Genomic DNA, 72,089 nt, shown 5'->3' with positions numbered 1-72,089 from the left:
AACAGAGAAGACTTAACATCTTCTCCTCCTAATGATAGGGTGATTTACCCGATTGAGGTATTTTTCTCTTTAAAGGAAGTACAAATAGCATTAAAAGAAAGGAAAGGAAGCAAAGCTCCTGGACCCGATGGGGTACCCGTTGACATATATAAGCATAACAGCGACCTCTGGGCTCCATTATTGACATGCGTCCTTAACGCAGCCGCCTCGAGGGGTTTAATTAAAAGCTGGTCTGAGTCCATCATGGTCCCCATTTACAAAAAAGGTGATAGGCAGGACCCCTCCTGCTACAGACCTATTTCCCTATTAGACTCTTTGGGAAAGGTAGCAGGAAGGATACTCCTATCTCGATTACAAATATGAGCAAAATAAAAAAATATACTCTCAGACCTACAATTTGGCTTCCGGGAAGGGCTGAGCACAATAGATCAGGGGCTCAACTTGGCCATTTTAATGGGTAAATACACGAAGGCAGGGAGGGGGAATTTACATCTGGCCTTTGTGGACCTCTCCACTGCCTTCGATTGCGTTTCCCATGAGAAATTATGGAGTATTTTAATAAATATGGGGATAGAGGCATCTTTAATTGATTTCTTGAAAGCCCTTTATAATAACGCAACAGCATGTGTACGGTATGGATCTAAAGGCGAATGTACCTCCCAATTCCAGGTAAGAAGAGGGGTAAGACAGTGGTGCATCCTGGCACCTTTTCTGTTTACTTTATACACCAATGGCCTAGAAATGGCACTATTAGAGGGATTACATTAGATTGCTGATATCCGCATATCAGTCCCAGGATACAACCACCACATGTGAGATGAAAGACATCGTAAGCCAAAAAGTTTTTCATTCTTAATCGTTTTAATCAATTTCCTTATGAAGTTTATTGTCCATTTAGATAAATTGGTGAAACATGATTCTTCCGATATTCAAATGCATGTATAATGCGTCAGCCTTTAGTACAGCATGTCGGGTAAGCACATTTCGTTATAAATATTTAACCCAATGCATTTCGGCCTTTCGGCCTTCGTCAGGGGTAACTATGAAATGAAGAGAAAATACATCGTATCATAAACAATTTCTACAAAATAAATGATCATAAACTGAAATTAAAAAACATTAACCAATGCTTAATCCCCCGTTTCCATGCACAATTGAGTCCACTGTTTGCTCAACACCCTTAACTTTAAAGAAAAACAGCCCCAATAAACACGCGATCATAATCATATTGTTATGAAGCCCCTATATGACTCAGCGAGGGGTGTGACATTGTATCTCAATCATACCTTCAAAATTTCTAACTTCGGATTCAAAGGCGTTCGTCAGTGTCCGCCCTTGCAGGTTTAAAGAGAGTTCTCAAACCGCTAGGAATCGACAGAAGTTTAAACCCCCACTGTCACGCCCTCCAATGTCACGTGTACATTCATCAACATAAAAAAAATACTTAAAAGCAAAAACCTCCCACTGTTTACATGTGACCATCTCCACTTAAACACCAAAATCACCCATTGTTCCCTCTAAATATTTTTTCCGATGTATTGAAACTAAACATAAAAGAGTGCAAAAGTTCACAATAACGATTATCTTCTTCGATGAATAGATATTGGTGAGCGTAGTCATCCAGATCATTCGCGGGTGCTGGGTCGGTTAGGACATCGTGTGATAAATGGTTCAAACAGATACGACCCGCACACCTATTTACTCAAAGTTCATTAGTCTAGTTTTTCGGGGTGCTATCTTGGCAAGTGCTATGTCCTAAGCACAGTGAAAATACATTAGATTGCTGATATCCGCATATCAGTCCCAGGATGCAACCCATTCCTAGCGGTTTCGCTGACGCATTATACATGCATTTGAATATCGGAAGAATCATGTTTCACCAATTTATCTAAATGGACAATAAACTTCATAAGGAAATTGATTAAAACGATTAAGAATGAAAAACTTTTTGGCTTACGATGTCTTTCATCTCACATGTGGTGGTTGCATCCTGGGACTGATATGCGGATATCAGCAATCTAATGTATTTTCACTGTGCTTAGGACATAGCACTTGCCAAGATAGCACCCCGAAAAACTAGACTAATGAACTTTGAGTAAATAGATGTGCGGGTCGTATCTGTTTGAACTATTAGAGGGATGCCAGGACGTACCCCAACTGCATTTGAATACGGAGAAGAGACGCATTCCCGCATTTCTTTATGCGGACGATGCCGTAATCATGGCTAGGACCCCACTGGCATTGCAGAAGGCATTAGTTTCCTACAATGTTTTTATGGAAAATATTGATTTAAAGATAAATGCCACAAAAACATATGTGATGCATTGTGGCAGAGGGGGCAAGAAAAAGAAGGGCATCTTTTTAAATGGGAGGAATCTGTTAAACACCTCTACCTATCCCTACTTAGGGATATTAATAGTTGACAAGGGTTCTTAGGGTCAAGCCATTGACACCAGAAAACTCTTGTTTATGAGAACAACATCAGCCCTTGTCACCTTCTCACAAAAGTTAGGTAAGAGACCCCTAATCGAATTAATAAAGATTTACAAGGCTAAATGCACAAGTGTAGCATTATATGGGGCAGGATTATGGGGCCACTGCAACGTATCTGTGATACAGAAAGTGGAAAACGCGTTTCTTAGGTATCTACTAGCTGTCCCTTGTTCCACTTCCACCTATATCTGTCATTCGGAGCTAGGAGTTCCTTATATATCTGACACCATACAAATCCAGCCAGCAATCCTATGGCACCGTATCTGGAAGTCACAAAACAATAAACTCAGTCAGATGGTGCTGCAGGACGCTCTGAGGTTAGAACATTCCCTAGAGATAGAGTGGATAAGATACATAAGAGATTTTATGACAGACTTAGGGAAACCAGAATATTTTTACAATCCTGAGTCATTCAGCCGTATCCCAGGTAAAGAATTCAAAAAACAATGTATACAACATATGGAGAATTTAAGATTCATGAATGAGGCGACAAAATCTACCGTCCTCTCAAACCTGATGATAACTTCTTCTCCTAATATGCAAATGTATCTCCAAAATACCATAAAGGGATACGACAGATTTGTTCTTACCCGTTTCAGGATGAATATTTTTCATAGATTGGTTACCTTCCCAACAGTCAATGATTGGTCCAAAAACGTATCCATTTGCCCGTGTGACAATTTATCAGTACAATCAACAATGCATGTCACTTTGTTTTGTAAATTTTACAACGATTTGAGGAGAAAATGGATAATACCGATCTTAAAAATATGGGGGCTTCGACAATGTCGCCCAGCCTATATTGCCCTTCAATTCTTAGATAATGAATGTATAATTATAAATGTTGCCTCTTTCTTAAAGAAAATAATTAAACGTAGGAAACAACACGACTTGGAGCTCACCGATTAGTAATGATAGAGCGTCCCTGTAACATTACTTATATGCACTAAAAATTAGAAGGCCAATATTAATGTTATGTACTATAAATATGACTTAATGTCTCAATAGCTCCTAACAATCAATGTACTGTATGAATTGCTTTGTTTTTAATATTTTAAATAGAAATTTTTATGATGTTTTTAGTAAATGGTATATGAAATATGGAAATCAAAAACTTTGTAATATGTATATAAATGAATATGTATGCTTTCATGATTTTTATGTGCCAAAAATCGAATAAAGCTTATTCTCTTCTTACCATTGGGCAGCAATGAGAATTACAGCATGCTAATGCACATACCAGATCTGCAATGGGGCACCTCCACATTGATGGATTACTACTGGCAATATGGGTATCTTGCCTACACCCAGCTTGTCCTCGGAATGGGTGGCCTCTGCACTCTCATGACTATACACACCTCCACCCTGGTTATCCCTGTCTGAGTTGTCTCAACATTCGTTACAGAAGAAAACAACTCTATTGCATCATGCTCAAAGGAGAAGAAGTGCTGAGTATTTTGGCTAGGCTCAGTACAAGTACATTCCAGAAGAGGTCAGACTGTTCACTGAGGCTCAAGTAAACGCCAGAAGGTCAATACCCTTTTTCACCATGCAAACAAAAGCATACATTCCCAGGTTAAAAATAACAAGATGGGAGATGATAAAGATGATCAACAATACTGAGTTTGGCCTAAATGAAATCATGGTGGAATGGAGAGTCATCCGCCTCATGGTGATGCAACATCGGTACGTGTTGGACTTGATGATTGCTATGGAGGGTTGGGTGTGCTCCAAGATTAGTGCTTTCTGTTGTAGGTTTATTCCCGGAAATGACCTGGACAACTGGACATTAGCCTATGCTATCCAAGAGCTGCATCGTCTGCAAGCCAACATGAAGGAGGGAGGTGTCCCTGAGCAGGACTGGTTGCATTGTATCTTTTCATGCCTCCCCATATGGGTATCACAACTATTCACGTCACTAATGCCAATTCTCATTGCTGTACTTCTGTTATATGGTTTCCTACAAGTGGGGGTTTACTCATGTAAAAATGCCATCCTCACATCAGGTAGTATGCACATAGCTAGGGAAAAAGACACTATACACACACACACAGACTTTCTAATAACATAACTGTCATGACAGATGAGGAGGATAGGGTGGTTGATGAATCAGCTAGAGGGGGGAATGTTGAAATGGGTGAATACAATGTCAGTGATTACCGTGATGTGGGCAGGCCTAACAACAGCAATACCAATAAATACAGTATCAACACATGCCATCACCTGTGCCCACACGACCATGCCAGTACCTGTCAATGCAATGCTATGTATGTCCTAACCTGTACACGCAAAGTAATGAAGACAACAGGAAAGACGAGATCAGTGTATGTCATAAGCCATGCTCAAATGACGATACTGTTATTAGTAATAACAGTGCCAATTTACGTTATTACCTAAGCAAACTTAACCGTGTTGATACCAATAAGAACAGTGTCAATGTATGCTATGACAACTGTATGTACAATGTTAAGGATGTCGATAAAAAAGATATCAGTGACTGCCATATTATTTTCAGGTGTTCCAATAAACTCGTATTCTTGCCATCGGATTAACCCAAGGTGACCTCCCCATCAACACTGAGTCAGAGATATATGTTTAGGCAAGTCCTACGACCCACACCCATACCTATCGAACAGCAGATCACAGGTGGGGTCTCTCTTAACCTAAATATAAGCATGTGCCCAGGGAAATCCCTGATCGATCCCACGGATAGATAGTTGCAGCACAAACAGATCAGAGGAAATTGGTCTTAATAAAACACATTTGGCAAGGGCTCGCGTTCCCCAAAATACCACAATGCTAGATACCTCATGTAGATGGAAACACTCAACCAATCAGTACTCAACATCCACACCACATGTAGCGGTCATGGGCTCCTCATGCCGGACATTTGGACACATACACATTGGCCCACACTAGCTGTCCCCGAGGTCGAGAGCCATCTGTGTCCTTATCAGATACACGCATGTGTTGATTTATGACTGAGATGCTTTTTTGGAATGTTGAAAATTGCTTTATTGTACCTCATGGACTGTATATAACAGTGACCAAGAGACTTTGAGCAGAAGTACTCTGTCAAGGCCGCAGCGTTTAATTAAATCAGCTTGTGCCTGTTTTGCCAAAAGCCTCCAGTCTTTTCATCTATTTAAGGTAAACTCATATCTGAGCAACAGGTGCCTTACCAAACATCCCCAGAAATCAAAAATTGTCCATTGATGCCCAAGGTGGCTTCTGCCAAGGTTCTCATCTGTTGTGGAATCTGCTGTTGAGTGCAAAAGGTTTATCGAGAAAGTATACTGAGTCTCCATAATAATAGGAGCCGATATACCCTTAGAACTTGTTGGTGTATGGACTGTGACAAAGACATGAACACTGGTTTTCTTTGTAGCAAACTCTAGTTGAGGAATACAACTCCTCTAGGGGTTACTAGTTGAGAGTGGCCTTGTTAGGTTGTCTGGAACAATGTACATTTCCTGACAGACAAAGTTCTCTTCTTGCAACAGTAAAGTTTATCCTGATTGAAGGATTCTTTTCATGCATTGGCTCCTTCTTCCTTCATTCAACTCGGGGAGCTTCTGAAGTGGGAGTTGCCAGAAATCTCTTGCATCCCCATAGTTTTTTAGTAAATCAAGCCTTTTGCTGTGCCTTTATTTATGGGGTTGAGCTGCTTCATGCATCACTTGAAGTGTAGTGTAGTTCCTATATTCCTGATAGGCTCTGCGCATTGGAATAACATACACTGTAGATTTGACATTGGACTATGGTCAGTATATCTCTATCGAGTATATTAAACTTAATTACTTGTGTGTGCCAGCTAACTAAGAGGTCAATAGAAACTTCTCGAATATACAAGAGATTAGTCTCTGACAACCGCATAAACATGACAACTTTGTTTCCCTTTAGAATCGGAACAGTCTCAGAATCATGGAAACAATAGATAACAGTTTCACTCAGTCAATCGTGCATGCTTCATTTCTACAGAGTTGCACAGAAATAGAGAGACGGGCGTTTCAATAAGAGGGTTTATTGAACAGGCTTATTTCTCATGCAAGAGATATGAATTGCTACAATCGTAAGACAGACTGCGAAGTACAATATGTACGAGGTTAGCAGTAAGATAAAATAATACTGCAATAGCATGGTTTGTAGCGATGGCATATATTAATCAAAATACATAAATAAATAACATAAGCTAAAATGTGATACTCATCTGATGCTTCTAAATTGTTCTACCCCAGTGTACCTAACCTAGGTGTAGTACGAGGTTTGAAGTAGGTGCCGTTTCTAAAGTATAGCTAGCTATATTTTAGTTTAGCCAAGAATTGCCAAAAGTTTCTCTAAGTTCTAGTCAGCTCCATACCTTAGAAGGAGAGAGGTTGGAATCTCTTTTCTGGACTCGATAGTCTAACCACCCGCAAGGGAAGTCAGAGAGCACTGGAGCTGGGTTCTCTGCGAGGAAGATGGCAGTGCATCAGGCTGGAACTCGATCTCATTCCGAACTTGCCGTGGCGAACTGCGTAGTCTGGGTTGGATCGAATCCTCCGGGAACCGCAATTTGCCAGGGCAAGTGCTGGTATATTTATACCTTGAAGGTGTGTAGGAATGCCAGTATTGACGTAAAAGTCAGGCAGAGGAACGTCATGAATGAACCCCTAAGGAATAGATGTTCATGCATACTTAATGAGTTCTTGGAGAAATCAATATTCAAGCTGAGGAAAATTCCTAAAGGCTTAAGGGTCTGGTTTTCCAAGAATTAGTTGTGACGTGGATGGACCAATGTAGGTGGCCATGCCTGTATTTGGTTTGTACGGACAATGTCTACATAAGGGCCTGCAATATGAGGGGTGGGTGCATATGACTACCAGCAGTGGCCTGCAATATGAGGGGTGGGTGCATATGACTCCTAGCAGTGTCCAGACATATTAGGGGTGGGTGCATATGACTACCAGCAGTGGTCAGAGATATGAGGGGTGGGTGCATATGACTCCCAGCAGTGGACAGAGATATGAGGGGTGGGTGCATATGACTACCAGCAGTGGCCTGCAAAATGAGGGGTGGGTGCATATGACTACCAGCAGTGTCCAGAAATATGAGGGGTGGGTGCATATGACTCCCAGCAGTTTCCAGACCTATGAGGGGTGTGTACAGAGGATTCCCAGCAGTGGACAGAGATATGGGGGGATGTACATCATCATCAGATGACCACACCTACATGGTGGTATGGACGCATCCCTAACTTTGGACTATGATTTTAGGGCTATTACAACACATCACTGACAGCAGGGTCCCGCTCCCAGGACGATGGATGTCTGTCACACACTGCATGACACACCACATGTGGGTGTGAGGACATATAACACATGCATACCCACCCATGGCGGATGCAGCACAATACACACCCTGATTTCATGTCAACGGACTGTATAGTCATGTAACTGCATACAAAACTAAGATAGCCAAAGTGAACACACACTGTCACGCACATCCCAGGAGTGTTAGGAATGTACAGGTGCTGGTCCAGCCACCAAGATGTTGTCTCTCATGGAAGGAATAGGGTTCAATTCCACCAGATACAATGCCCACAATTGTTAGTCAGGTGCCCAAATACCCTGCATAACAAGTACCATTTGTGTGGTAGGCCGTGATTACACACATGTATAGTGCTGAAAAGGGCCAATTTGTCCCTGAAGGCATTCCTACATACCCAAAACACAAGTAAAGTGACTAGCAAGGATGGCACAGACGATTCAGCAGGAGACATCGGTGAGCAGGCATGGCCATTGTTGAAGGGATCCGTCACCAACAAAGGAAATGTGGACACAGGTCAGCACAACAATTGTGCAACTATTTGCAGGGAAGATGTCAGGTGCCACAGAGGAAGGAACACTCCTTGGGACAATGTCTTCAAACTAAATGAACACACACTACCAATGATTCTTTGCAGAGACATTGTGATGGCACACAGATACCATGGTCCACCTCATGACCATCATCCAAAAACATTTCTCAGAACCCTAACACATTACCAGAACACCAACTCCCGGAGCCTCATCGCCAACATCAAGTACCTGAAATGCAATAGTGTTGAAAGTAAAAGGAAAGGCTTTATTCAGCACCAAAAATGATGATGTTGTGGGCAAGAAGAAGAAACCAAAATGCATCAGTCACCTGTATACATCTGACACATGAGCACAAGAACAATTGGTCACAGTGCATATCAGGCAATGCACCATGAGTAACAGCTAGATAACTCCGCACATATGTAAGCCCTGTACTGCCCAGTTGGTAGACCCACTATGCCACTTGGACATCAGGAAAAAAAGAACACAAAAGGCCACACCTTGAATGAGAAATACACTGAGAAGCTAGTGTCTGTGAACCGGTGAGCACAACAATACAATGAAGTCATGCCACCTCTTGTTTAACCTGAAAGAAACAGTAGTGGTGCACCCAATGTAAACTGACACACCTCAATACTCAAGGTGTCACCACACTCAGAGACCTGTAAGTACTTTGGAACACAAAACGAAAAAATGTTGTTACCTTGGAACTCACAATACTTTACACAATCTACATGTTTTGAATGTGCCAATTCGCCATTTCGTGAAAAGCACACTCATGTGCCTGCATGAAATATGTCGCACAAGGCAGTGCACACAAAAGTACATTTACACTGTCATTGAAGAAGCTGGCACCTTTTCTAAGAAGCCACTGTTATAAATTAATGGTGTTGCAGAAAGTACATATACATGGGCCCACGGAGGTCTTGATGTCTTGAGACTCGTCAGTTTGTATCACCAACAACAAAGGAGTCTCACAAAATCAAGAGCACTGTGGGAACATGTATATGGAGAATCTGCAACACCATTTCATTCTAACAGTGGGTTCTTAGAAAATGTGCCAGTGTGCCCCATGAAAGTGGAAATGTCGTTTGGTGTGCACTTCCTTGGGCGACTTTTTTCATGCAGGCACATCAGTGTTCTTAACACAAATCATCAAATTTCCACATTTAAAACATGAAGAACTGTTGACAAGTGCTGTGAGTGCCAAGGTACAATTTTTTAAGAGTAACAACTTGAATTATGTCAGTTGTCACATGGCCATCCGTCACCTGATTACACAGTTGGCTACACATATGACCTACTGCCTGTCATCTTGAGTGGCACACATTTCCACACCCAGGACAATGCATAAGCTAATGGGCCTGCAATTGGGTAGAAAAAAAGCCTAGCTGTACTGTGGGGACAACCTCATGGCAAGCCAGAATGTACACACAGATGTCAGCACACAAAGTCCAAACAGCGTTGCATCTGAACCACACACAGGTGCTAAAAATGTATGAGCAGGAATCATGTTTTTAAAAAAACTGACACAGGCTGCAAAGCAGGTGAATTAAGCACTGGCCAGCATCACAGGGGCACTGCACGGTGATTCTTTGCACAGCCAAGTCTCACACACAAGTCAGACCTGGCAATGAAAAATCAGGGTTGCACATGTATGCCTCTCCCGCACACCCAACCCCATGCCTGAGTCAATGTGATTGATACAGATCAAGAAGTGACACCTCTTATTCAGGGTTACAATAACTATGCTAGAAAAATAGCTTCATTTACACAACATCACCTTGTGGGGCTGGCAACACATATTTGTGACAAACAACCATCAACAGATTGTTGTGAATAGCCACACAGGCACTGCCCAGTGTGAGTATGCACAAGCAAAATGGTGTATCCCTGTCCAGTGGACACATGTAGCACACATTTGCAAAATACTAACTAGGCCAGGGAACAATGCCACAGAGGCAGACCTATGCTGAACACACAGAGAATGTGCACAGTGTTGGATGACACACATGGTTAGGAGGCCAGTGTGTCTCAGGGGACTGTAGTGGGCACACGGCTCCGTGGTCCTGGAATGAGCTGACTGTACCATGTTCAACCGTCATAGCAATATTCATACCTCCCACTCATGCACATCATGTCTGAGGCCACAACATTGGTCATGCATGCTGCAAGGGCGTTCAGTTGAAAGCTCACACTCCTATGTTGAGAATCATCATCAGTGCCAACAAATATGGACCCCCAACATAGTGAACAGGTCATGGCACAGGCAAGGTACCAACACAAGTCACAGACCACCCTCCCACATGATGCCGAAAGCAATGTGCACTTAGATTTACTGGCACCCTAGATGACCATGTGCAAATGTGATTACACACAGACTAGGGGACACATGTCAAGGAGGGGAAGGGATGAAAAAGAGCACCAGGTGACATTGGGGAACAGAAAATGCACTGCACATATTAACTCTGGGAGTGTATCCAGGCTAGAGAGCACTTCCAAAAGCTGGCGACACATAACACGACAAACATCCATGTACCTACCCCCTCCTTGCTGCAGTCTCTCCTGTAACTGCCTATCGAGCTCAGGGAATACCACCGCCAGGACACGTTTCATGTGGGGGGCCAGGCTTCGGCGGCCGCCGTGGGGGCGAGGACTGTCGAGCCCCAGCTGGACCCGGGCGATCTGCCGGGTCCAGCACCGGATGTCCTGCCCCCTCTTGCCGACCTGTGGCAGCTGTCGACTACACTCCCCCTCAGATCTCACGGCCCTGACAATGTCTTTCCAGATCACGCCCTTCTCGTAGGCAGTTACCTGACAGGTTGACAAAGTGACACAACATCAATACACCTGCTCCATGTCCCAGAGACACACATTTGAACATCATTGAAATGTTGAACAGGGCATAGGATGCAGACAGGAATTACATCATACACAATAAGAAATTGGCCTGTGTGCAAGCCCCAATGCACTACATGGCATTGAAAGTCAACAGGTTGGCATGAGGGGTGCGACACACTCACCGATCATGCCACACACTGTGCAGCACATGCCACAGCAGGCTGAAGGCCAGCACGTGCCAAGCAGTCACATGTCCCACTCCACTGACGCACCATCAGCAAACTAGACAGACACACCCAAGCACAGATCACTCGCCTGTCATTGACAACAGCTGATACAACCCTCAATCTCGACACGTGCCACTTGCCAGTGGGGTGTCACAGGTGTCATGCTAGCTCTGCAAGTCAGACACACAGCACGGCTTACTTGTCACATCAGATGGGTTAATCTGTTGCCTCCTCCATGCAGCTGTGGTGCAACACTTTACATAGACACTCACCCACATGACAAGGAACATTCACACACATCACTGTCCATGAGGCCGTACACATCATTTGGACACTCTCACCACAGGACCACTCAACTCATACACATCTGTGGGTACAGTCACCTGTCACACCGGGGGGACCACTGAATCACCTCAGTACAATAGGAAAAAAAGCCACCAAGGATTTGCCAGGCTGAAAGTGTCATGCACTATGCAGTGAAAGTCACAGTAAGCACAATGCAAGTGAGGAGTACACACAGGAACTACATCATGCTCTGTAAGAGACATCAGCATGTCCCCCCCCTGGGACCCACTCTAAACAACATTGCATGTCTGTCACACCTGGACACAATATTGACAGTCACACAACAGGTGCATAGGCAAAGTTAGTGGACTCAGCACTCACCTGCTCCCCTGGTCTCCCATACAGCTTGGTGTACTGTGGGAGGAGGACGTCCAGCAAGGCTTCATTCTCCTCCTGGGTGAATGGCTGGGCCCTCTCCACAGTACGTGACATGGTCCAGAGGAAGCAGAGACAGCAGCAGTGTGGTCGACTGGAAAGTTGTGCAGGCAAGTGCCCTCTCATAGGTTCTGGCTGCCTTATATCTGTCTTGCTGAGGGGCATTCATTTAGAGGAGTACATAGTGATTGGTCAAACTAATTCGCATCCTACGTTTACTCCAATCCCTTTCAACATACACCAATGACTTTAAACATACACCAATGAAAGCATTCGCATCATTCAAATTTTGAGCATCATGTCAAGTCAACAACCACTTTGCAACATTGTATTTTGTGGCCAACTGACTGTTCCAGGACACATGATCGACACTTTTCAACTGAAAACTCTGTCTCCATGACAACCAGCATGCATTTAGGGCCTAATACGTACCCCTACGGCACAAGTACAATGGTGAAACGAAGCGTACACATGCGATGATAGTGGGTGTACGGTGCGTTTCACACGTACGGGTACACACTAGTAGTACAGTGCGTTAGACACATACGGGTACGCACTAGTTCACACGTACGGGTACGCACTAGTAGTACAGTGCCTTAGACACCTACGGGTACGCACTAGTTCACACGTACGGGTATGCACTAGTAGTACAGTGCGTTAGACACGTACGGGTACGCACTAGTTCACATGTACGGGTACGCACTAGTAGTACAGTGCGTTAGACACCTACGGGTATGCACTAGTTCACACATACGGGTACGCACTAGTAGTAAAGTGCATTAGACACATACGGGTACGCATTTCACACGCTTACAATGTTAATACAGGCGCACACATGCCAGGAATGGAGGGCTACGAGTCGCACAAGGATGTCCATCAAGTACTTGTCATTGCATACTGTTATGTGCAGGCCCTAGGTGTGGCTGCCAGTGATATTGCACAGGTCATCTCATCTAGTTGCACAATTGATGTGTGATGACCTGTGGACACATGTCATGTGTGATGGGGCACTATGTGGCACACATCACCTTGACACTTGCCACGTGTGTCTGTAGTCCAACTGTGTCATGCACAGCAGCAGTGGGATGGCACAGTCATCACCACCCACACCTGTATCCTGATGACAGGGACGGGGACACTCTATCAACTGACATGTCACGATCTGCGTGCCCCTTTGTGACTATGTCAGGTGTGTGTCATGTGTTCCCTTGAGCTTGATGTCAGTGTTCCGTCAACTGCATCTGCTGTTGGTGCATCTAACATGGGTCTGTGTGGAGATGGGCATGGGAAACATCTATGCACACCATGCCGCATGTGGATTCCCACCGCTGTAGGGTCTGTGTGCATTGGACATCATATTTTCCCAGTCAAACATGCCTGCGTTGTCTCAATGGCTGTGTCTTTCTCTTGTCACGTGTACCCCTTCATCGCAATGTGTTTGATATGTACATTTGACATTCCTTGTGACGTGTGCGTGTGCCTTGCAGTCAGCTGTGTGGATGAGATGACATCCTTCCAATGCAGCTATGTGGTTGTGTGTCACCCCATGATATCTGTGGCTCTTCACTCAGACTGGCCACCAACTCATTTCAGGGCATGTAATGTAGACTTGACAATCAACAGGTGTATCTGGCTTTTTGTAGGAGTGCCAGTAAGCTGGCATATGTGTCCTGTATGTATTGCACACACCCGACTCCATAGTTACCTGATGTGTATTAGCAGTGTAGCATGTGCTATGTTCATTGACATTGATATTGGCAGACTCTCAATCTTCATTCTTACAAACAATGTCTTGCAGGGCACCGCCTGTCCCAAGACCAATGCCAGACTTGGGTGCCATGAGGGAACGTGCCTGCATCCGACGTTACAGATTCACTCAACAGTTGATTGAGGACTTGACCGACAGGCTGGCACCACACCTCCAACCACGACACAGGTATCATACTGCGCTGACCACAAAGATGAAGGTGATGGCAGCCCTACATTTTTTTGCCACAGGTACGTTTCAATTCACCATAGCTGATGTTGGTGGCATGTCACAGACAATGTTCAGCCTTGTCCTGCATGATGTTTTAGCAGCCATGTTGGAGCACCTTGATGAATTCATCACATTTCCTACTCCTGAGGAGTTGACAGATGTCAAGGGTGATTTCTATGTCCTGGGAGGGATGCCCCATGTCATTGGGTCCATTGATGGTACGCATGTGGATTTGGTACCACCACAGGCACAAGAACAAGCCTATCGCAATAGAAAACATTACCACTCGATAAATGCCCTTGTGGTGTGTCTTGCTAACATGCTGATTTCCCATGTCTGTGCACGTTTTCCAGGATCAGCACACAATGCCTACATCATGAGGCGTAGCAGGGTGCCACAAATGATGCTGCGGCTGCACAACGAACGAGCATGTCTTGTTGGTGGGTATACTTTGTTTGTCCTGTGTGTTGCGGTATTTTTGGCTCTTACGGCATCTCCTGACCCACTTTTTTACATGTTTCCATGTAGGGGACTCTGAATATCCCAACATGCCATGGCTAATGACACCTCTCTGCAACCCAAGAACAGCTGCAGATCACAGGTAGAACAATGCACACGGGCAGACCAGGCGAGTGATTGAGAGGACGTTTGGCCTCCTGAAGAGCCGATTCCGGTGCCTGGACAAGACAGGCGGGTCCCTCCCTTATTCCCCGGAGAAGGTCTGCCGAATCTTCCTCGTGTGCTGCATGCTGCACAACATGGCAGTTGAGAAGACAGTGCCACTCATCCTGGATCCGGATGAGCAGGAACATCCACCCGTGGAGGATCAAGGGCTTGCTCACGAGGTTAGTGATGAGGAGGAGGAGGAGGATGATATCCAGAGTCAGCTCATACGCAACTTCTTCTCATAATGGTGAGTCACTGGGTGTGCAAGCTTGTAGCATTGAGTGGCATGTGTTGCAATGTGTGTGTCCAGCTGACTGAATGCAAAGTGACTTTGATGTGTGTTCTGATGTGTCACTCGAGTGATGATGTCATGCCACACAGTTTTGCGGAGAGACTTTCTTTGAAATTTACATGTGTCCAACATTGTTCATGTTTTGTAAATGTCCATGTGTGCGGCGAGAATTGTTTTAGGTGACTTCTTGTGTGTCTGTCATTCCCAGGTTTTTGCGCCTGTTGTCTGCTCTTGTCATCTTTGTCCTCCTGCTATTCCTCATGAGGATTGCAACGTGTTCTGAATCAGTGTTCCATGCATGGACATGTGGAAATGTCAGTTTGGGTAAGGATAGCAGCAAGGCTTTTTGGTGGTGGTACGGGTTGGGAATGTGTGGGCCTGCTTCTGTGCATGTTGTGGAACCATGCATACATGTCTTCTCACCATGGAGCATATAACATGTAGCATCACTCCCATGACATGATAGTCACCATTCTTGACTGTCATCTGTAGTGAAGTGTGGCGTCTGATGAAGGCATCAATGTGTGTAAACCTTGCCTCTGAAACATTGCAGATACTACGGGTGGATATAGTGTGGGACATCACAACAACAGGCTCTATGGGGAATTGCAGCCTCTCCGTGTGCAGCAGGATGTGTTTGGCTCATCCCCCTGACTTGTGTGCCAGTTCATTGGGATTGACATCATCCGTGTCGAGAAGGGGGGGTCCAGCGTATGTCCCACATGTTCTCTCAACTGAGCTGTGAGTCTGTTCACATGGATGAATTTCCCTTTGTGTGTGTATGTGGAATAAAGGTGTTCAGCACAATCCAAAGTGCCTCATCTCTGTCACTGCAGCTCTCTTGCCAGTTTGCATGCGTCCTCTATGGCATACTTGTCAAATATTGAGCATATGTGTACGTGTACTTCGGCAACATGCATGCAGTTCTTTGTATTTGTGCAGGTTGCTCCACACAACTGGACGTGAACACATGCTGATGGTGTGTCTCCTGTGCGCAGCTCCGCATTTTGTTGCCTGACCCTGTGACCGTCATTTTTGATGATTGGTCATACATTTTCTCGTAGTGACCCATGAGTTACCTGACACTCCTTCCTTTACATACACCTGTTGCACTGTGCCTTTCTGACCTTGTGTGCTACTTTTTGCCTAGTTTCTCACCCCTTCCGCCTGCTGCTGCGTCACCTGCGGCACCACCCCGCCGAGTGCCATTATTCTGCAACCCACACGTCTCCAAAATGCTCCTCCCTTCCCCCTCCACCCATTCTTAATGCAGCCAGCAGCTTGTCTGTGCCACTGTTGCGCCAACGCCGTGCCGAAGGCAGGACCGTCTGCGCCTGCAACGTGCACAGTGCCCGAGCCTCTGGTCTTTGCATGACCCACGTCACACAACAGGCTCATGCTGCAGCCAACCTCCAAGCAATGTCCTCCACACAATCATCCGCCTGCTATCAGGCAACCCCTAAGCGCACACATGACACCTTCGCATGCTGAGTGTGCAACTCAAATTGCCTACACAGCGCTGCCCAGCCTACCAGACCCTGTCAGAACAACCAGGTCATGTGCCTCCTACTCCACACCTGCTCCGTCCACCAGCACGCCATTGGACTCTGTTACCTCCTCAACAGAATAGGCCCACACATCACCTTCATGACAGTAACCTAGACATAAGCATCCTCAGCACACGACTTCTTCATTGCCATCTCAGACGGATACAAGATCACCCGCAGGGACGGCACCAACAATCCCGGAGGATGAATTGCAATTGATTCACAAGTAGGATAGGATGGATAGGATGTATATTTATAAAGAGCAGCGAATGCCGAAGCGTCTTGGCGCTGATACCACCCAAAGGGAGAACATATTCCTCAAGTGCTAACCTCTTGGAACAGCCGAGTCTTTAGCATTTTCCTGAAAGCTAAGTGGTTCTGTGTTGATTTTACACCGTGGGGAAGCTTATTCCAGAGTCCTGCTGCCTGCACCGAAAAAGCTCTCCCACCCCATCTGGCTTTCCTGATCCGGTTAATTTTAATAAGTCTCTGAGTGCTGGATCTTAGCACCCGGCCTGTGGTATAAGGAATGAACAACTTCTGCACATCCGTGGCACCACCACCAAAAACCGCTTTGTGTACCAGGCAGATGGCCTTGAACTCTATGCGTAGATGAACAGGGAGCCAATGTAGTGTAGCAATTCCCCTTGAGACTGAATGGTCTCTTGGGATGTCCAGCAGCAATCTTGCCGCCGCGTTCTGGAGAGTCTGCAACCTACTTATCATCGTCTTATTTGTCCCTAATAGTAGGGCGTTGCAGTAGTCCAGCTTGGACAGGACCAGCCCTACTACTACGGCCTTACGCATCTCCGCACTAATGAAAGGGAAGATCTTACGTAATGTCCTGATGATGAAGGAGCAGGACGATGCCAGGCTGTTGACGTGTGCTGAGAAATTCAACTGATTGTCAAATGTTACGCCCAGATTTCTTACTTTGGGCACGGGACAAGGACATTCCCCAGCGCCTGCTGGCCACGAGGATCTATTCCACAGGGGACTACCATGGCCAAACTCCATAATCTCAGTTTTCTCAGTATTAATCTTGAGAAAGCTTTGCTGCATCCAGCCCATAATTTCTGACAGACAACTGTGAAATCCAAGGACAATGTCCTTGGATTGCTTCGTCGCAGAAACTATGAGCTGAGAGTCATCAGCATAGGAAACTATCTGAAACCCATGTTTTTTGATAAGTTTCGCCAATAGAGTCAGATAAATATTGAACAGCGTTGGTGACAATGCTGAGCCCTGTGGAACCCCACATGGAAGCTGGAAGGTGTCTGACTGTAACCCGTCCCAAAGCAAGTTCTGCACCCTTCCCTCCAGGAAAGACGAGAGCAGGGACAATGCGGTCCACTGGATACCGATCTCCCGAAGCCTCTGAGTCAACACCGTGTGGTTTATGATATCGAAGGCTGCTGATAAGTCTAGCATCACTAGGATTGCCTTACCTCCGTTGTCCACAATATTACGAATCTCTTCTGCTGCCACCAGAAGAGCTGATTCAGTAGAGTGTTGTGCCCGGAAGCCATGTTGGGTCGAGTCGAGTAGATTATTGACGCTTAGATATTCACTTAGTGTCTTGTTTAGCTCCCTTTCCATGATTTTGGCTGCGAAAGGTAGGGCGGCGATGGGGCGGTAATTCTTTAGAGTGAGAGGGTCTAATAGAGGTTTTTTTAATAGTGGCCTGATCGTTGCACTCTTCCAGCTTATAGGATAAATGCCGGATTCAATAACCTGGTTGATTAAAGGGCATAACTCTCCGGCAATCAAATCTGCTGCAAGGTGCATGACAACCGGAGGACAGGGATCCTTAGGTGAGCCTGATTTCGTTAAAGTGATCCATTTACATGTCTGCTCTCTTGTAATGAGGGGGAAAGTACTAAGGCTAGGACTGACCTCTCCGTCTGTTGTCGATAGGTGGCTGAGATTACCTCCACTAAGGTGCAGGTTAAGAAGTTCACTATAGATTACCTGCACCTTGTCCTGGAAGAACTGGGCCAGCTTCTGGCACATTTCCAAGTTTGGCCGATAGATGTTATCCGAAAGGGGCTTAGAAAGGGCCGTGACTGTTTTAAAAAGCTCCTTTGCAGAATTCCCCCTCAGAGTCACAAATCCGGGTTTGCAGCAACTCCCTGGCAACCCTCAGAGTAACACTCATCTACAGATATCCAGGCCTACATCCACAATTGCACTAAGCCATTAACACGTACATCTGCACGCACGCCCTCACCTCCACAGGCTACATGTGGCTGGGGCCAGTAACTTCTGGCTGGAGGAGAACCACACGACCATCCATCTTTGGTCCATCAACATTTTGATCGACGTCTCCGACAAGCAACACACTGCCCCACACCCTGCTAACGATCCCCCAAAGATGCTTGATGTAAATCACCACAGACAAGCTGTGTGGGACACTCAAAACAACACCAACGCAACACCCTGAAACCTCACGTACTGGATCAGCAACTGATCCAACAATCTTTCCACATTGACGGACTTTCCTGTGAAGCACAACAATAGTTAAGGCACCTGGGACAAGGCAGACCTACTGGACTCCTACAGACGTAGCCGGACTCTTGTGCACACCTTGCAACACAAAGAGCCATCATTTACCTTACAGGCCTGGAAAAGACCACACACAGCCATCACCATATCATCAACAAAGACAAGTGGAGATCCTTCAGATAGTGCTGAGACACCAAAACACACAACATCAAGGAGCTCATCAGCATTGTGAGTGAACTGACAGCAGATCTCCATCCAAGACACCCCACCCTTGCACGGCATATCACATCCCTTGCAACTTTGTACAACTGCTAGCTCATGGCCATACACAACAGCCTTGGCACACAGAGGCAGACAGCACTATTATCCGCAGGACAAACCCCCCTCAGGTTCTGGACTCCCGTCAGCAGCAAGTACACCACCTGGCTCATGTGCACCATCCACTCTGGCTCTCCATCAGGCCCCTTCCCACACAACATCTCAACCACATCATTCCCCATCCTTGAAGCCCACGTCCAGCGCGTCCTGAATGTCTCCTTTGAGTTAGCCACATTCCATGGGTGCTGGAGGCATGCAGAGACCCAGGCCCTTCTTAAACAACGGACGGCAGTACCGCAGGATCTCCTGGTACATCACCCTGCTTCCCTACCCAGCAAATGTCATCCGGAAGACACTCAACAAGCAACTGACAAATTTCCTCCACGCAACCAGCTCCAGGCAACCGGCACAAGACCATATTCCACAGTAATCACACCACTGCAACCGTCATCATTGCCACCACCAACGACAACTTTGCCCTGCTCAACAATGGTGATCCCACCCCCCTTGACCTCTCAATGGCATTGTACACCATGTGCTACCACACTGTCAGCTCACACATCTCCAACACTGGTATCCAGAGGAGGGCCCAGGATTCAATCAGAAAGTAGCTCACCAGCAAGGCCCAGGGAGTCTGCCTCCACCCTGCAGCATGTAGTACACTGGGGTCATGTGGCGCATGCCCCAGGGCTCTTCTCTCAGCGTGACGATCTTCAATGTCTCCATGACCCCCCTCTCCACCATCACATGCGCACACGACCTCATCATCATCTTGTATGCCATTCACACCCAGCTGCTCCTCAAACTCACCAAAGAGCCAGCCGTTGCCAGATCCAAACTTCAAGAAGGCATGAGATCCGTTGACGAATGGCTGAACATCAGCCACCTGAGGCTGGACTTGGACAGGACTGAGGTCATCATCTGAGGATTGTCCCCTTACGGCTGTGTCAACTCCTTGTGTCCCACTGGTCTGGGCACTGCACCCGCACCCAGTGGCCACGCACGCAAGCTGGTGTTCATCATGGACCCATCGCTGAAAATTACCATGCAACTCACCACCATCTGTACCTCATGCTGCAACACCCTCCGCATGCTGCAAATGATCCACAGATAGATCCACTACAAGGCAAGACAGACCGTCCCCCAGGTTCACGACACCAGCCGGCTCAACTACAGCACCGGCCTCTACGTAGAACAACAGCAAAACTGCAGAAGTTGTCCACATCCAGGGTGCATCCGCACACCTCATCTTCAACATCCCCAGCCCCAGCCACATCACCGTCCACCTGAGATAGCTGGAATGGCTCACTGTCTGCTGCAGGATCACCTTCAGACTCCTCAACCACACTCAGGAGGCAGTCCACAACCCCAGACCCAAAACAAACCTTGGACGTCTGTCATCCAACACCCCATTGGCCCAACTCCGTGCAGCCCACCTTGACCTGGCCACCATTCATCACATCCACATAAACACTGCATGCAGGAGATAGTTCTCCCACCTCGTCAAACAGACCTGGGACTCCCTCCCCGGGCACATCAACATGACCCATGACCTCTACACCTTCATGATACTCTTCCAAATTGGTCTGTCTGAGCAGTATTGCAAGCCCCCCCTCAGCAGCTTAAGGCCATCACGGGTGAGTATTGGGCTCCATGTCTGTATTTGGTGATACATTGAAACACATGTGTGTCCTCGACCGGACTCAGATCCAAGTGTATGGATGGCTGGAGTTAGTTCCAAACTCAGGCATACTTTGACATATCCCCATGTTGTGGACTCATGCTAAATGACTGCAACATAAAATTTCACGTATTAATTATTTAATTATAGGTCTGGGGTGTGATTTGTGCACTGAAAAAGGTGCAATACAGGGACCATAGAATCCAAAGTTCACAGGGGGAGATGGGATCCTTGCCATTTGAAGTCATCAGAGTCCAGACCACAGTGTTTGGCATCATTAGTCAGACTGTGACCAGCAGGTCCATGTGGCAGATGATGTCAGTCAATGAGGTGATGCTGTCGCACATGAAGGCCAGGTGCCAGGCCAGGTGACCTGGGAGATGTGGATGGTCCGCTGCCTCTCACGGTCTTTTCCGTGGACGACCCACCTTCCTCCGGGGACCCTCAAATGCAGGCCTTGACGATGCTTGGGATGCTCCGTCGGACGAATCCTCCTCCTCCTCCTCCCTCCCTGTGGCTGGTGGTGGTCTTCACCTGGTGGTACAGGGAGGGTTGCCCATGTTGTCGGCGATCCGACGGAGTGAATGGCTTATGTCCCTTTGGACCGCCAGGAGCTCAGCCAGTCTTGCCTCCATCCGTCCTTGGTGTTCTTGTTGACTGGCGTGTTGCTCGGCCTGATGGTTCTTGATCTATGTGAGGGTCACCACTACCTGGCTGAACTCCCTGGTGTCATGCCGGTATGCCTCCATGATGTTGTGTATGTGTGACATACCGGTCCCTTCAGCTGGCTGGTCAGGTTCTCACCTCCGCCTGCCTCCACTCCCACCACCCCTGCCCACACAAGCCTGGCCTGCCGTTGTGGACACATCGGGTCTACGGGACCCCTGAGGGATGGCAGTAGCAGTGTTGTCTGCCTCCTCCTGGGTGCCCGGCGCTCCTTGTCCCTCCTGGTCAGACTGGCTCAGTTGTTCACTGCGGGCAGGGCTCCTCTGTGTCTCCTGGGATGTGGCAGGAATGGGGGTGGTGGTTGGCACAGATGGTCCTGAACCAGGTTCTGCAGGGGCTTGCACACCAGAGGGTCCAGGTCGGTCGGGGTCATCCGCGGAATGTTGAGAGGCGTCGCTGCCGGTGGGCCAGGGACTGTGAATCTTCACCCCCATTGTTGGGGGTAGATTCATCACGTTGCTTTGTGTGTGAGAGACAGACAATGTTAATGGTGTTTCATGCAACATGCATGTACCATACACATTCAAGTTGGCACTGTTCCTCCAGGTAGTTGTATGTGCCTAGCATTCTCCTCAATGTACACTTGTGGATGGGTATGTTGTGGGGGACAGATTGATATGTTCTCCTGAGTCTTTGACATGGAGATTTTTGGCTTGGATGCTTCTTCGGCTATGTATTGGTGTTGTTGTTACATGTCCATTGTGACAGTGGGTAAATCCATTGCCTGTCCCGGGGGTGTCTGCTTGTGTAAGGGGTGTGTGTGACAGGGCCTGCTGGTGGGTGTAGTGTGATTTTGCACTGGGGCTCCCAGGTGATGTAGCTGTCCCCCCATGGAGCATTCTGCCATGACAGTGAGTGTGAGTTTCTGTCCTAGATATCTGACCTGGTTGTCTTGGTGTTTGTGTTTGCACTGGTCACAGGAGGGCCTTGTGCTGCCTACACCCGGGCCGAGTGTGAACTATCTTGTCAGTACTTTCCCAATCCCTGTGCATTGTGCATGGTGCATGGGTATGTACCTGGGCCATATGGGATGAGGGCAATTGTGTCTGATTTGGAGTTCAACAATGTGTTTTGTGCCACCCACCCTCCCAGCATACCGGACATCCATTCTTGGGTTGCTGCTTCATGTAGCATGGGACATAGCATGACCTTGCTTTCTCAATGGAGCATACACATGTTAGTGGCATTAGCGTTATTTTTGACTGTGGTTCTGGCCGGTGAGGGCTTGGGGGTAGTTGCATGCATTTTGTGTAGTTGGGGTGTGGATGCCATTACCCCCATGTTACGTAAGTTGTTTGTGTACTCACCAGGCTCTGGAAGTCCTTGCAGTCCATGTACTCCCACCGGCGGAAGCAGGGCCATCACCTTCTCCTCCCAGGGATGGTAATGTACTGGTCTGCGGGGCGCACCACCTCCAGTGATGTTGCTCTGGGTGTAGTCATCATTCATTTTGCGCTTGACCACCCTCCGCAGATCGTACCTGGCTTGGCATTCATTCCTGGTCCTTCTGATGGGTGCAACAGCATTCACCCTATCGATGATCCTCTGCCACAGGCGTGATTTTTCAGCTATGCTGGTCTGTCTGACCAATGTTCCAAACAGCTGTGGCTCGACTCTGACGACTTCATTGACAAGGATCTCCAGCTCCTCCCTTGTGAGCTTGGATTCTTGTCTGTGGGCATGGTGTGGGGTGAGGGTGTGGATGGTTGTGGGTGTGTGGGTCTAAATGTGACGGTGTGGGTGTGAATGTGTAGAGGGGGTATGTGTGAAGGAGGTTGTGTAACGGTGTATATGTTAAGGCGGATGGGTGCAGTTGTTGGTGTGTGCTCTCTAGCTGCAGTGAATCTGTTGCAAAGGCTCATGGTTTGTGTGTGTGGGCCCTTATTATTGGTCCATTTGTGGGTGGGCCTCAGTTTGAATTTTTGGTGGGTGTGTTATAAGGGGTGGTTGTGAGTTTGCCCCTCTGTTTGCCTGTTTGGATGTGTCCAGGTCAGTCATTTCCATTTTTAGTGCACTGTAGACGTGTTTTGTGGTGTTGTGCGAGTCGAATAGACCCTCCTTGTGCTGTTTTACAGTGTCTGTGGTTAAGTACGGTACAGGGGTACGAGTCGTACAGGCACACACCCCCATGCATTGTGTATGTACGGTGCGTACACGGCCATTGCTATGTACGGTGCGTACACCGCCATTGCATATGTACCGTGTGTACACCGCCATTGCTATGTACGGTGCGCACACCGCCATTGCTATGTACGGTGCGTACACCGCCATCGCTATGTGCGGTGCGTACACCGCCATTGCATATGTACGGTGCGTACACCGCAATTGCTATGTACGGTGCGTACTACAACATTGGTACGTAAAACGACATTGCTTATGTATGGTGCGTACACCGCCATTGCATATGTACGGTGCGTAATACAAAATTGGTGCGTACAACAACATAGCGTATGTACGGTACGTACACCGACATTGCATATGTACAAGTCATTCCCCGTGTACGGGACGTTTTCCGTACGATTCGTAAATCGGAAAGCCGGTCCGGATCGTACTGTACGCTCTGACTGTCTTTTTACGATTCGTACAGAAAAGTATCCGGGTCCATCTCGTACAACTTTTCCCGCTACGATTCGTACGGATCGGGCCGATCTGTATGTACTTTTTCCTGTACGATTCGTACTTCACGGGTCGGACGTGACTTGTACGATTCGTACGGAAAAAAATACGGATACGAGTCGTACGGGAAAAACAAATACAGGATTGGAATCGGCCCCTTTGTGTTACTTAGTTCCGTAGCGGGTTGTGGGTTTATAGGGGAATAGTGTGGGAAGTAATTTAATTATATTAAATTAATGATTAGTGGCAAATTAATATTAATTATTTAATTGGTAATTAATTATTGTAATTGTTTTTGTAGGTACCGGTTGTGGGGTTTATAGGGGTAAAGGGTGGGAAGTAAGTTATTTTTAATTAATTAACAATTCATTGATAATTTACAATAATAATTGATACATAATTTTGTTAATTGTTTAATTACATTTTTATGGGTGTGGGTACTGGGTTTATAGGGGTAAAAGGTGGGAAGGAATAATATTTAGTTGTTAATTAATATTAATTAATTGATGAATAAATATGGAAATTGTTTAATTTATTTAGGTGCGAGTTGTGGGGTTTATAGGGGTAAATGGAGAGAATACATTTATTCTTAATAATCAATATTCAGTTGTTCATTAATATTAAATAATTTATAATTAAATATGAAAATTGTGTAATTTATTTTAGATGTAGGTTTTGCGGTTTATAGGGATGAAGGGTGGGAAGTAATTTTTTTTAATTAATTGATAATTAGTTGATAATTAATATTCATTAATTAATTCTGTTAATTGTTGAATTATTTTTGGGGGGTGTGGAATTTGGGTATATAGGGGTCAAAGGTGCAAAGTAATTATTGTTTAATTAATGAATAGTTATGAATTAATATTAATTAATTGATAATTAATTATGTCAATTGTTTAATTACCTTTTTGTTTGAGGGGTTTGGGTTTATAGGGGTAATGGGTGGAAAGTTTATTTAATTTTTATGAATTTTAATTTTTTTTTTATTTCATAATATTTGTTTCATTGATAAATAATTATGTTAATTGTGTAAAAAATGTTTTGTGGTGTTATAGGGTAGGAAGTAAATAAACGAAATATTTGTAATAATTAATATTTTTGTTAATAAATATTTTCAAAATAAAGATATTTATTTGTATGAAAATTATTGTTTTATTTTATTAAATATAATATTTGTAGGTATTTCTGATATGTATTTAACATTATAATATGTTTTTATTTTTTAGAATTTTTAATATTAAATATAATTTTATGTTTATATGCAACCTATTTATATATTTTTTAATTTACTTTGTTTTTAAAATATTTGTTATTGATGCTATTTTGTGTTTTGAATTTTGAACTAACTGGAGTGGGAATAGTGACGTTTACCCCTACGCAATCCAACACTTTCCCTACTGTTGTACTGACTGGAGTGGGAGTAGTACATTTGATCCCTCCGCCAGCCAACACTTTCCCTACTGTTGCACTCACTGGAGTGGGAATAGTAATTTTTACTCCTCTGCTATCCAACACTTTCCCTACTGTTGTGCTGACTAGAGTGGGAAGCGTTAATTGTATCCCTCTGCTATCCACCACTTTACCTACTGTTGCACTTACTGGAGTGGGAATAGTAATTTTTACCCCTCCACAATCCAACACTTTCCCTACTGTTGTACTGACTGGAGTGGGAATAGTTAATTTTAACCCTCTGCAATTCAACATTTTCTCTACTGTTACACTCAGTGGAGTGGTAATAGTAAATGTTACCCCTCTGCTCTTTAATAGTTTCCCTGGTGTTGTATTGGCTGGAATAGGTGCAGTAAATATTACCTATGTGCAATCTATCACTTTTAGTACTGTTGCATTTATTAGAGGGAGATTTGTACATTTTATTTTTATCAAGTTTTAATATTTATGTGTCGTGCTAAGTGGGACTAGTACATTTTTGTTATATATTTACTTTAATAGTTTGCAGAGTTTTGTTTAAAATTGTAGTGAGAATAGTATGTGTATTAAATGTTATAATTTATTTTTTATTTTTATAAGTTACATTATTATGCTTTGTTTATTTCAAATTATAATATTTTTAATTATTAATAATTGTATTTGAAAAATAATTTTCGCTAAATGTAAATATTTTTAAATAATTTAGTGTTTTAATTTCATTAGAATTGTTTATTTTCTATGGATTTTATGTCATTGATATATGTGTGTGCGTGTGTGTGTGTGTATATATATATATATATATATATATATATATATATATATATATATATATATATATATATATATATATATATATATATATATATATAAATATTTCCACAATGAAATTTAGCTACCGCCCAAGCCTCTTCCACTGCGGGCAGCATGGCAGGCTAGCCACACCTCAAATTATCCACGAATGTCCAGTGAAATACTTCGTTGAAATAAGAAAAACACTGGTGCCGTGGCCTCTATAAACAAATGTATTTAGCAACACAAAGTCCCAACGCGTTTCGGAGTTGCATCACTCCTTTCTCACGGGCAAGGCTTAGTGCTTCCTTTCTTTCTTTTAAATAAACAAGTGCTAATTCATGTGCATTATAATGAACATAAAAGACATACTACAGCTGGTCGCCATTCGGTGTGCCAATAAAGTTTTTCAATATTCAAAAATGTGGTTAATGCATCTTATATTACAATATGAGTAATTTCAAATTGATGAATGGGTGCAAAATAAATTAAATAGTAGCAAAATCAAATTTGCCATAATCTCGCTCAAGTAAGCTAACATGATCACCTAAGGCGCACTAATAGATTGTAATGCTAGCCAGTGACTCAACCATTATTTTGCAAATCATAGTCGCTCCAGTAAATGGCTATATTAAGACAAATAATTAAGCCCATGCGGCAGTCGGTCAAGATGTGAAACAACATTCTTAATGTATTCATGCTCAGGTGTCTATTCACCATCAGTTCAATACAATTCAGCTCCAGTGGGCAAATCCTAACTTCCTGTGCTCTACATGCACCATGGAAACCATTGAAATGTGAATACAACCTGGTTGTAGTGAGTCACTAAAAAAGGGGGGGCAGTCCTGCTTGAGTGAGCAAAGGTTGTCCAGAACCGCATAGTGAAAGAAATTCATCAGTGGATGTGTTGGTAGATATTAAAGCTCATCTGCATTCCACATTGGTATCTGTAACAGACCAGACAGACCATTGGTCAAAGTGCACAAAATCACAAAATAAAATAGAAGATCAAAACCTTTAAAACATCTAGATATAGTACGAGGACAGCTGCAGTCATGCTTCTATCCTAAGTGAACGGACATTTCTTTGTCCCGATTCAGAGCCGATGGAACTAAGGTGTTAGATTTGATAATCATTTTAGACTCAAGTTTTCTTAATTCTAGAGTCCTGTTGCCTCCTCTTTCTTTCTTCGCATTCAGGTTATGGCATGTGTTGAAATGACGATCAACTGGATATTGCTTGTCATTTCTCTTAATAGCACGGACATGTTCTAGTACCCTCTTTTTAGCCTTTAGTGCGTAAGCAACAAACTCAGTGTTGCAGGTCAGATGTTTCATGATTTTGTGTGCTGGTTTTTCAGTACAGATTTTACTCGATTTACAGCTACTGCTAAATTTGCAGGATTTGCACTGATTGCAGGTGAAGAAAACCTGGATATCATTATGTTTTTTTACATTAACTAGACCCCTACTCAGAGAGTCACGTAAAGATTTCGCTTTTCTGAATGCAAGGGAAGGATATTTTTCTATGTGTTCCCTTAAATCATCGTCAGTTTTCAACACTTCCCAATTTTTTTTAGACCTTTCCTTACCTCCCAGGCTTGGCTGTGGTAGTTGGTGATGAATCTAATGGGTTCTTTTTCATTTTTCATTTTGGTTTTGGGAATGAGCAAATCATTGCTTTTAAGTTTTTCCACCTTGGAGATAGCCTGATTAATCATGCCCTGGCTGTATCCTCGTGCTAAGAATCTCTGAGTCATTGTGATTTTTTCTTTTGTGTAACTTTCTTCTGCGCTACAATTTTTTTGGGCCTTAGCAACTCACCAAAAGGGATACTGCGGATAAGATTTTTAGGTGTTCACGTGTAACAGGCTATTGCCTGCCGTGCTCTTCCCGAACAGTTTGCTTGTTATTTTATTTTCATTGATCTAAAGTTTGAGATCAAGGAATTTGATGGTATTGATGCTAGTTTCACTAGTGAACTGCAAATTCAGTGAGTTATCATTCAGTAAGATCACAAACTACTGCACCTGGACCTCAGTTCCTCGCCAGATGCAGAAGATGTCATTAATGTACCTGACCCAGAGGACGACATGGTCATTGAACTGTCTGATGTTGTTGACAACTTGCTCCTCTCACCAGCCGAGGTAAAGTCCTGCAAAGTTGGTAGCGAAGCAAGTTCCCATCGCCGTTCCCTGGGTTTGTCTGTACATCTGTCTATTAAACAGAAAGAGGTTGTTTTTGAGGCAGATATGGATCATCTCTAAGAGCATTTCCGTATATAGGAGAAAGGATAGTGATCTTCCCCTCAAAAAGTGTCTGCATGCCTCAATACCCTGATCTTGCGGGATGCACGTATAAAGGCTGCTTACATCCATGCTCATAAGTAAGTAGTCTTTATCCCAGGTGATATCATTAATAATTCTAAGAAAATCACCTGTATCCTTTACATACAATGGCAATGATTGAACTAGTGGCTGTAAAAAATAATCCACATACTTGGATATATTCTCAAGTGAGCTACCTCTGGAAGACACAATAGGTCTTCCCGGAGGGTTGGTGGCATTTTTATGTATCTTTGGTAAAAGATGTAACACTGGGATTTTGGGATCTTTACACACCAGGAACTGGTATTCGTCCCAGTCAAGAATTCCCCTATATTGCCAGTCTGTCAGTTTATTTAAGACCTCCTTATTGGCTTCATCACATTCAACTTTTGATGTAAGGCAATATTTGTTTATATCTGACAACTGTTTATAGCCTTCGTCTAGATACATTTGGAGTGGCCAGATCACAACATTCCTTCCCTTGTCTGATTCTTTAATTACAATGTCAGTACAATCTTCTAACTCTTTGAGTGCCTTTCTGTGTGCTTTTTAAAGATTCTGCACAGTGTTGAGTTTACGTGATTTCATTTTTTGTAGTTCTCTAATCATACCTTTCTTAAAGCAATTGATAGCATAATTACTTGTTTGAGGAATAAAAACAGATTTAGGTTTAAAACCAGTGTCACAGCTCATCCCTATATCAATATCAGTATTGACAAGATTCAAAAAGGGATCATCAATAAAATGTTCATCATTTTCCAACTCGTGCATAGTATGTAAAGTGTCAATGCCTTTCGTAGTAAGCACTGATGGATTATCTTCTACTCTAGACATTTTTTGTGGTTTGTTGGTGGCAAACCATTTCTTTAATTTTAGTTTTCTGATTGAACTAAAAAGAGCAATACGTGTTTCTGTATAATTGTATCTGGAGGATGGGCAAAAAGATAGCCCCAGTGATAACACTTCTAGTTGGCTATTGGTAAATGAACGATTGTGTCCATCATTTTCTCGCCTTTCTACCCCTTGTAAGTACTCCCACGAGGCTGTCTGATGTGTTGCTTGTGATAGACTTTGCTTTGCTTCCTCCTCGACAACAACCTCTGCCCAGGCTTTGGTTGTGTGCCTGTGTAATTTGTCTTCCTCTGGCCATCAGCTTGAATTTGTTTAAAATACGAGCTTTTACTCCACTTAGCTCCGATTGGATGAAAATTTCACTTTCGCCATTGTCACTGTCTAGGGTTTCCATTGTTGTTGCTTCTGTATCTCTTCTTTCAACATTAGTGGGAGTGATTACCTTTGAGGTTGAGGGTTGTTCTTGCTCCCGTGGCTTATTACTCGCTTTCCTTAGTTGGACAAATTTTTTGCCAAATGTCAGAATCTGTCCTTTATTATAATCAATTTCATCGCGGTGAAACTTTCTCTTTTTTTTTGCTTTTATTTCCTCTTCTATTTTTTCCAATTTCTTTTCAATTTTAGTCATCTCTATTTCAAATTCCTCTTTGCTGTACAATTCTTTCAATTTGTTTAATGATTTCTTCAGTCAATTTACTGCAGTCTCTTTCCGCGTATTTGATCAGGATTCTTAACATATTTGTTGAACATTCATGCTTATTTGTCATCCACTCATCAATCGTGTCAGGGTCTGGTTTTTGAAATGTAGGTGTGATGATAATACGGAGACCATGTGGTATTCTCCCACATTCCATTTATTGTTGCAACGCGGTGGCTTCCCACCATTTAGACTGCTCTTTCTTTAAAGTTTTCCATATATTATCCCATAATTTGCGTTTGTTCTCCTCTGCGTTGCCGCTGGCCGGTTCTGCTGGATTAATATTTAGCGGTGCTGTCGATTTTGTAAACAGCTTACTTGCTCGTCTTTTAATGTCTCTTGCTGTTGCCGCCCAAGCCTCCCTTTTTTAGTGACTCACTACAACCAGGTTGTATTCACTTTTCAATGATTTCCATGGTGCATGTAGAGCACAGGAAGTTATGATTTGCCCACTGGGGCTGAATTGTATTGAACTGATGGTGATTAGACACCTGCGCATGAATACATTAAGAATGTTGTTTCACATCTTGTTCGACTGCCGCATGGGCTTAAATATTTGTCTTAATATAGCCATTTACTGGAGCGACTATAATTCACAAAATAATGGTTGAGTCACTGGCTAGCATTAAAATCTATTAGTGCGCCTTAGGTAATCATGTTAGCTCACTTGAGCGAGATTATCGCAAGTTTAATTTATTTTGCACCCATTTATCAATTTAAAATTGCTCATATTGTCATATAAGATGCATTTACCACATTCTTGAATATTGATAAACTTTATTGGCACACCGAATGGCGACCAGCTGAAGTATTTCTTTTATGTTCATTATAATGCACATGAATTAGCACTTGTTTCTTTAAAAAAACAGAAAGGAAGCACTAAGCCTTGCCTGTGAGAAAGGAGTGACGCAACTCCGAAACACGTCGGGACTTTGTGTTGCAAATAAACAAGTTTTGTTTAAATTGTAGTGAGAATAGTATGTGTATTAAATGTTATAATTTGTTTTTTATTGTTATAATTTACATTATAATGCTTTGCTTATTTCATATTATAATATTTGTAAGTATTAATACTTGTATTTGAATTTTTTTTCACTTTGGTGTCGATTCCAATCTGGTAAAAATAATTTGCGTACGACCCGTATCCGTTTTTTTTTTTTACGTACGAGTCGTACAAGTACCGTACAAACTGGCAAGTACGATTCGGCCGTGACAAATAACAACGAATAGCGTCGGGAAAAGTCTACGAGAGTGCGTCGGAAAGTGTCCACGTCCGAATATCGTCGGGAAAAGTGTACGAAAGTGATCCGGACAGTTCCACGTACAAATCGTAAAACACAAGTCCGAGTGCGCAAGTTATGTTATGTTATGTTATTAGAATTTATAAAGCGCACGATTACCGCAAGTACGATCCCGACCGTCCGTCCGAATACACAATTGCACGTAAAAAGGCCCGTACGGAGCCAACGCAGTAGCACACATGTACACGGGTAAACTCATACCCGTGTACAGCCTCCCCACCCCCAAATATGTCAGCACCGTACACCACCCTGTCCGCACTGCACCCCAGCCCCGCAACTGTACGCGCCGTACCACCCCCATGTACGCCCAGCACCCCCTCATGTAGGCGCCGTACCACCGCATGTACGCGCCGTCCCCCAGGGCCGCACGTGTACGCACCGTACCCCCACCGCATGTACGCACTGTACCCCCAGCACCCCCACCGCATGTACGCACCGAACCCCCATCGCATGTACGCACTGTACCCCCAGCCCCCCACCGCATGTACGCACCGTACCCCAGGACAGCATGTACGCACTGTACCCCCAGCCCCCCAACGCATGTACGCACCGTACCCCAGCACCGCATGTACGCACTGTACCCCAGCCCCCCAACCCCATGTACGCACCGTACCCCCACCGCATGTACGCGCCGCACACCAACACCGTACCCCAGCACCCTCACTCAGCATCGCGTATGTACAGATCGTACCTACACGAAAAAGACTCATACATAACCAGGACACTGTAAAACAGCACAAGGAGGGTCAAATCGACTCGCACAACAACACAAAACACGTCTACACGACAAAATACATCTCAATGACTGACCTGCCACATCCAAACAGGCCAACAGAGGCCCCAAACACAACCACCTCTTATAACACACCCACCAAAATTCAAACACAGCCACACCCAAAAATTGACCAATAAAAAGGGCCCACACACACAAACCATGAGCCTTTGCAACAGACCTACTGCTGACAGAGCCCACACACAGACAACCCCACATTACTCATACCTTCGCAACACCTTCACTCACACACCTTCACACAACCTACTCCACAAACATCCCCCTCTCCACATTCACACACACACTCACACTCACACCCACACACCCACAACCATCCACACCCACACCCACACCCCACACCATGCCCACAGACAAGAATCCAAAGTTCACAAAGGCGGAGCTGGACCTCCTTGTCAACGAAGTCATCAGAGTCGAGCCACAGCTGTTTGGAACATTGGTCAGACAGACCAGCATAGCTGAAAAATCTGCCATGTGGCAGAGCATTGTCGACAAGGTGAATGCTGTTGCGCCCATCCGAAGGACCAGGCATGAATGCCAAGCCAGGTGGTACGATCTGCGCAGGGCGGTCAAGAGGAAAATGAATGAAGAATATGCCCAGACCAACATCACTGGAGGTGGGCCGCCCCGCAGACCCGTACACTACCATCCCTGGGAGGAGAAGGTGATGGCCATGCTACCACCGGTGGGAGTACACGGAGTCGAAGGAGTCGCAGAGCCTGGTGAGTACACAAACAACTCACGTAACATGGGGGAAATGGCATCCACACCCCAACTACAACAAATGCACGCACCTACACCCAAGCACTCACCGCACACAACCACACTCAAAAACCACGCCCATGCCACTAACCTCACCATGCACCTTTCACAAATCAAGGCAAGGCCATGTCCAAGGCTACAACAACCACAAACACAAGACTGGATGTCCGGGAGGCTGGGAGGGTGGGCCCCACACAACACATCGTGAAAATGAGACGCAGACAACAATGCCCTCAGCCAATATGGCATGGGTACATACCCATGCACAATGCACAGGGACTGGCAAACTACTGATAAGGTAGCTGACACTGGGCCCTGCTGTATGCAGCACAAGGCCCTCCTGGGACCACTGTACACTCAAACACCAACTCCACAAGCACAGGTATCTAGCACAGGAACTCACACTCACTGTCATGCCAGCATGCACCATGAGGGGACAGACACATCACCTGGGAGACCCAATGACAACTCACACTACACACAACAGCACGCCCGGTCACACCCCCCCCAACACAAGCACACACCCCCGGGGCAGGCAACGGATTCACACACTCCCACAATGGACATGTGACACAACAAGACCAATCCGGAGCCAAGTAAGCATCAGAGCCAACTATCTACAAGTCACACACTAAGGAGAACATCCCAATATTTTCCCCGCAACATACCCATCCCAAAGTGGACACTGAGAGGAATGCTAGGGACATCCAACTACCTGGAGGAACTGTGTCAACTTGAATATGTATGAAACATAGATGTGGCATGAAACACCATTAACATTGTCTCTCTCTCACACACAGGGCAACGTCGACTATCTCCCCCCAACACTAGGGGGGAAGAATCACAGTCCCAGGCACCGCGTGAAGACGATCCCACCGGCAGCGACGACTCTCACCACTCCGTGGATTACCCCGACCAACCTGGACCCTCTGGTGTCCAAGCCCCTGCAGCACCTGCGTCAGGTACATCTGTACCAACCCTCACCCCCATTCCTGCCACATCCCAGGAGACACCCCGGAGCCCTGCTCGCACTGAACAACACAGCCAGTCTGATCAGGAGGGACAAGGTTCTGCGGGCACCCAGGAGGAGGCAGACAACCCTGCAAATGCCATCCCTCAGGGGTCCCGTAGACCCGATGTGCCCACAACGGCAGGCCAGGCTCGTGTAGGCAGGGGTGGTGGGAGTGGAGGCAGGCGGAGGCGCAAACCTGACCAGCCAGCTCAGGACCCCGGTATGTCACACATACGCAACATCCTGGACTCATACCGGCGTGACACCAGAGGCATGGACCAGGTCGTGTCCAGCCTTTCCGGGATGCAGGGGACCCTCGATGAGATAAAGAACCTGCAGGTCGAGCATCATGCCAGTCATCAACAACACCAAGGACGGATGGAGGCAAGACTGACTGAGCTTCTGGCGGTGCACAGGGACGTGAGCCAATCACTCGGTCAGATCGCCCAAAGCCTGGCAAACCCTCCCTGTGCCACCAGGCGTAGACCAGCACCAGACACAGGGAGGGAGGAGGAGGATTCATCTGACGGAGCGTCCCTAGCATCGTCAAGGCCTGCATCTGAGGGTCCCCGGAGGAAGGTGGGTCGTCCACGGAAAAGACCATGAGAGTCAGCGGACCATCCCCATCTCCCAGGTCACCTGGCCTGGCACCTGGCCCTCTGGCGCAACAGCAGCAACTCATCCAATGACATTCTCTGCCACATGGACTTGCTGGTCACAGTCTGACCAATGATGACCAACACTGTGGTCTGGACTCTGATGACTCCAACTGACAAGGATGCCATCTCCCCCTGTGAACTTTGGATTCTATTCCCCCGGTAGAGCACCTTAGCACATCTACCAAAAGACTCACCCCACCAAAAATAAATTCATATTGTTCTGCACATGAGATGTTGCTGTCATTTTGCATTATTCAACGATATACGTGTGTGGAAAAGTCTAACTATGCCTGAGTGTTGAACTAACTCCAGCCATCCATACCCTGGGATCAGAGTCTGGTACAGGACACACATGGGTCACAAGGTATCATTCAATGTAGGCATGGAGCACAACACTCACCTGTGATGGCCTCTGGCTGCTGAGGGGGTGCTTGCTAAACTGTGCGGACAGACCTATTTGGGAGATCATCATCAAGGCGTAGAGGTCATGGCCCATGTGGAGGTACCTGGGGAGGGAGTCCCAGGTATGTGTTGCCAGGTGGGAGAACAATGTCCTGTATGCTGGAGTACGGTGGATGTGAAGAAAGGTGGCCAGGGCAAGCTTGGATGCACGGAGATGGACCAACGGGTTCTAGGATGACAGACGTACAAGGTTGGTGTGGGGTCGGGTGTGTGGACTGCCTCCTGAGTGTGGGTGGGGAGTGTGGAGGTCATCCTGCAGCAGACAGTGATTCATTGCAGCTATCTATGGTGGACGGTGAGGTGGCTGGGGCACTGGGTGTAGAAGCTGAGGTGTGCAGATGCCCCCTGGAAGTGGACCAGTTTCCTTGGAGTTTGGATGTTCTTGCTCCGTAGAGGGCAGGGCAGTATATGAGACGGATGTTGTCATGGACCTGGGGGATGGTCAGTCGTAACTTGGAGTGGATCTATCTGTGGATCATGTGCATAATGCAGAGGGCGTTGCAGCATGAGGTCCAGATGCTGTGGACTAGCATGGCATATGTGAGCGAGCCAAACATGATGCACACCATCTTGTGTGTGTGGCCACTGGGTGCTTGTGCAGGGCCCGCAGGAGCAGGCGCCATCTCCCTGCAAAATGCCCAATTTTGCACACAAAGACATGGGGCCCGATTCACAGAACTAACTTAAGACAAAATCCTAAACTTCCTACCATTTTGGTATTCACAGAAGGCACTTACTCATTTTGGTATTCACAGAAGGCACTTACTCATTTCGGTATTCACAGAAGTTAGGAGTCCTAACTTTAGGACTCCTAAATGCCTTCTGTGAATACCGAAAGTCTTAAAATTAGGATTTTTCGCAGTTTAGTAGTAGTATAGTTAGGACTCCTAACTTTAGGACTCCTAAATGCCTTCTGTGAATACCGAAATTCTTAAAATTAGGATTTTTCTCAATTTAGTAGTCCTAAGTTTAGGACTCCTAACTTTAGGACTCCTAAATGCCTTCTGTGACTACCGAAAGTCTTAAAATTAGGATTTTTCTCAGTTTAGTAGTAGTATAGTTAGGACTCCTAACTTTAGGACTCCTAAATGCCTTCTGTGAATACCGAAATTCTTAAAATTAGGATTTTTCTCAATTTAGTAGTCCTAAGTCTAAATTTAGGACTACTAAATTAAGAAAAATCCTAATTTTAAGACTTTCGGTATTCACAGAAGGCATTTAGGAGTCCTAAAGTTAGGAGTCCTAACTATACTACTACTAAACTGCGAAAAATCCTAATTTTAAGACTTTCGGTATTCACAGAAGGCATTTAGGAGTCCTAAAGTTAGGACTCCTAACTTCTGTGAATACCGAAATGAGTAAGTGCCTTCTGTGAATACCAAAATGAGTAAGTGCCTTCTGTGAATACCAAAATGGTAGTAAGTTTAGGATTTTGTCTTAAGTTAGTTCTGTGAATCGGGCCCTAGGATGTCAGAAGGACAACTGCAACAGGCGCGTGTGTAAAGTAAGGAGTGTCCAGTGTCACATGGCACACCCAGAGACAATGCATGCACAATCACCAAAGAGCCATTACACCGGATCAGGAAACTGAAGGGCGGCCTGCGCACAGGAGACACACCCTCAGCAGCTGTTGATGGCCCATTGTGTGGTCGACCTTGCTAAAAAAAATACACGACCATGTACTTCATGCCCAATAGGGAGCCTAATCCATGAGCAACTGCATGCATGTCGCTAAACTACACATGGACTCCTATGCATTATCTACAGCAAGTATGCCAGAGATGCCGCATGCCAAGTGGCAAGAGACCTGCATTGACAGAGATGAGGCACCTTGGAGTGGGACGAACACCTTTATTACTCAGCCTCACACTAATGGAATTGCATCCATTGGAACAGAATCACAGGTCATTTGGCTGACCATGTGTGACCTACACTGGACACCCCCTTCAACACACAGATGTGGTAAATCCTACTGAGCTGGCAAACAAGTGAAGGGGTTGAGCCTCACACCATTGAACCTCATATGGGGATGTCCCACACCATGTCCACCATTTGCATCCCGTATGTTCCTGAGGGACGTTATACACACATTGATGCCTTCATCAGAATCCACAATCCATGACAGATGACTGTCAGGAAGGGTGACTAGCAATTCATGGGAGCCATGCAACACGTCATGTGGCCCATGGTGAGTCGACATGTATGCATGGTAACACAACATGCACAGGAGCAGTCCCCACATATCACAAACACGTACCACCCACAAAACGCCTTGCTGCACTCCTTACCCAACATGAATTTTCACGATGTCTGTGCATGTAACTCTGATCCAGCACACGTTGCAATACTCATGAGGAATAGCAGGAGGGCAATGATGACATGAGCCGACGACAGCCGCAGGAACCTGGGAGGACAGACACACAACAAGTCAGCGAAGAGCTAGTAATCCGCAGACATGTACATGTACTCTACAGGATTGATGTTGTCACCATGCTTATAATGAATTTTGTGTTCCCGCAAAAATTTGTGGAATGACATCATCACTTGAATGACACATCAGAACACACCTCCAAGTCACTTAGCACACAGTCAGCTCGACACACACATTGCAACACATGCCACACAAGGCTCTAAGCGTGCACACTCAGACACAGGGACTCACCATCATGAGAAGAAGTTGCGGATAAGCTGACTCCGGATGTCCTCATCCTCATCCTCATCCTCACTTGCCCCGTGCCCAAGCCCTTCATCCTCCACGGGTGGATGATCTTGCTCATCTGGATCCAGGATGAGTGGCACGGCCTTCTCCACTGCCATGTTGTGCAGCATGCAGCACACAAGGAAGATTTTGCAGACCTTCACCGGGGCATATGGGAGTGCGCCGCCGGTCTTGTGGAGGCACCGGAATCTGCTCTTCAGGAGTCCAAACGTCCTCTCAATCACGCGCCTCGTCTGCCCATGGGTGTCGTTGTACCGGTGTTCTGCGGCTGTTCTGGGGTTGCGGAGAGGCGTCATCAGCCATGGCATGTTGGGATAGCCAGCGTCCCCTACATGGAAACATCATGGACAGAAGTGGGTCAGGAGAAGCAGTAAGATATTAAGATACCGCTAAATACAGGACTAACAGAGTATACCCACCAACAAGACATGCACGTTCGTTGCGCAGCTGCAGCATCATTTCAGGCACCATGCTACGCCTCATGATGTAGGCATTGTGTGCTGATCCTGGAAAACGGGCACAGACATGGGATATCATCATGTTAGCAAGACATACCACAAGGGCATTGATGGAGTGGTAATATTTGCAGTTACGGAAGGCTACCTCCTGTGCCTGTGGTGGTACCAAAGCCACATGTGTCCCATCAATGGCCCCAATGAAATGGGGCATCCCTCCCAGGGCATAGAACTCACCCTTGACACCTGTCAACTGCTCACGAGTTGGAAAATGTATGAATTCATCCAGGTGTACCAACATGGCCTCTAACACATCATGCAGGACACGGCTGAACATGGTCTGGGACATGCCACCTACATCAGCTATGGTCAATTGAAACGTACCCGTGGCAAAGAAATGTAGGGCTGCCATCACCTTCATCTTGGCTGTCAGTGCAGTAGGATACCTGTGTAGCGGTTGGAGGTGTGGTGCCAGCCTTGTGGTCAAGTTATCAATCAACGGTTGGGAGAAGCGGTAGCGGCGTATACAGTCACGTTCCCTCATAGCAGCCAAGTCTGGCATTGGTCGGGGGAGAGGCGGTGCCCTGCAGAAATTTGGAAGGAATAACGAAGATTGAGTACAGCACTACACCACTGTCAATGAACTGAGCACATGTTCAACAGCTACTACACATATGCTACATACAGAGTCTGTTCTGTGCAATGCATCCAGGACACGTATGCCAGCCAGGTGACACCCCTACCAAGAGTCAGCTACACACGTGGGTGCTCAAGGTCAACATGACAAGCCATGAAACTAGCTGTGGGCCAGTGTAAGTGAACAGGCAGACGCATTACAGGAGTGACAGACATCCACATATGTGCATAAGAAGGATATTTTATCATACAGACAGGTTGCGGAACACTAGAGGCACAGGTCACATGTCCTTGAAATAGGACAGTCCACACACCTTGCCATGAAGGGGTACATGTCAAGACTGATAACACATACATTGAGACTACGCAGATATGTCCTTGTATCGCAAGTCCATGTGCGATGCATACATAAACCTGTTACATCTGATTCCACATGTGGCCTGGTGTGCGTAATAGTGTGCCATGCCCATCGACACGCAGACACATGTTGGATGCAGCAACTGCAGATGCATGTCACGGAACAACTACAGCAAGCTCATGGGAACACATGACACACACATGACATAGTCACATCGTGCAACGCCGGTAGTTACATGTCAGGTGTCATTATCCGTGTCCCTGGCATCAGGGGACAGTTGCGGGTGTAGGTGACTGTGCCATGCCAGTGATGCAGTGCTCGACTGTCCCCAGAGAGTAGCTCCTCTGTATAAATTGATATCAAGTAATTTGCTGTTGTGTCAGGCTCCCAATTGTTTCCCAGTGGCATGGTAGGTAAACCAACTGTGTGGTGCAGGGCCTACATATGTTTGTAGTATTGTAGATGTTACTCATGTTGCTGTTCATGCTATGCGCTGTGTCCTATGTAGTTTGGACTTGTGTGTCATATGTATACAGGTGTCTGATCATTTCCTGTCTCTTCACCTTGCCCACAGCATCGTCGGGGGAAACCGAGGAAGACACTGGCACGGACGTGGGGGAGGGATCCAGCTCCGGGGCCACCAGTGCTGGGGAGTCGGGCGCAGCAAGTGGCACGGAGGCCGAGGGGAGTCAGGCGGAGGACCTGTCCAGTCCCAACACCGACTATGACGCTGACGGGTCCAAGGCAGAGCTCCCAGAGGGGACGGAGACTGCTCCCAGAGCTGAAAGCAGCACTCCATCTCTCGCCGCACCCTCCATTCCCATTACCGCCCTCCCACTTGCTCGGGTCCCTTGTGTCCGTGCTAGGCGACAACAGGTGCGTGAGAGGCGGCAAGGAGGTGTATTTAAAAGGTGAAGGGTGCACTTCCACTCCGGATCATTCTGTGGTGTGTAGGCACATTCAATTGCATGGTGCTTGTCATATGCACGCTCATGATTTAGCTTGTATTCTGAAAGGGATTCGTGTGCCAGTTATGACCCCGTCTTGTACGCTGCTTGCTAACGGTAATTATGTGCTATTCAATGATGAAGCTTGCTGTGGGATGCTTCCGGAAATTCCTCACATCGTGACTGTATCACTATGAGTGGTTTTATGTAATTACGTCCTTTTCCCACCCCCGCATGGCCGGCTCGATGTATCCATCTGGCCTTCCATTCCAACCTTGAAAGCAGAGTTCAACAAGATGAGCAGATTAAGGGCTCTATTGTCTCAAAAACAAGTTGTGTTGACTTAATCCCGAGAAACTTTTGTCCTTCACGTAGCTGACACGCGCACAGAGGTGCAAGCGCTTTTGAACACTGACCTCCCACTACATTTTGGTACTCGGATTCAGACTATCTGTCATGCCTCGTCAACAAGTGGCCTGGATGTTTTTTTCTAAATTGTGGACTCCGGCCTCGTGACCTCCTTCCAAACTCTGTTTGGTGTGATCCCCGCATTTCATCATTCGATTTTTTCTAGCGTCTTCGGAGGTCTCCCTTTGCTTCTCGCCCTCGTAGCTGGGGTGCTATTATTGATCTGCGTACTACGCTGTGGCTTCACAACTTGCGTTACAAGACAGCATGCACCGGCTGCTCCATCTTCGGAAACAGATGCTTGAATTCTACGGCACTCTGCCGCTGGCGACCTTAAGCAGTGCCTATGGATTGTCCTTCCGGTTTCCCTTCTTTACCTGCGTGCAACCTGTCTTTCATTGCCTAGATTGTCCATTCGAATGGGCTCTGGATTTGTGCCTGTCCAACTCGGTGTCTCCTGACCCGGATTATGATCGACTGATGAGCCCCTTAGTGGCTCATGAGTTGGACTGTTCTGGCGTCAGGATTATGGCCTGTGCTGCAGCACATGGAGTCCTAGGGAATTGGGACATCGGAACGGCTGCAACTGAATTCTTATCCAGAAGTTATCTTGATGTCCCCACCTGTTGTCCACAAATGGTGCTGGATGCCCCGATTGTTGAGGAACACGTGTGTTCTTTCCCCCTGCTGAACTGGATGGCAGATAATTTTGCGGAACGTTCAAATGATTTCCTCTTGGAAGCTGTTGCAACTTATTGTGCTTATACCTTGATGGATTGACTTTAGCCCTGCTCATTTCATGGTGCATCCATCGATGTTGTATTTTTTGCCCTTTTACATGATTAATTTCCCTGCAACATCGTTCATTATTGAAATTTCTCTTCCTGACTTTTTTGCTTCCCTTCTATGGACTTCCAGTTCATGCCCTTGGTTCCGTTCTATCAAACTTGAACTCTGCGTTCTGGAATTTGCGCCCCTAGTGGTTAGTGGTACGAACAAGGGGGGGTGTAGTGATGATTCCTATCTCCCTATGTACAATGCTAAGTTGCCACCACCGCGTTAGTTGTTAGTAAGCCATCTTGCCAATTTTGCTGCTTTTGCACGCGACACTGTAGTTGCGTGTTATTAATTGAAAAATGCCTACTCGAGTTTGCTTCACATGAGAACTGTCTGTTGTTTGACATCCTTCACAGTGAGCAGCGAGCTTGTACTGTACATTGTGTACACAAACAGTCTGGGTGACTAGACGGTGCATGTTGTTGTGTGCAGGTTGATCGTCCCACTATTTAGCCATTACATGCACGCAGCTGTAGATACCTGATAGACGAGTGCTTGCTATATTGCAGTGCAGCACGTTTTAGTTTCATTGTGATGGAGAACTTTCGCAGAAGATGAGACTAGATGACCCTGTGATGTGATTCCACTGAGCTGATCTGTACGGTGGGGGGTCCCCCATTCAAGCCTAGGGACCTTCTTTTAGTCGAATGATACTACTATTGGTTTACTGGCGACAGGAAGGTTGCTGATTCCACTGTCATTTTCTTATGATTGCTCCTTTCATTGTCTATGATATTGCAACAATGCTGGTGCTTCTGAACTTAACCATTTGTCTGCTTATGTTAGCCACAGTACTGCATCTTCGGACGCGAGGTTCATTGAATGAACTCTTTCAACTTTACCGTGTCTTTGTCTATTCTGTTGTGTACTGATCTGAGAATGATGACGAACAGGTATGTCTGATTCCCACCATTGCTGAGAATATTGTCAGTCACTTGTTCTGGGTTGTCTATACATTGGGACCGCCGAGCTCAACCTCGGCTAACGAATGGGACACTGAGCTAGTCGGATAAGGGGTTCTGGGTTCTGAGGGGAGTTTGTGGTACACCAAACATGTCTCCTTCGTGCCAGGCACCGCACCCCCTGCCCCTGTCTCCCCTGCTGCCGTCAATGCAGAGTCTGTGGACATTCAGCGCCAGTTGCAGTTTGGTCAGTCATCGCAGCTGCGTGTCCTCCATGGCCACAACAGACTGCTGACACGGATGGTGTCGTACATGGAGGGCATGTCATCAGCGATGTCTGACCAACGGATGTTGCTGAGGTCCATGGACTCGTCACTGACGGCAGCAGTGGGTCTCCTGCAGCGCTCCGCCCCCCCCCTACCCCGGCACCATCCGCACTTCCCACTCCCATGCCTGTCCCATACACACCCAGACGTCCCCATGCACGCACCCCACCAGACACAGGCAGCACATCACCAGGGAAGGCCAAGCGCACACCTCCTGTCACGCACACACAGGCGGGAGAAGGCACAGCCACTGGGTCGGGGGGCAAACAGCAGCCACGCTGTCACAGTACGAGTCCGCAGTCCTCACGACCCACTACCTCCAAGATCACTCCCCTTGGCTCTCCTGCCCAACAGTCGGACAGTGAGTCCTTCATGGACAGTCTGTCCCTCAGCCCCAGTGTGACACCACCCTGCAAGCGTTTGAGGGATTCCCCGGGCAGGGTAGTTGAGACCCCCCCTGTCCACACCCTCCCCCAGTTGCGCTGTGACCCATCCCTCCGACCCCCCCCCCCCTCCTTGGGGCCTGTGGTTCCTTCGGGTGCAGGGGAGACACTGGAAGAGCTTGCGGCCGTGAGCAGCGCCATACTGACCTCCTCCTTTGGCGCTGCCTCACCCTCTGTGGTGGATTCGTCCATCCCTGCACCCACGACACCTACCCGTGCCCCTCCTGTCCCTGAGGTGCCTGGTTCTTCGCCCTCACATGATGCCCCCCCCTTCTGTGGATGATATGGTACAGTGAACTGTGCAGGCAATCTAGGGGAGACGTGTCCCAACGTGTCCCCCCCCCAGGACTTCGCATCTGGCGTGGCCTATGGGCTTGGTGTATGGTGTACTGTAGCTAATTTTCTTCGAAATGCTGAATGTGGTTTTTTGTATTTCGTTTGCACACTATTGCTTTTCTGGTATTGCTGTTGGTGCTGCTGCTCCCTGAGTTGGGGTGGTGATAATGTGTTGGGTGTCTGGGAAATGTTGTGGTGTGCTGCTCATGGGGTGGACCCTGGTATCTGCATGCCGACACAAGGTGTCTGCATATATTCGTAGGTCATGTTAGCTCTTACTGCATGGTGACATTGTCCCAAGGTGTGTTCCTTCCTCTGTGGCACCTGACATCTTCCCTGCAGGGTGTTTCCCAATTGTTGTGCTGAGCTGTGTCAACATTTCCTCGGTGTGTGACACATCCCTTCAACTTTGGCCATGCATGCTCTGCAATGTCTCCACCTGCATCGTTTGTGGCATCTTTTCTGGACACTGTACTTGTGTATGGAGTATATTGACATGACTACATGTGGAAATTTTCCCTTTTACGCACTATGCATGTGTGTACTCCCTGCCTCACACACATGTGTTACGTGTTCTGCAGGGTGTTTGGGCACCTGACTGACAATTGTGGGCATTGTATCTGTGTGTACTCCACACTTTTCCTTCCATGGGGGGCAAGAACTTGTTGGCTGCCCCGGCACCTGTACATTCCTATCAGTCCTGGAATGTGGGTGACAGTGTGTGTTCCCTTATGCTCTCTTAGTTTAGTGGTGTTGGACATGAGATACAGTCTTGTTGCATGATCTCAGTGTGTGTGTGTTGTGCTGCCTCTGCCAGGGGTGGGTATGCATGTGTAATTTGTCATCACACCCACATGTGGTGTGTCATGCAGTGGGGGAAGGACATCCATCCTCATGGGAGTGGGACACTGCTGTCAGTGATGTGTTGTCATGGCACTCTCCACATTGTCGCACATTGTGGATGCCTTCATGCACCCATGGAGTTTTGCTCATCGGAGGGTGATGTACACACCCCCATGTCTCTGTCCACTGCTGGGGGTCCTCTACACCCACCCCTCATTTGTCTGGGCACTGCTGGGAGTGATAGGCACCCACCCCTCATATGTCTGTGCACTGCTGGGAGTGATAGGCACACACCCATCATATGTCTGGGCACTGCTGGGAGTGATGGGCACACACCCCTCATATGTCTGGGCACTGCTGGGAGTGATATGCACACACCCCTATGTATCTGTCCACTCTCGTGGTACGAGCCGTACCCACGCGCTGATGGCCTGGGTACGGCCCGTACCCCTACGGCACCCCAACTTTGGGAGTGAGGCCCGTACCCATGCCTTTGGGACGTGGGTACGGGCCATACCGCCATTGTTGGTGTGACGATTGTTGGTGTGACATAGGGGTAGGCGTGGTACGGCCCGTACCCACGCTCTGAGGGGCATGGGGACGTCCCGTACCACCATTGTGGTGGTGACGTGTACGCGTCCACGTCGACTTCCGTTGTGGCGGAACGTGGGATTGGTGGACACGCCCCCCGAAGTGACCGGACCATGGAGGTAATTAATGTGCAGGATGTTTTGGTAATTTGTGGGGTGTGGGTTGTGTGTCCTGCCCCTTGCACACACACACACACCCCTTTGCCCCTGGGGGTTGTTCTGACCTTCTGCGGCATCTGCGTCGGTTTATGTACACAAGGTGGTAGGCTATGAGGGCCGGGATGACGCGTAGGTTGGGGTCCATCGCTGTCCGTCGCGTACCGGGGCTCCTTGTTCGCATCATCCTCAATTTCCCGGCAGTTTTTGGCTCCTGTAAAAAATGCTGCGTATGCGCCGTCCAGAATCAGATTTGTATGTATTTTTGGGCCGGTCGGTGTTTTTTACGACTCGTACGGAAATGGTATTTCTGTGCAAATCGTACTTGCGAGTTTGTAAGGTGTTTTTCCAGGGTACGAGTCGGACGGAAAAAACGCTCCGTACGACCATTCGTACCCGGGTTTTACAGGATCGGAATCGACACCTAAATGTAAAGATTTTTAAATAGTTTAATGTTTAATTTCATTAGCATGGTTTGTTTTTAATGGATTTTATGTTATTGATATATGTATGTATGTATGTATATATATATATATTCACTTAAAAAACCATAGGTTTCACACATGTTATAGTTAGCTGGACATTTCACTCGTAAAAAACCAATGAAATTTCCCCGTTATAGTTAGTGCAGGCAACTATAACTCACGCGACCGCAATCCTCTGCTGATGACATCAGATATTACATGACTGTATTTAGACACTTATTTACCCATGTCTTCTTCCATTAATCTTTAGCTATACATATATTACAAATATTTATTTTTCATAAAGACACATATGTCATCAGTGATGTAATGTCTGACGCCATCAGCAGAGGATTGCGGTCGCGTGAGTTATAGTTGCCTGCACTAACTATAACGGGGGAATTTCATTAGTTTTTTACGAGTGAAATGTCCAGCTAACTATAACATGTGTGAAACCTAGGGTTTTTTAAGTGAATTTGCAAGGTTTTTTAAATGCTAATTCGTAACTATAACGTGTGTGAAACCTATGGTTTTTTCAGTGAATTTGTACGGTTTTTTAAATGCTAAGTTATGTATTTATTAATTTTTTTTTTTCAGGGTTTTCACCGTGCGCGCACCATGAAATTATTATTTTTTTTTTAAATCGCGAGGTGCGCGCACCGTGCGCGCACGGTGTGCTTCTCGCACCGTGCGCGCGCTGTGGGCGCTCGGTGCGCTTCGTGCACCGAGCACCCACCGTTCGCAGTACATGCGGTGCGCTCACCTCGCGATTTAAAAAAAAAAAAAAAATGTTTTTTTCTCCCTTGGGGGTCCTTCTGTGACCCCCTGACCAAGCCTATGGGGTCAGGAACTGTCCACTCTGCCCCCTTTTCACGTTCTCCACCTTTTTTTTTTCACCCCTTCAGACTGCGAGAGACAAAATGGCGGGCGACACTTCCTGGTTTCGACCGATTCGAATGTTTACCGACATCTAACAACCAATCAGAATTGCGCTCGCGCACGGCAGGGTGCGCGCACAGTGCGCGCTCGGTGCGCGCGTATAGATATTGATATGCTTTTAAATGCTATTTTCTCAGGAAATACTGAACAGATTTACACCAGACCTGCAAAAGGCACTTCCTTGACCTTATGGCTACCTCTCTGCCAAATTTCCTTCCTGTAATTCTGTTCAGCCGTTCGGGCTGTAGCTGCGACTAAAGGTCCTATGGAAAAATGCATGGGGAAAACACGTTTTGGGACCCCCCCTTTTTCTCGGCCCCCGCTTGACGAATAACCCCGAGACTTTCAGGGTAGGAGCTGAGCGGAGCACCCCATTAGTTTTGAAAATTTCGCGAGGATTCGTCAACCGGCGCCAAAGTTATTCAAAATATAATTTTGAGATTTCCTATGGAAACTAGGTTGTAACTATAACTACCTACTGGCGACCGCCAGTAGATAATATGTATATATATATATAATACATATTTGTTATAGTTTTATATAATTTTTAAATTATAAAAAACATTAAAATTATTAGTTTAATAACTGTTTAAAAGTAAATATGTGTGTGTGTATATATATATATTATTTATTATATATGTGTAGTTAACTTTTTTAAGTTAAGTTTATTTGTTATATTTGTTAAGATGTATATTAAACCTATTTTTTTCAATTGATGTTACTATTTAATATATTTAATATTTATTATTTTATTTTATATATATCTAAAAAGCAATATTTTGTACAACTATATTAACCCCTTCGCCGCGGCAGGAATTCCGCCGCGGCGCTGGGGGGGGGGGGTTGGGGGCAGCGCGGTGGCGCTGTGCTTGTGACGGAACCGCTCCGTCACGAGCCACAGTTGAGCTGTGCTCATGACGGAGTGGTTCCGTCACGTCTCCGCCCACTGCGCTAATCGCCCGCACAGGCGGGGAATTAGCGCCGCGTGGGCGGAGCGGCGGCCAACGGCCGCAGCATGACGGAACCACTCCGTCATGAGCACAGCGCAACCGTGGCTCATGACGGAGTGGTTCCGTCATGAGCAGGGAAGGGGTTAATGACATTGATATTTTTTCTCTCAATATTTTTGTACTTACCATTATAAATATAGGATGTCGATATTTTTGTCATTGATATTTATGACACGATATTTTGGTAACTGGATATATTAGGTGTTGATATTCTGTCAGTGATCCTGGCAGGAACCTAGATGCTAATTCACCAATCCACCGTACTGTGGGATCTACACAAATCAGGAATGATACCACTAGCATGCGTAATTTTCCCAGGGGAAAATTGGGTAAAAGAGGTAGGAGTGAGAGACAAGAAATATTAGGGTCAGTCCTGCCCTCAATTTTTTCAGAAATAGCTGTGTCCTTTAAATGCTCTGCAGTCATGAGGTGAACTTGCCGTTAAACGACTGTCACGAGTCCGATGACGAACTGCGGACTTTGTTGCCCTTTGACACTGACAAGTCTCTCATAAACGCCATCTCACCCTTTGTACAAGGAGGGCTGGAGCCCTTTAAGAATAAACCTCAAGCGGAATCCCAGGGGGTGTGGCCCTTGATGTCATCAGAAACCGGCCTATCAGAGGAGCAGGCGGCCAAAACAAGAGGGACGAACTTCTCTCACGGAGCGGAAGCTGGTTTCCCTGGAGCAGGAGCAGAGTTTGTGGCGTGGACAGTGGGAGCAGACCGAGGCCGAACATCGTCTGAAGCGAGCCGAGCGATTACAGAAGAGGACACCGAGGTGAGGGCTGCTGCCGCAGACAAAGACGTCAGGCCAGGAAGCCAACCGGACCGCGTCTCGCCCAGCCACCCTCCTGGAGGGGGGTGGCTCAACAAGGTACAGGAGAAACTACAGGGGTTCACGGGACACGGGAGTGGGAAGGGCGCTGTTTAGAGGGAGGAGGGAGGTCACATCGGGGCTCACTTGGTGCCGGTTAGAGGTGACTTCTTCCCTCACTCCTAGTCCCTTGAGATAGGAAGTGCCCACTTCCCTGGTGACTCATTCCGGTGTTGTTTTTGTTTTTTTTGTTCCTTCCCACCTACGCCGGTTACCAACTCCTGTGAAGTGGAGCACCTGGTGCCCAATCCCAAGTCCAGGAGAAGCCCTGGTGAAGGCGGGACCATCCCAACCAGGAAATCTGCCCTGGAAGTCCAAAGACGTTTATCTTGATGATTTTTTTTTCTTCCTGTTTTGGTGCAAATAAAAATATTCTGACCCTCAATCATCTCTTCCGCAAATATTCATTTTTTGGCCACCTTCACTCTGACACCGATCCCTCTTTGTGACAAAGTGGTGGAGAATGCGGGCATAGCCTCTGTCGCTACAATATGGGGAACATCATATACCAGCTGAAGGAGGGCCAAACCAGGCTATAATGGGCCGTCGAGCGGGGTGCCAGTAAAGCAGAAATGGACCGGGCAGCTTTTACAGCCGCCATACAGACCCAAGCGGACAACTTGGTGAAATTGGCCGAAGGACAGAACCAGCTCCTCCTGGGGCTGGGACAAGGTAGAACCCCCGCACCCCCTGGCACTTTTATCCCCCTACAAAAGTACGTGCCTGGAGAGGACCCTATAGCATTTTTTCTTAATTTTGAACGGGCTGCTAGGGCCAGTGGGTGGCTCACGGATAGATGGTCCTTTTATTTGGCACCCTTGCTCACAGCAGAGGCTCAGGCGGCGTACCAGACTATCAATCAGGATGGAACTGCTGTGTATGGGGTCGTGAAGCAGTACATCCTGGACCGCCTCGGAGTAGATGACGAAGCCCACTGCCTCCGGTTTAGACAAGAACGCGGAACGTCAAGTGACACACTTAAGAAGTTTTTTTTCAAAATAAAGGACGCCGCCGACCGTTGGTTAAAACCTCAAGCGGCCAATCTCGACAATGTAATGAACAAAATATATCTTGAGCAGTATCTGGAAGCCCTCCCTTATGGCACCCAAAAGGGGCTTCGACAACATGTGAACTTAACTGTCGAACAGGCCGTTTAAATGGCCACTTCATTCACCCGTGCACAGGGCCGTGGGTCTTTCAAAGAACCCGAAAAACCCCCAAAAGGTCCTGTTACGTCAAAGTCAGAGAGTAGGCCTGCCAAAACCTACCCAGAACCCCAAGAGTTAGACCTGGGAGATATGACCCTCCAGTCACCTCCGGCCCCCAGTGCTTCGAATGTGGTGAACAGGGCCATATAGCTTGCTTCTGTAGAAAGAAGAGAGACAAACCTGATGAGGAGCCTATGGATGTCAGCTACGCCCCCAGATCGATTCTGTTCGCACAAGAGATGGGACATATGTACTATGTGAGTCTCATTGTAAACAACCGAGAAGTAAAATCCCTCCTTGATTCAGGGTGTAAGCATTCAGTGGCCCGGGGGGACATGGTCCTTCGCTTACAGATTATCGTAGGGAGGAATGTTGGCATACGATGTGTGCATGGGGACATCAGGGTCTATCCTGTAGCACAGTTGCCAGTGCGCACCCAGGCAGGCACCCAGACTACCATCACTGTAGGGGTTCTCCCCTCTCTTCCTGAGCCACTAATCCTAGGGGTAGACAATCCCTCCTTTCCTCTCCTCCTTGCCAGTGCCCTGAAAATGGAGACAATCCCAAAAAGTTCACACAACGCCCTCCTCACCTCAGAACCTTGGACTATGGATAACAATTTCAGGGGGGCCCAGTTGAACGACGCACCCCTTAGGCATGCCTGGCAGAGAGCGCAAGAAACAAAGAACACCCGAAACAAAACCTATCCTTGCTTTCTTGAACAGCACGGGCTTCTTTACCGCATCACTACGGAGGGGGCTGCACCTCAGCTATTAGTGCCAACAAGCTTTAGGGACCAAGTCCTGTACTTTGGTCACTCTCATTTGTTAGCAGGGTATGTAGGGGCTGAAAAAACCAGTCAGGCGATCCTGGACAACTTCTACTGGCCTGGCATATATCTCCAAATCAAAAAGTATTGCCAGGATGTAAAATATGCCAGAAACGAAACCCCTACATCCCTCCGAAGGTACCCCTACAGCCCCTACCTATTATTGGGCGGCCCTTTGAGCGTATAGGGATGGACCTGATAGGACCCCTTCCTAAATCCAGCAAAGGCCATCTGTATGTCCTTATGATTGTGGACTATGCCACTCGCTATCCTGAAGCCTTCCCCCTGAAAACAGCCACTACCATAACCATATCCCAGAAATTAATCGAGGTGTTTTCAAGAATGGGGTTTCCGAAAGAAACACTCACGGATCAGGACACCCCTTTCGTATCCCGCCTCATGAGGGAAATCTGTAAACAGCTGGACATCAAGCATATAAATACATCAGTATACCACCCTCAAATGGATGGCCTCGTAGAACGTTACAATGGTAACCTAAAGCTTACATTAAAGAAACTCCTGTCAGGCGATGGAAGAAACTGGGATCATCTTCTTCGATTAGCGCTGTTTGTCATCCGGAGCACAGTACAGTCTAGCTTGGGTGTGTCCCATTTTGAACTCCTGTTTGGGAGGCGACCTCACACCCTCCTCGAAATTACAAAAGAGACATGGGAGGAACAAGGGGTTGCTGAAGCACACTCTTTACTATATTATGCAAACCAGGTGAAGGTAAGACTTCACAAATCGAGAACTTTAGCACAAGATCAATTAGACAAGGCCCAGACACGACACAAGCTACAGTACGACAAGGGGACGAAGTGGAGAGAGTTCAGAGCAGGTGACTGGGTGTTGATACTTCTCCCCTTCTCCTCTCATAAACTAAGAAAAGAGTGGCAGGGTCCCTTTGAGGTTATAAGGAAGGTCGGGAAGACTACCTATGTGCTCCGTCTTCCCCCATCAAATCCCAAATGAACCACGTGAACATACTTAAAAAGTGGTTGGGTCCGCCTCCCCCGAAACCCTGCGGTATTTCATTCGCCACGCCGGCAGAAACCACAGTCAGAGACACTATTCTTGGTCCCGAGCTTAGTACACAAGAGAAAGAAGAGTTACAGGCCCTTCTCCTCTCATTCTCTGATATCTTTTCCAACCAGCCCGGTAAAACATCTTTAGCCACCCCTTTCGATACCCACCCTTGAGGGCGTCGTGGTTAAACAGCAACCCGATCGGGTCCCCGAAGCTCGTCGCGCTGCGTTGCAAAAAGAGGTGGCTGAGATGTTAGCTTTGGGAGTAGTGGTACCCTCAAAGAGCAATTGGTGTTCACCAATTGTTCTTGTTCCAAAGCCAGACGGAAGCACCCGATTTTGTATTGACTTCAGAGCGGTAAACCGCATTTCAAAACAGGATGGGTGTCCCCTTCCCTAGGTGGATGAGCTGATTGAGCGCCTGGGTGAGGCTCGCTATATATCCACCATAGACCTCACCAAAGGCTACTGGCAAATCCCTCTCCACCCGGAGGAGCAAGAAAAGACTGCCTTCTCTACCCCGGATGGGCTCTTCCACTTTACCGTGTTGCCTTTCAGCCTTTATGGTGCCCCAGCTACCTATCAGAGGCTCATGGAGACCCTCATGAAAAAGCACCCAGGATATTCGTCGGCCTATATAGAAGATATTGTTGTCTTTAGCAAAACGTGGGGAGAACACCAAACACACCTTTCCGCCGTTCTTACAGAGTTGAGGGAAGCCAACCTTCATATCAACGCAAAGAAATCCAAATTTTCCTTCCAAAAAGTCAAATACCTGGGTTACTTGTTGGGGGAAGGGATGATTGAACCCCAATTAGAGAAGGAAAGGGCCATTCAAGACACCCCCTTTCCCGGCACCAAGAAAGAGATAAGGGCTTTTTTAGGTTTTGTCGGCTACTATAGGCGGTTCATTCCCCACATTTCTCAAACAGCAGCAACCCTCACTGATTTGCTAAAGAAATCCTCTACGGCTAACAGTATCAAAAACCCCTCTGAGCAGGAACTCCAGGCCTTTATGACCCTGAAAACAGCACTGACCACTTCCCCTGTACACCTCACTACAGACTTCCAGAAAACCTTTATCCTTCAAACTGACGCTTCAGGGGTGGGGATAGAGGCCGTACTTTCTCAGTTAGATAGTGAGGGTTTAGAACCCCCCATACTGTATATTAGCAGGAAGCTCTTTCCCAGGGAAATAGCCTATCCCACGATAGAGAAGAAGTGCTTGGCCCTGAAATGGAGTGTGGAGAAAGTCCGGTATTACTTGGAGGGGCGTTCCTTTTTGCTATATACCGACCATGCCCCTCTCACTTGGCTCCAAAGAAGCAAAGGGAACAATGACAGGGTCCTTCCGTGGTTTTTAGCCCTGCAACCTTTCCTCTTCGAGGTGTTGCACTGTAAGGGCAAGGACCAAGGCAATGCGGACTATCTGTCCCTGTTTCCTATTTCCCCCGATCGGGGAATTCCAGGGGGGGGGGCATGTGTCACGAGTCTGATGACGAACTGCGGACTTTGTTGCCCTTCGACACTGACAAGTCACTCATAAACGCCATCTCACCCTTTGTACAGGGAGGGCTAGAGCCCTTTAAGAATAAATCAAGCGGAATCCCAGGGGTGTGGCACTTGAGGTCATCGAAAACCGGCCTATCAGAGGAGCAGGTGGCCAAACCAAGAGGGACGAACTTCTCTCACGGAGCGAAAGCTGGTTTCCCCGGAGCAGGAGCAGAGTTCGTGGCATGGACAGCGGGAGCAGACCGAGGCGGAACATCATCTGAAACGAGCCGAGCGGTTACAGAAGAGGACACCGAGGCGAGGGCTTCTGCCGCAGACAAAGACGTCAAGACTGGAGACCAAGCAGACCGCGTCTCGCCCAGCCACCCTCCTGGTGGGGGTGGCTCTGTAAGGTACGGGCGAAACTACAGGGGTTCACGGGAGGGGGAAGGGCACTGTTTAAAGGGAGGAGGGAGGTCACACCGGGGCTCACTTGGTGCCGGTTAGAGGTGACTTCTTCCCTCACTCCTAGTCCCTTGAGATAGGAAGTGCCCACTTCCCCGGTGACTCATTCCGGTGTTGTATTTGTTTTTTTGTTCCTTCCCACCTACGCCGGTTACCAACTCCTGTGAAGCGGAGCACCTGGTGCCCAACCCCAAGTCCAGGAGAAGCCCTGGTGAAGACGGGGCCATCCCAACCAGGAAATCTGCCCTGGAAGTCCAAAGACGTTTATCTTGATGATTTCTTTCTTCCTGTTTTGGTGCAAATAAAAATATTCTGACCCTCATTCATCTCTTTCGCAAATATTCATTTTTTAGCCACCTTCACTCTGGCACTGATCCCTCATTGTGAAACCGACCTTCGAGACTTCCGGGTGATGGTTTGGAGGAAGATGTCTCATAGGCATGAGCAGTAGCAGTACGTGGTTTAGTTCACAGGAAATATACTGTTACATAATTAAGCAACACAGATGAATGAGGAAGAATGTGTGAAATAGTAAAGAATCTCATAATGATAAGGTGCTAATCTGTAACTCCGTATATGTAGCTCTTGATGTGTCTCAGATCATACCAGGAATCAATTGTGGGACCATGAGCATGGATGGAATACAGCACAGAGAAATCAGCTTGTTAGGAAGCAGGAAGGAACCATGACAGGTAAAGTCAAGTCAAATATACTTTTATTTGATTTAGTTAAAAATCATAAAAGAACCATTGTGGAACTTAATACTTTGAGTGAACATTTAAAAACATATTATAAACAAGTCAACTAGGTCATGACCACAAGTGATAAACAACTGGTAAAAATAAAAATATTGACAGGTATATCAGTCCAGTTGGAAAATGTGAATACAGATTGTTGTTACGCAACTTGAATTAAATTACTTATTTTTCCAGAAACGTATGGTTCTACAAGACAATTGAATCAGCGACCCTCCAAACACTTTATCACTGCTGCTCTACATGTTCTTACTTGTTCCTTCCTTAAGGCCTCCCGAAGAACTGTTTTTCGGGTTTCTAATAGTGCAGGGCAGATACATAGAAGATGTAATAATGACTCGTCCCCTTGTACTCAGAGGCGGCATTCCTTGGATGGCCATGTGTTTTTCCATTTCGTGGTCAAATCCTTCGTGGGAAATGATCCCATTCGCAGCAGCGTCAGATAGTGCTTTTTCTGTTAAGAAACGTTTTCAAACAGGTACATTTGGGGTTTCAGCGTCTGATAGGCATGTATCACTGCTCAAGCATGGTGTTTTTTATCCGTTAGCAGAGAAATCCGTTTGATGGCTTTATTCACGACGGATTTCACAGTTTGTACCGCTAAGAAACACTTCACGCCCCCCACTCCAACATGTATGTGTGTAAGGTAAATCCCAAGATGTCTTGATGTATTCTTTACCCAACCTTTCATATTTGCCTGCTGGTATATGTTTTAGGCAATATTGAAAATGGAAAGTTGTAACAGGCACAGTAATTTTACCATGTATGATCCACTCAGTAGCTGGTTTTTCTGCCACCATGAATGGTAATATTTCCAGTTTTTCAATGCTCAGAACCGTATAGTCAGCTCCCCTTTGTGACAGTCTGATCTGTTTATCAGTGAGATTGAATTCCGAAAACAGTGACGTAGTGTTGATTAAACACCAAGGCACACAGCCTGAACGCAAGTTTTTGAGCGTCCAGCCTAATAGCATTATAGAACGTAATTGAGACTGACCATGTTGCAGCATGACCAAGTCTTGTTCCATGATGTCTATGGCAGAAGACACAATGCTGTCCAATGAATATATCCTGGACGAAAGAGTCGTTAACCCATTGTCTACTACAGAGAGAGATTTCTCTAAATTAACACGATCAATTTCTCGTACTGGTTCTGCAGTCTCTGCATACGTAATCTTCCATATTTCATTATAAGCAGCGTAGATACCGGCATATATGAAACGTTTTTGACGCAGTTTTCTCGGTCTTGGCAAGAATTCCCTAGGGTCTGCGCCTTCTTTAAGTAAAGATAAGTGTTGTTTTACATCCTGCAGTGTAGCTTTCTGTAGCCAATCATGGCAGAGTTTCCCTACACTGTATGTTGTTACTACCCCTGGATGCTGTCTTTGAACATAGCGTGGGTCTGGCCTAATGATAGTGAAACCCTGTTTTGTTCAGGAATCGATCTTGACAATTATTTGTGTCTGTGGGCCAGAGCAACCATTTTCCATTCTGGATCTGATCTGTTGTGATGCAAAATATTATGTACGTCGACCTCCCCTGTGTAGTGCTATTACTTGCAGGTATAGGTATGGTCGGTGTATTCATGTCTTTGATCTTGGCTAACCCAAGGCAAGATGTTTGTTGGATGGTGTCATTCAAAAACATAATTTGCTCAGTGATGATACAGGCTCTAAACAAAGCTTCTACCCCCTGCACTTGCCAATCTTTTGTACCCCAGACAGATTTTGTCTCAATGTTGTCTTTCCGAAAGTCCAAACCCTGTCTAGACAGTTGGGCAATAAAGGCTGCAGAATAAATCTGTTTCGTATTGTTTAACATATTTTTCGTTCCTGTCTTGTTCATATTCTTCAAATAAAACGATTCTGGATTTGATAAGTTAAACCCTGAAAAATATGGAAATTTCATTGCAAAAGTTTTTGAGCTACCCTTTGGAGGTGTAGGACAATGTTTCCATTGGTTATACATAAATACATTTCTAGGTGATGCAGTTTTATGCAAGAAATGATGACCATAGTGATTATAACAATACATTTGTTCATAATCTGATGAACCCTCTAAATATTCATGATTTGTGAATACTGCACTCTCAAACAAATAGAGGGATAGAGGGCTTATAAATAATAATCTTTATTATTATTCATATAGGTCCAGCATACGTGCCCAACAGGTAGTGAAAACAAAGAGGTATGCAGTTCCTAAAAAGTGACGCAGGGTGTGGTAGTATAACTCGAAGGTGCCACGGTGACAAGGTGAGGGTGTTAAAGTACGCAGGAGTGAAGATCACTCCTTCTGGAAAAGAAGACCCTCACACACCCAACAAGCGGGTGTCTTGCTTCATCACCGGGTCTTCCTCCTTATCGGACCAGCGGTGCAATGCCCGATCAGGCACCCAAATGGGGCCTTCCTAATGGAGATCTTTATTTCCAATGCCGATGAGTGAGGTGTGTAAAGGGGTTATTTCTACTCGCTGGTGTAGGTGCATGTGAAGTGTGAAGTGAGTGAACTAAAACAGGGATAGGTGATCCACTTAAACTATTTTAATAAAGCATGGTCACCATCCTGATTAAAACCAAAGTGAAATGCACATATCTCACCTTTAGGTGTGTGAGTCAATGTGCTAAAAGGGTCAACATGTTTCTTGCCTGGTAATTTATTAATTGGCAATTCTTCAGGACCAAAAATAAGGCTACCTACACTTTTTTGGTGGTGGTCACAACCTCTAGGAGGTATCAATGGTGGCCACATGTACAGCACCCTAAAAAAGTGTGGTACCAAAAGTTAAGTAACACAACCCTCATAAGCTGTGTTGAAATCAAGCCCAGGGTGGGAGAGCACTAAATTTATAGTGTCGATTCCGTAATAAGGAAAGCTCCACAAACCTAAAGCCTCACCATCCACCGAGGTATGGTTCAAAATTCATGATTTGTGAATACTGTTGACATCTCTAGATCAGACATCATGTTATTAACAGTCTCGAAGTCCCAATCATCAGCAAAGGTACTAGAGGTAATAAAGTCACTTAATGAAATTTTAAATAAGTGTGGAATCTTCAAATGTTCCGACGGGCCAAAAATGTCATATTCAGTTCTGTCTCAAATGATACCCTCTGGTATAGGAATGGCTATGATGTTCACTGCTGACAAGTCTCTTGCTTCACGATGGGATGATTTGTGTGGCTGGAGAAGTATGTTCACTCTTTTGCTTGCTGTGTCCATTTGAATATATCTTCCATTTATCAGCATACCCAGAGTTATTACCAGAGCTAACCAAAGTAGAAAGAAGAATATTCCCAAAACAATCCATAGTTCAATGCATGGTGAAACCAGATAAGTCTTTTTCAGGAGATGAAAAAAGTCTGTTGCTTGTTCTTTGAAAGTTCTTTGTGCTGGCGTTGTTTCAAGTTGACTGGGATCCTCAGAAAACGTATCAAAGCTAATGAAATAGCCAGAGGCAGTTCTGTCAATGGTTGAAATTGCATCAGGATTCATTGAAATCGCTGGGACCAGTTGATCACTTGTTACTTCGTTGTAGACATGTATATCAGGATGAACTGTTATTTGGATCTCAAGAGGGACGAGTTCCATAGCTTTGCTGCTTAGTCCTTTATTTCTCACTGTAGAATCTTCAAAGGTGATAAGTCTCGCAGTTTGAACCTCTTGGATTGTAGCTAGCGGAGTGCGCCCGCTACATTGTCGGAGTCCACTTGGCCTTCTGCTTAGTATCGGCCACATAGTGTGGTTTGATCAGGTCGATGGACACAAATCTTTTCTCCTTTTTACTAGCAAGTGGCAGCAGTAGTACTGTTCTCGATCCGTGGATTGCTAGGACAGGTACTGGTTGTCTGTAAGAAGGCCCAAATTCCTTCTTGTCTGCGATCTTTTCTCTGACTAGATCACCAAGCTTTGGGATCCAGACAGGCCTTGCTGGGAGGGTTGTTTTTTCCCCAGTGGTGGTTGGCTTCAGGAACACGTTGCTTTTTTCGATCTTAGTTCATTTAAGTCCTATAAACAGCAGAACGATCTTTGATATCAAACTTTTTATTTTCCACCTCTGTGTCTTTCATGTCAAGGTCTTGAATCAACATTCTAGTTCCAAATAGGACTTCATATGGAGTGACACCCCCTAGAACTTCTTGGCAAATTGTTTAATGAGCGATGGACCCCATAAAGATGTTTGACCCACCCATCACCCGAACCTAATACCCTAGCTGTTATAGACTGCTTTATGGCCCGTTTTTTTCTTTCCACAACAGAATTTCCCTCAGGATGGAATGGAGAAGAATACCGCAATGCTACGCCAAAACTGGCCATGGCTTCTTTGTAAGCTCGAGAGGTAAACGCAGGACCCTGGTCAGAATGTAGTGTGCCAATTGCTTATGTGCCGATAAAGACTTGCAAATCTTTTATAGCAATTCAAGCGCCAGTTACATATCAAAGAAATGCTACATTTAATCTTGGAAGAGGTCCGCGAAATGAAAAAAACGCAACACATGGAAATCGCTGCTCTGCATCTGAGACTGGGGAAAATAGAAGAAGTGATGTTGGGATTTCCTGCCAGGTTGCAGGAAGCAGAAGCCAGAATATCGATATTGGAGGATCAGATGACCATGGCCATGGGAGAGGTAAAGGAAGTAGCCAAAAGGAAGAACTACATCGAGAATAAACTGGAAGAGCTCAAAAATCACTCACAGAGGTCTAACTTCCGGATTGTTGGAGTTCCAGAGGGGATTGAAGGCTCCCAACCTATCCTATGGGTAAATTCATTCATTAAACGGCATGTCCTTCCCGAGTTTGAAGGCGACCTCACGATCACAAGAGCCCACCGAGTCCCAGCGCATCCCTTCCGAAATTCTACGATACCAAGAACCATCCTGCTGAACTTCGCGGATTTCCGTATAAAGGAGAGGATTTTATCAAAAGCTATCCAGCAGAGACAGTTCTCCGTAAATGAAACTTATAAGTGTCGTATATTCTCCGACATGACTGCTGTTGCTGCACGCAGGAGAAAAGAATTTGTAAAAATGTTGCACTTGTTTAAAGCCCACGGCGCGCAAGCTTCAATTGCACAGCAGTCAAAACTCAGAGTTTTAGTCAAGGGAAACTTCTTTATGTTTTCAGACCTTGAAGAGGCTCAGGCTCTGTTAAAAGAAATTTCAGCAGGGTCTGAGCCCATTCTCCATTCTTGAGGTGTGTTCTCGGACTCCCCGGCATGTCTGATCTTCATACCTGCTACTTTCTTCTTGGAAAATTGAGGTTTTGGTATGTTTTTCTGAACGTGTTGATCGTCTTTGTACTTCACGCGTTCTTCTTTTTGATCTGACTATCCTCTTCTTTCGGATGTCTGTGACGAAATCTGAAAGGTACGAGAGGAACGTGAATCAGTATCTTGATACCTGTCAGGTTTTCTCAAATTATCCCTATTCCTGAGGTTATACCTCCTTTCAGAGGGCTCCTTTTGAGGAGACCTACCTCGGGATTGAGAATCTTTCTCTTTTGAATGTTGTTTGTTATTTTCCCACTTCTTTTTAGAAGAGGTAGGATTGTTTTTAATGAATGCCTTTTCAGGACTTTCAGACAGTTATGGTTTTAACTGTGTAATTCTATTAAATGTTGTATCTGATTAAGTAATTCTACGTCTGACATTGCTTCAATGTCCGGATGAGGTGTGTAGCCGGCTAAAATCGGCCATGTTGCTCCAGGTCTACCTAGTGGACCGAGCCTGGTAATGTGATTGTAATGTTTTAGGGCGCCTTTAAACCAGAGATCATGCTCCTGGTATGTGAGTGGAATTTCAATATCCTCGAAAGGAATATATTCCTCAGGTGGTTCATCTTCTTTGTAGAAGTGAAACCTTTTAGTTACTGGATTTGATTCTGGGAATACTATCCATGAATAGAATACCTCTGTCTGGTGAGATTCATGTGCCTCTATCACAAAAACTGTTCTGCCACCTCTTGGTGTTAGGCCATGTTTTATATAAGTTTTAGAGTGATGGCTCTCCTTAAATTTGGAGCGATGATTTTCACATTTTCATCAGTTTCATTAAAACCTGTATAATCAAAGGCAGCTGCGACATCTTCGGGTACAGCTTCACCGGTTCCGGTGTTATTATCCTCGTCTATGGACATTTGTTTAATGAAATTTGCAGGGCAAGTTTCAAGGGAACAAAGATAAGGTGCACAATATTTTGGAACACTGTATCCTTCAACGTTGAACAAACCAAACAGCTAATACATAGGATTTTTGTCCTACTCAGCTATGGCGGATATTATCCCTACCCACTCCAGACGTCTATGGAGTATTATGAGGAGGAGTCTCTGAGAAAAGCACGACTGAGTTACTTCAGTATCTAGCGTTAAATTAGTGCCTTACCAAACCTTTGGGCGCCATGTAGTGTAGTTCCTATATCCCTGATAGGCTCTGCGCATTGGAATAATATACACTATAGTTTTGAAATAGGACTGAGGTCAGTATGTCTCTATCCAGTACATTAAACTTAATTACTTGTGTGTGCCAGCAAACTCAGAGGTCACTAGAAAACTTCTCGAATGATCAAGAAGGGATTAGTTTCTGGCAACTGTATAAACATGACAACTTTGTTTCCCTTAGAATCGGAACAATCTCAGAATCGTGGAAACAATAGATAACAGTTTCACTCAGTCAATCTTGCATGCTTCGTTTCTACAGAGTTACACAGAAATAGATAGACGGGCGTTTCAATAAAAAGGGTTTATTGAACAGTCTTATTTCTCGTGCAAGAGATATGAACTGCTAAAATCGTTAGACAGAATGCGAAGTAAAATATGTACAGCGTTAGCAGTAAGATAAAATAATACTGCAATAGCATGATTTGGGCGAACACCCATTACAACGATGGGCTCTCATCGCGGTGGCATTACAACGCAAATTTTACATCGCGGGAACGTTTACATAGTATGGCTCTACAACGCATGCTTTTGCATCGGATGGTTTGGCACATCGCATGCTATTACAACGCAGGTTTGGAATACGTGGGGTTGTCACTTAACATAAATAAATATAAATCTCAATGGGACCCGAATTTGGATTGATAAATAAATAATATAAAATATTATATATGATATGTATATATATTATAATATGCTTGAATACTAAATGTGATTTTAGGTTTATGGACAGTGCGTTTTTTCAGTTGGGTTATCACACAGCGCACAGAGGTCCCCATTCCTTAACGCAGGGCTCTTTGCTTCCATGGGTCGTGAATATGTTTGTGGGGACAACTGCAGTTTGGCACAGGGAAAGGGGGCGTGGCTACCGCACCAAAATCCGAATTAATACCCAGATGGTGCGAAATTAAAATTCTACACAAATATTATGGTGCACAGGAATGGAAGGGCACGTGCCACTGAGGTGCCCAGCGGCAAGGAAGGCGCCTAGAGGTGAAGAAAATAAAGGTTTCTCCGCACCTCTCTGAACCCTAACCCAGGGCTCCTTGTACCCTGCAACTCACTTTACTGAAGCTCCAGACACACGCATAATCCCTTTTACAATAAGAACTCGGGATAGCCCTGGCTTTGTCAATTTCAAAAGTGTAGAAAACTGCATTAACCCAAGGAGCTATAGCGTGGCTATCCTAGGAAGGCATGGGCGTTAGGATGTAGATATCCACGTGCAGTGCTCTTGTGACTGGGATCGGACTGCACACGCATGCATGGGTCTGTGAGTCAGGCTCGTGGCCGCAGCCCCAATCTTTGAGGCTGATGCCATGATCGCGCGTTTGAAGAATACACGACTCACAGCTCACAATACACAGGCGAGAGACTTGCACCTGCTAAATTATGTTTTTTAAATTTGAAAGGATGAGGATGGCGCATTCTGAATGTCTGTCGTGGCATTGGCCGTGGGAAAGGAGTTGAAAGGGATAGTGTGAGAAGAGGCTGGGCCAGGTGGACCCTGTGACAGTGTATGGAAGGAGCCATCAGAAAAGCCTCATAGTCTGATGTAACATAAAAGACCAGGAACGCCTGGAGTGTGTGGGATCGGTCAATCCATCCAAAAAGGCGGCGCCTTGAGAACAGTCATCATGTCCATATGTACAGTTGTGGTACCATCAATACCCGAGTGAGAGGACCAGAGGGTGCTTAATGCACCACAGGGGACTCTGTCACAAGTCAGACTTGACATCAATGTTCGCTCACTAAAAAAAACGCCCTCCACTCCCTCGTCCTGAGCCTGGCTCCAACAATGCCTGTTTGCCTTTCCCTTTGTGTACATTAATCAAGAAACTGCTTTTTCTTTTACACAGAAAGGCAGATACACAGACTAATTGTCACATATGCGCGGCGAAAAGAAAAGATCGGGGGTGGCCACACAAAAAACCATGGTTTCCCTGCAGCCTCGTCCCAGGGAGTTATAGAGGCAAAAGAGAAAAAACTACGCGTTGTAATGGTTGCACGATGTATTCGTATACGTGGTAATGCTTTATTCCATAGGGGGAAACATATTGGCATTGAAAGGACATGCGGTGAAAAAACACGCGATGTAATAGTAATTGTGATGTAGAAACAGCGTGGTAAAAGCACGCGTTGAATCCGTTTGCGATGTCGGATCATCCATCCCATGGTTTGTAGCTATGACAGATATTCATAAAAATACATACATAAATAACAGTTCTAGCCCGCTCCATACCTTAGAATGAGTGAGGTTGGAATCTCTTTCGGAGTCTCAATCTCTAACACCCCGCAAGGGGAGTCAGAAACACTGGAGCTGTATTCTCTGCGAGGAGGATGACAGCGTCTGGTCAGTGCGTCAGGCGGGGACTTGACTTCCTTCCGAACTTGCCGCGGCGAGCCGCGTCGTGCAAGTAAGCAGCCGAACCGTGGTTTGCCATGGTAAGTGAAGGTATATTTATACCTTGAAGGTGTTTAGGAATGCCAGTATCGACGTAAAAGTTGGGCAGAAGAACGTCATGAAAGAACGCCTAAGGAACAGATGTTCATTCATAATGAATGAGTTCTTGAAGAAATCAATATCCAAGCACGGGGAAGTCCTAAAGGCCTAAGAGTCTTGTTTTCCAAGAACTCGTTGTGACGTAGATGAACGGATGTAGGTGGCCATGCCTGTATTTGGTTAGCATGGATAATGCCTAAATAAGGGTAGGATTTCTATGCCTAAAAAGGACCAATGCTAATTGTGCCTATATAAGGACATAAATCTGGAAACCTATACACGGTATCTAAATCGACACACAACACCCTTGTTTGGGTATTCTCTGAACCAATCCCTAGGGACTTATGTTGTTTGTGTCTTGGAGGATCAGCCCTTCCCTATGACAAGCCAGCCGCCATACACTGGCCCTCCATAACTTCCAACCATCTTTTCTCTGTTTCATTGTTCTCCTTGTTCTTGCACCAGTCCTCAGAGCCTGGATGTTGCCACTGAAAAATAACAGCAACAGGATGAGATTCAAATATGGATCCTCATTATCTCCAGATTCAAGGCGTATGGTCCCAGAAAGAAATGTCCTACGACGTAATTTAGAATTCAGACCAGTCCCTCTCACTCTGAAGTCAGTTTTCCCAGCTTTCAAAACAAACCACTTCCTTGTGTAGAGGGACAATACAGCTACTGTTGTACTATTTGAATCAGTGTTGAGGCATCAGATTAAGAGTGCTAACACTGTAGCAAGCAATTTAATAGAAATCTCCAAATCACTGCTTTTCATCTCCCAGGAGAACATAATGAACTGACAGGCATACTCAGCAGGACTTTGGAGGAGAATCATGAATGGATGGATCATACAGTATGACTTTTTAGAAGATGTCTACTTCTAATGGGTCTTCCCCTCAGGTAGATCTCTTTGTGAATATAAAACAGGAAATGCTCTGAATTTGCCTCCAGGTACTACCAACCAGGGCAGTATGGGAATGCGCTTTTGTTAAATTAGTCTTGGAAATTTCTTTACACATTCCCTCTTGTTTTCCCTGGTTCCAGTGATCATTGTCAAACTGTCTTATTCCAACACCATAATGATCTTCATTGTCTCCGAAAGGCCAGTGGTGGTTCATAGATCTTCTGCACCTCTCAGAATGTCCACTCAAGATGCTGCCATTCAGACTGGATCTTCTTCAAAATTTCGAATGCCAGATTCTACACCCCAAGCTACCATCACTGAGCTTGGTAACTTGGCTCATTTACTCATCCAGTATCGTCATCTAGTTTTCCACAAGAGTGTATGAATGTTTGAAGAAAAGCCAAATGCCATCCATAAAGGCATTTTACACTGAAATGGAAAAGGCTTTGCATGATTTGGTGCATTCAGAAAAATATTGACATAATGCAATGCTAGGAACAAGTGGTACTGACTTTTCTGCTGTCCTTGACCAAGACAGGAATGCAGTTTTGCTTCACAAAACGTCCTTCAGTTTATCGAGCGGAACTGTTCCAAATACTGGACACACACTTTTACATTTCTGTTTGGGGTGCCACACCAGTACAGCACTTCCCACTCACACTGCCCAAGTCACCCCTATAATAGATGGCAGAGCGGGAGAATAAGACTGTGGAGCGGGGTGAGTCTCCATATCAACCTATGCACCCATTGGTCAGTGGGTACAGAAAAGAAAACTGAAGTGCTGGAGTGGTGTGACAGTGGTGTGTACACTACACACGAAGCATGCAAAGTGCTTTGCCATTATACCATCTAGAAGGTGGGTGGCGGGACATGGGATTCTGGGAAGCACCATTCTTGTGACATACGGTAAGGGAAATTAAAGATACCCTTTTGCAAGGTAACTGTGAAATGAGGACTTTATTATCATATAGTAAGATCAAGAGTTCCTGTTCATCCAAAAACGGGGGAAATTGAAACATGTAAGACCATTATTGTTTTTAAATCCCCTACCCATAATGTTTTCAAATTTGTAGACCCCCCTACTGTCTTGAGTGAAAATCATCACAAATTAGGTGATTACCAGCTTATTCCCAGATAAGAATTGTTCAAAATCCCCACACTAAGGACTTTGAAAAGTTCAAACCTGACCACCAGGTCTTTCAAGAAACTAATGTGCCCCATGATTGTGAAGTCGTTAAATTATTGTATCAGTCTGAGATGCTTGTAGACTCCTGAGTGACTGACCATTATAGTTTATTAATAAATACTGTATCATAGGTTGGCCTGGGAGATAAACTGCAGGTCACACTTTTAAGGGTTGATTTGAAAAATCTTCAGTCTCATACAGAAGCAGAGGAATGTTTATTAGGTACGCAATGAGCAAATGACTGGTACGGGACAGCGATTGTCCTAATAAGTCTACCAACAATACATCTGATATTGATGAAGGCTCTATCTCAGTTGTCATAATTAAAAAGAGCCAAATATCTTCGGGGAGCAATCAATCTCCTGGACAGTGAAATTATAGTAGAAAATAGTCACGTGACTAAATTTGAGAACCTACTTCCTAACATGGAAGACATACAAACAAAGGGTGCCAACTGTTTACGTTTGCTGGACAAAGAAATTGAAAACAATGCATCACTTGCTGTTTTCTAGTAATCTTGAACCTGAGTGTGATATGGTGTTGAATGAGTACGAGAAATGTAGAAGCTTCAATTAATCTAATATTAAGAATCTCATCAATTATGGAATAAGGAACTGAGCCCAAAATATAATAATTTAGGCATTTATTCTGATAAAAAAAGGTGGCTCAAAAAGCATGCAGAATATTTAGTTTGTTTGAGTAACAAAATCACAAGCCTAGCTCATTCAGTGAGCAAACTCTATATGAAGATCGAAACTTCAGATATGCTGCCCATTCACCATGTAGTTTGTATGAAATGTTTGCCATCTGGTGTCTTTCTAGGCAGACTGACATGTGTGTTAGAACAAACACAACGTTGACTGTTTAGGGCTTTATTCAGGATGTCTAATCGCATCAGTCCGGGATTGAGTTTAACTTAAAAAGGAAAGCTCTAGCAATTGGGTCTCTATTTTTAGGTCGAAGCCTACTGAAGAACCAGAACCTTTTGGACCTGGCGGCGCAGGGTACGCCCTCTGTCTCCGGGGTTCACCTGCTTCGCTACACAGAGACACGGGACACTCTTTCGGCGTTAGAAGATTGGATTTATTTAACTGCAGCTAGTACATTTATCCGAGAAGTACACAAAGTAGGTTCTCAGGAGACTGCCACTTCACTCTGTGGCGCATCAGATTAAATACTATACAATACATAATTATTAACTAGACACAGTCCCCAAGCATAGAAGAAAAGAGCCAATAGGGTAAGTGGAAAACAAAGCGGAACCAGTAAGAAAGGTTCGAAAACAGAAATATCAGATAACTCGAAGAGACCTCTCCTCCAACTGTGTTTGTGATCCCACCCCCGAACTAATTCATTAACAGATTATAACTAACTTGCAGGTGGTGAGATACGTTTGTGTGTATTGGAGGACAGTCATGACACAAGAGAATGCTAGCAGGAGACGGTGAAGGCCAGTCGATAAGATATGATCGGGAAAGAATAGTGTGAGCCTACAGATAGTTGAAACAGGGATTAGGAAAGTCAGACAATGATTAGTGTACTCGGCTAGTCCAAACACCAGCTTCGCAAATAAGGCTGAGGACGTATTTCGACACCAAGCTACGGGAAAAGCAGAATAGACTTCGTTCGCCGTGCTGCCTGAGTGATGGCAACACAAAATGGCGGCGGGTCACAAAATGGCAGGTCGATTCGATCATGATCGAAAATCGAAGTTCCTCAGACCCTCCTTTTGCCAGAACTCAGGCAAGATAGACTCACGTTAATCTGAGTCCACGTCAATAGCCATGAGATCATCGAGCTGTTGCTGTAACATCATCCTTATGTTTTCTGTTACTTGAGGTTTGGGTTTTGGGATGCACATAGTAGCACAAAGATCACAGATAGCGGGACCACAGTGCATACAAAGGCAACAAGAAAATACAATAGTCAAGATTATTCCAAGGAATGTCAATGCTTTCCAACCCCATTTGGACAGTAGTCCCCAAAACCATTCCGTTAAAGACCAATCTCCTTCGTCCTGATGAATAGACTCGGAGATTATGTGCAACTTGGAGATAGCTTGGTATACTGTCGGAGCGTCATTAGGAATGAAAATACAACAGCTTGACCCGATCAATTTACATACTCCACCACGATCGGCAAGAACAAAGTCTAAGGCAACTCGATTTTGTAAGGTCATAAGACGATCCGCCTGTAGTTCCGCCGTGATATTACTCAAAGCTCCTACAGTGATGTCTATTGTAGTCTCTACGACACGGACCAGTTGCCTTATATTTCTGCTGTTGGCCATTGGACCCCAGAAGGGAAAAAAACCTTTAAGGAAATCTCCTCCTTCTTATCCCGCGGTGTCTTTTGAGTCAATGATTCCTCGGCCGAGACGGGTTCGGTGATAATTGGCAGAAGCAGTATAAGTAGGAGGAAGAAGGAAAGCTATGTAGCAGGTACCAGAGAAACCCGTTGGTAACCAAGTATAAGCTCTATCATAGCAAATGAAATAGGTGCCTTGAGACGGTACTAGAGGAGGCGAGTTTGGAGAGGAATAAATGTACGTGTAGGAACAGGTACTCTTTAGTGCAGTGTCGGAAGAGCGATTGTTTATTTTTAAACAGAAATTACCTTGGTGCGGTATAGTCCAGATTGGTGAGGATTTCTCCTTTCCCATTTTATTATTAAGCCTCGACATGTATTGGGTGACGTTCCAATTGGTGTATGCTTTTCTTTCGTCGATGGAAATCTTGCTGTTCTCCATGATTTTAGCCATAACTACCATACCCTTAATCACGGAACTATGACTAAAATCCGGACAATTAATTTGTGAAGCAATAGATCGTCTGAATTTGCTTTGATATGCATTAGAGAAAATAACGAAGAATGCCCAAGCAGAACCCTCATAGGAAAAAGGAAGAACTAGATATGGTATTCCTTTCTCGGTGGTATGCGGCATAAGACCACATACCCAACAATCAGTTGTGTTAACCACTAATTGTTGCTGGTGTAATAGTTGGACAAAGGAATTGTTGTAATACTCGGTTCTTCTGACAAGTTCATGTGAAGGAAAAGTATGATAGAGGTTTGGAGAGATAGTAGAAGAAGGCAAAGAGGAAGAAGGGGAGGTGTCTCTTGGCTGCAAAACATAAACTATCCAACCAATAATCGCCAAAGCAATACATAATGATATAAAAACACATAGAGTTATACTAAAACGACTGTACATTATTTTACAAGATGCTTTCTTCATTTCATTTCTTCTTTCTTCATTGCTTGGTGTAGTTTCCATTTTTACTAGTGGATGCTCACGGCAATCTTCCTCAATCACTGAAGTCACGATGCTCTACCGTCCTATGACACTGAGGATCCTGCAGACCTATTGTCACTACTCAGGTCGTGACCTAGACTCCTACCGTGACCCTGCAACCTAAACAGAACACTACACAAGGGAGAAGAAAGTTCAATTGTTCTTTTGTCTGGGCCTAAGGTAGTAGCACTCCTTCCCCAGAACACTCTGATCTCGAAACAATGTTCTTGGTTCAGTCGTATTCCAGCGACGATGCAAGGGAATTGCTTTTTGTAAAATGTCGTTGTCCTCTTTTTCAGACAATGTTCCATTCAGGTGTGCATCGCTAAAGGGTACAATTCGTGGAACTGTTTCGCCTTCACAGTCACTAACCCCTCTACGAACCCACTGATCCAAAGGCAAAGGTACTTTCTTCCAATGCACACCGTGAATCCAATTTTTCTTTCCTTCAACTTTAACTGCCATCCACAAAGGCATTTTACACTGAAATGGAAAAGGCTTTGCATGATTTGGTGCATTCAGAAAAATATTGACATAATGCAATGCTAGGAACAAGTGGTACTGACTTTTCTGCTGTCCTTGACCAAGACAGGAATGCAGTTTTGCTTCACAAAACGTCCTTCAGTTTATCGAGCGGAACTGTTCCAAATACTGGACACACACTTTTACATTTCTGTTTGGGGTGCCACACCAGTACAGCACTTCCCACTCACACTGCCCAAGTCACCCCTATAATAGATGGCAGAGCGGGAGAATAAGACTGTGGAGCGGGGTGAGTCTCCATATCAACCTATGCACCCATTGGTCAGTGGGTACAGAAAAGAAAACTGAAGTGCTGGAGTGGTGTGACAGTGGTGTGTACACTACACACGAAGCATGCAAAGTGCTTTGCCATTATACCATCTAGAAGGTGGGTGGCGGGACATGGGATTCTGGGAAGCACCATTCTTGTGACATACGGTAAGGGAAATTAAAGATACCCTTTTGCAAGGTAACTGTGAAATGAGGACTTTATTATCATATAGTAAGATCAAGAGTTCCTGTTCATCCAAAAACGGGGGAAATTGAAACATGTAAGACCATTATTGTTTTTAAATCCCCTACCCATAGGAAAAAGGAAGAACTAGATATGGTATTCCTTTCTCGGTGGTATGCGGCATAAGACCACATACCCAACAATCAGTTGTGTTAACCACTAATTGTTGCTGGTGTAATAGTTGGACAAAGGAATTGTTGTAATACTCGGTTCTTCTGACAAGTTCATGTGAAGGAAAAGTATGATAGAGGTTTGGAGAGATAGTAGAAGAAGGCAAAGAGGAAGAAGGGGAGGTGTCTCTTGGCTGCAAAACATAAACTATCCAACCAATAATCGCCAAAGCAATACATAATGATATAAAAACACATAGAGTTATACTAAAACGACTGTACATTATTTTACAAGATGCTTTCTTCATTTCATTTCTTCTTTCTTCATTGCTTGGTGTAGTTTCCATTTTCACTAGTGGATGCTCACGGCAATCTTCCTCAATCACTGAAGTCACGATGCTCTACCGTCCTATGACACTGAGGATCCTGCAGACCTATTGTCACTACTCAGGTCGTGACCTAGACTCCTACCGTGACCCTGCAACCTAACCAGAACACTACACAAGGGAGAAGAAAGTTCAATTGTTCTTTTGTCTGGGCCTAAGGTAGTAGCACTCCTTCCCCAGAACACTCTGATCTCGAAACAATGTTCTTGGTTCAGTCGTATTCCAGCGACGATGCAAGGGAATTGCTTTTTGTAAAATGTCGTTGTCCTCTTTTTCAGACAATGTTCCATTCAGGTGTGCATCGCTAAAGGGTACAAATCGTGGAACTGTTTCGCCTTCACAGTCACTAACCCCTCTACGAACCCACTGATCCAAAGGCAAAGGTACTTTCTTCCAATGCACACCGTGAATCCAATTTTTCTTTCCTTCAACTTTAACTGCTGTCCTTGTCGTTAGTAGGACCATTCAAGGCTCCCGCCATCTGGGTTCCAAATTCTTTTTCTTCTGAAAGTTTCGGGTGCAGACCCAGTCACCTGGTCGGATGGAATGACCCGGGTCTGTGGAAGCCTCCGGCAAAGCACTCTGAACCTGTCGATGAAGGACATGCAATTTAGTTGTAAGGTCATGCAGATAGTCAATCAACATTGGATAGGGCAAATCTGAAAACTTTTTGGGACGCGGTATTCCCCATACGTTGGCCGGACGGCCAAACACCACTTCATAAGGGCTAAGTCCCAGACGAGAGTGTACTGCAGTTCTGGTGGATAGCAGAGCTAACGGCAAAGCATCAGGCTAATTAAGTCCCGTACTTGCTTGAATCTTCGCTAACTTCAACTTCAGAGTTCCATTGTAACATTCTACTAAACCCGCTGACTGTGGATGATTTGCCGCGTGGAATTTTTGCTTGATTCCAAGACCTGCACAAACTTTCTGCATGACTTGGCCAACAAATTCGCTCCCATTGTCACTCCAGACAATGCGCGGCAATCCAAACCTGGGAAAGAACTCTTTTAGAAGAATTTTAGCTGTGGATAAAGCTGTGTTATCTTTCAAAGGGTATGCTTCTATCCACCTCGAAAAGGCACATACTACCACCAGAACATATTTGAGGTTGTTGCATCGATCCATGTGAATGTAATCGATTTGCAACACTTCAAATGGGTATGTCGGAGGAGCAAAATGACCTGCTGGAGTGGGGGTTCCCTTTCCTGGATTGTACATCAGACAAACAATACAATGCTTTACTACGTTGTCTGCACATTTTGGGATATTCTCATTTTGCCAAACTGGGGCCAAAAGTTTACAAATGCCTTTTGTACTTAAGTGAGCTGGACCATGAGCCATTGTGACCACTGGGAGTACATAAGCATCCGGTAACAACCAACGTTGATGTTCGGATAATTCTACCCAACAACCCATCTCATCTAACATTCCCGTACTTTCTCTCCACTTGCTCAACTCTCTTTCTGAAGCCTCTTTCTGAATCGCTTTCACGCTTTCTACTGTATTCTCACACATTCCTCTCTCTCTGACCCAATTCGCAGGACCTGCCATATACATTCGACTCGTTGAATCTCTCGCTGTTTTCTTTGCTGTTTCATCAGCAAATGCATTTCCTCGTCCAACATCATCCGTAATCTTCTTGTGTGCACTACACTTCACTATCGCTATTTGGATGGGTAAAGCAAGTGACTCA

The sequence above is a fragment of the Triturus cristatus genome, chromosome 10 (genome assembly GCF_964204655.1).
Source record: "Triturus cristatus chromosome 10, aTriCri1.1, whole genome shotgun sequence".
NCBI lineage: Eukaryota > Metazoa > Chordata > Amphibia > Caudata > Salamandridae > Triturus > Triturus cristatus.
This window is presented reverse-complemented; position numbering follows the sequence as displayed.